Source organism: Oncorhynchus mykiss, chromosome 4 (assembly GCF_013265735.2).
Source record: "Oncorhynchus mykiss isolate Arlee chromosome 4, USDA_OmykA_1.1, whole genome shotgun sequence".
Classification (NCBI taxonomy): Eukaryota; Metazoa; Chordata; class Actinopteri; order Salmoniformes; family Salmonidae; genus Oncorhynchus; species Oncorhynchus mykiss.
The window spans coordinates 43,941,365-44,003,054 of record NC_048568.1 but is presented as its reverse complement, the minus strand read 5'-3'; the positions used below and the strand labels follow the sequence as shown (position 1 = coordinate 44,003,054).

At 48.2% G+C, this 61,690-nt stretch overlaps 1 protein-coding gene across 1 annotated transcript; it reads left to right on the top strand.

Annotated features, from left to right (window-relative positions):
* Positions 1 to 1,002: 1,002 nt before the first annotated feature.
* Positions 1,003 to 38,364, top strand: aldh8a1 (aldehyde dehydrogenase 8 family, member A1). Its single transcript, XM_036976416.1, has 7 exons — positions 1,003 to 1,405; positions 9,304 to 9,451; positions 12,142 to 12,297; positions 21,162 to 21,311; positions 21,513 to 21,769; positions 22,426 to 22,587; positions 37,785 to 38,364. The coding sequence occupies exons 1-7, from the start codon at positions 1,259 to 1,261 to the stop codon at positions 38,235 to 38,237; spliced, it is 1,473 nt and encodes a 490-aa protein (XP_036832311.1). The 5' UTR covers positions 1,003 to 1,258; the 3' UTR covers positions 38,238 to 38,364.
* The last annotated feature ends 23,326 nt before the right edge of the window (positions 38,365 to 61,690 follow it).

Genomic DNA, 61,690 nt, shown 5'->3' with positions numbered 1-61,690 from the left:
GCTAGGACTGCGCCAAGGGTTAACATCATGTGTGTTGTCTCTTCGTGTGCAGGGCAAATAAAAATAATTAAACGAGCAGACCTCCAGTTGTGGCAGCGTCCTAATTAAAAGTACACGACGCAGAACGAACCACGCTACACAAGCATAGCAGCAGAAGTGGTTTTTCTAATGATCAATTAGCCTTTTAAAATGATAAACTTGTATTAGCTAACACAACGTGCCATTGGAACACAGAAGTGATGGTTGCTGATAATGGGCCTCTCTACTCCTATGTAGATATTCCATAAAAAATCTGCCGTTTCCAGCTACAATAGTCATTTACAACATTAACAATGTCTACACTGTATTTCTGATCAATTTGATGTTATTTTAATGGACAAAAACGGTGCTTTTCTTTAGAAAATAAGGACATGTCTAAGTGACCCCAAACTTTCGAACTGTTGTGTACATGTAGGTAGAGTTAAAGTGAGATTGGGGGGGGGGGGGGGGGGGGGGGGACATGTCTGGGTAGCCAATTCATTAGCTGTTCAGGAGTCTTATGGCTTGGGGGTGGAAGCTGTTAAGAAGCGTTTTGGACCTAAGACTCGGAGCTCTGGTAGCAGAGAGGACAGTCTATGACTGGGGTGGCTGGAGTCTTTGTCAAATTTTAGGGCCCCTATTAGAGAAATGAATGGTGGGAAAATTATTGGAACCATTTCCCTATTTGACTGCTAGGTTTTATGGGTATTATGACACCTCCACTGTGGGGCTGTTTTTTTGGGGATCTAGAAAAGTGGATCTAGTTTATTTTATGTATGCTATGTAAGTTATTGAAAATCGTATACTATCAACGTCCCGCCTCCACTCCACAACGATTGGTGCCTTGTCCCGTCAATAACAATTTTAGAAGTTTCTATTGGTCCATGGCAATAACTACAATACAACACTGACAACAATGCTTCCTAAAGACCTCCCTTTTTCCCTTTATAGTTCCCTGTTTTGGGACCAGAGCCCTATGAGTTCTGTTCTAAAGTAGTGCATCAAGTAGGGAATAGGCTGTCTTTTGGTACGTTGACCCGACACTGGTTGTAAAGTGGGAGGGACTCCAGGGTCCCGTTACTTCACGCGTTTTAATTGAGCCGTGAGAAGTGAGAACATCTGTACCTGCGAGCCGAGTGTCTCCACAGGTGATTTATATTTTCTCATCCTGGTCTCCACCTCAACTCGCCATTATTTTAACAGTACAGTCTTCATAATAACACTATTTGCCAGCCGAGCCATGTCGAAGACCGCTGACCACCGAACACACCTCGTTCTTGAGAACTACATCGGAGGAAAGTTCGTCCCGTGCTCCCGACACATCGACTCCTACGACCCATCCACCGGGGACGTCTACTGCAAAGTGCCCGACAGCGGAACGGATGAGGTGGGGTTAGGAGCGACGCGTGATCCTATGGTCGTCCTCAGATGAATCTGTCTGTCGTTTTGCATGTTGTTGCTGCAGACATTAAATGTTAATTTATCCCTTAGCTGTGCATTGGCCGTGTAGTTAACCCCGATATTCTACCTGTTCAAGTGTCGCTACAATGTAGTGTAGTAGTAATGATATTACGATACAATGTATCTATCATGTACTTACACTAAGTGGGCCAATCTATCACGTTGTGTGATTTGACACACTAAATACTGAAGGCCTATAGGCAAACCCATACATACTGGAGAAAGTAGAAGACAGCATGATATGAGCTGACATAATGCATGGTATGACCTGACATAATGCATGGTATGACCTGACATAATGCATGATATGAGCTGTCGTAATGCATGATATGACCTGACATAATGCATGGTATGAGCTGTCGTAATGCATGGTATGACCTGACATAATGCATGGTATGAGCTGTCGTAATGCATGGTATGACCTGACATAATGCATGGTATGAGCTGTCGTAATTCATGGTATGACCTGACATAATGCATGATATGAACTGACATAATGCATGGTATGAGCTGACATAATGCATGACATGACATAATGTTTGATATGAGCTAACATAATGCATGATATTTGCTGACATAATGCATGCTATTTGCTGACATAATGCATGATATGAGCTGACATAATGCATGGTATGAGTTGACATAATGCATGACATGACATAATGTTTGATATGAGCTAACATAATGCATGCTATTTGCTGACATAATGCATGATATTTGCTGACATAATGCATGATATTTGCTGACATAATGCATGCTATTTGCTGACATAATGCATGATATTTGCTGACATAATGCATGCTATTTGCTGACATAATGCATGATATGAGCTGACATAATGCATGCTATTTGCTGACATAATGCATGATATTTGCTGACATAATGCATGCTATTTGCTGACATAATGCATGCTATTTGCTGACGTAATGCATGATATTCTGATATTCTGACAAGTGTATACCTTAAATGATTCTGCCTATGTCCTCCTGCTGAGTCACAAAGATGTACCTATACCTTAAATGATTCTGCTGAGTCACAGAGATGTACCTTTGCTCTGTGCAAAGTCAACAGACGGACAGCTAATGATTAACCAACTGCTAGATCAATGGACCCGGGTCTAGTCGTTCTATTAAACTCACACAACATGTTCAAGTAAGAAGTTAGGTTGGTTAAAAGCTGGAAAGCCAAGACGTTCTGGCAACTAGAATACCTTTGTTGTTTTTCACTGTCTAATTTGGGTTGGAGTGTCTGGTGTTTCTCACTGTCTAGTTTGGGTTGGAGTGTCTGGTGTTTCTCACTGTCTAGTTTGGGTTGGAGTGTCTGGTGTTTCTCACTGTCTAGTTTGGGTTGTTGGAGTGTCTGGTGTTTCTCACTGTCTAGTTTGGGTTGTTGGAGTGTCTGGTGTTTCTCACTGTCTAGTTTGGGTTGGAGTGTCTGGTGTTTCTCACTGTCTAGTTTGGGTTGGAGTGTCTGGTGTTTCTCACTGTCTAGTTTGGGTTGGAGTGTCTGGTGTTTCTCACTGTCTAGTTTGGGTTGGAGTGTCTGGTGTTTCTCACTGTCTAGTTTGGTTTGGAGTGTCTGGTGTTTCTCACTGTCTAGTTTGGGTTGGAGTGTCTGGTGTTTTTCACTGTCTAGTTTGGGTTGGAGTGTCTGGTGTTTCTCACTGTCTAGTTTGGGTTGGAGTGTCTGGTGTTTCTCACTGTCTAGTTTGGGTTGTTGGAGTGTCTGGTGTTTCTCACTGTCTAGTTTGGGTTGTTGGAGTGTCTGGTGTTTCTCACTGTCTAGTTTGGTTTGGAGTGTCTGGTGTTTCTCACTGTCTAGTTTGGGTTGGAGTGTCTGGTGTTTCTCACTGTCTAGTTTGGGTTGTTGGAGTGTCTGGTGTTTCTCACTGTCTAGTTTGGGTTGTTGGAGTGTCTGGTGTTTCTCACTGTCTAGTTTGGGTTGTTGGAGTGTCTGGTGTTTCTCACTGTCTAGTTTGGGTTGGAGTGTCTGGTGTTTCTCACTGTCTAGTTTGGGTTGGAGTGTCTGGTGTTTCTCACTGTCTAGTTTGGTTTGGAGTGTCTGGTGTTTCTCACTGTCTAGTTTGGGTTGTTGGAGTGTCTGGTGTTTCTCACTGTCTAGTTTGGGTTGTTGGAGTGTCTGGTGTTTCTCACTGTCTAGTTTGGGTTGTTGGAGTGTCTGGTGTTTCTCACTGTCTAGTTTGGGTTGGAGTGTCTGGTGTTTCTCACTGTCTAGTTTGGGTTGGAGTGTCTGGTGTTTCTCACTGTCTAGTTTGGGTTGGAGTGTCTGGTGTTTCTCACTGTCTAGTTTGGGTTGGAGTGTCTGGTGTTTCTCACTGTCTAGTTTGGGTTGTTGGAGTGTCTGGTGTTTCTCACTGTCTAGTTTGGGTTGGAGTGTCTGGTGTTTCTCAACATACTGTGCCTTCAGAAGGTATTCAGACCCCTTGACTTTTCCCCACATTTTGTTACGTTAAAGCCTTATTCTAAATATGATAAAATATATTTGTTTCGTCAGCAATCTACACACAATACCCACTAATGACAAAGTGAAAACAGGTTTTTAGAAATGTTTGCAGTTGTATTAAAACATTAAAAAAATGAAATACCTTATTTACGTAAGTATTCAGACCCTTTGCTAAGAGACTCAAAATGTATTTCAAGTGCATCGTTCTTTCATTGATCATCCTTGAGATGTTTCTACAACTTGATTGGAGTCCACCTGTGGTAAATTCAATTGATTGGACATGATTTGGAAAGGCACACACCTGTCTATATAAGGTCCCACAGTTGACAGTGCATGTCAGAGCAAAAACCAAGCCATGAGGTGGAAGGAATTGTCCGTAGAGCTCAGAGACAGGATTGTGCCGAGGCACAGATCTGGGGAAGGATACCAAAACATTTCTGCAACATTGAAGATCCCCAAGAACACAGTGGCCTCCATCATTCTTAAATGGAATAAGTTTGGAACCACTGAGACTCTTGCTAGAGCTGGCCGCCCTGCCAAACTGAGCAATCGGGGGAGAAGGGCCTTGGTCAGGGAGGTGACCAAGAACCCGATGGTCAATCTGACAGAGCTCCAGAGTTCCTCTGTGGAAATGTGAGAACCTTCCAGAAGGACAACCATCTCTGCAGCACTCCACCAATCAGGTCTTTACAGTAGAGTGCTAGACGGAAGACACTCCTCAGTAAAAGGCAAATGACAGCCCGCTTGGAGTTTGCCAAAAGGCACCTAAAGACTCTCAGATCATGAGAAACAAGATTTTCTGGTCTGATGAAACCAAGATTGAATTCTTAGCCTGAATGCCAAGCGTTCCGTCTGGAGGAAACCTGGCACCATCCCTATGGTGAAGCATAGTGGTGGCATCATCATGCTGTGGGGATGTTTTTCTGTGGCAGGGACTGGGAGACTAGTCAGGATCGAGGGAAAGATGAACGTAACAAAGCATCCTTCACTCACGCTGCCAAACATACCCTCGTAAAACTGACCATCCTACCGATCCTCGACTTCGGCAATGTCATTTAAAAAATAGCCTCCAACACTCTACTCAACAAATTGGATGTAGTCTATCACAGTGCCACCCGTTTTGTCACCAAAGCCCCATATACTACCCACCACTGCGACCTGTACGCTCTCGTTGGCTGGCCCTCGCTTCATACTCATCGCCAAACCCACTAGCTCCAGGTCATCTACAAGTTTTTGCTAGGTAAAGCCCCGCCGTATCTCAGCTCACTGGTCACCATAGCAGCACCCAACCGCAGCACGCGCTCCAGCAGGTATATTTCACTGGTAACCCCCAAAGCCAATTCCTCCTTTGGCCACCTTTCCTTCCAGTTCTCTGCTGCCAATGACTGGAACGAACTGCAAAAATCTCTGAAGCTGGAGACTCATATCTCCCTCACTAGCATTAAGCCCCAGCTGTCAAAGCAGCTCAAAGATCACTGCACCTGTACATAGCCCATCTGTAAACAGCCCATCTGTTACTACCTACCTCATCCCCATACTGGTATTTATTTATTTATTTTGCTCCTTTGCACTCCAGTATCTCTACTTGCACATCCATCTTCTGCACATCTATCACTCCAGTTGATTGGTATATTGTAGTTACTTCGCCACCATTGCCTATTTATTGCCTTACCTCCCTTATCTCATTTGCACACATTGTATATATAATTTTTCCTACTGTACTATTGACTGTATGTTTGTTTTACTCCATGTGTAACTCTGTGTCGTTGTATGTGTCGAACTGCTATGCTTTATCTTGGCCAGGCCACAGTTGTAAATGAGAACTTGTTCTCAACTAGCCTACCTGGTTAAATAAAGGTGTTCTCAACTAGCCTACCTGGTTAAATAAAGGTGTTCTCAACTTGCCTACCTGGTTAAATAAAGGTGTTCTCAACTGGCCTACCTGGATAAATAAAGGTGTTCTCAACTTGCCTACCTGGTTAAATAAAGGTGTTCTCAACTGGCCTACCTGGTTAAAAAAGGTGTTCTCAACTAGCCTACCTGGTTAAATAAAGGTGAAACCTGGTTAAATTAAATAAATGAATGAATGCAGTAAAGTACAGAGAGATCCTTGATCTGCTCAGGACCTGAAACTGGGCCCAAGGTTCACCTTCCAACAGGGCAACAACCCTAAGCACACAACCAAGACAACGCAGGAATGGCTTCGGGACAAGTCTCTGAATGTCCTTGAGTGGCCCAGCCAGAGCCTAGACTTGAACCCATACGAACATCTCTGGAGAGACCTGAATGTTGCTGTGCAGCGACGCTCCCCATCCAACCTGACAGAGCTTGAGAGGATCTGCAGAGAAGAATGGGAGAAACTCCCCAAATACAGGTGTGCCAAGCTTGTAGCGTCAATACCCAAGAAGACTTGAGGCTGTAATCGCTGCCAAAGGTGCTTCAACAAAGTACTGAGTAAAGGATCTTACTTCTAGCGCCAGGGGAAGGGAAGAGCGGGATCAGATGTGACGTCTTTATCACGCTCTTCCCTTCCCCTGGCGCTAGAGGGCGCCAGATTACCCTGCATCACACACTCCTGCCCTCCATCACTCACACCTGCCCTCCATCACTCACACCTGCCCTCCATCACTCACACCTGCCCTCCATCACTCACCCCTGCCATCCATCATTCACACCTGCGCTCCCTCGTCACTCGCATCAGCGTTATTGGACTCACCTGGACTCACTCATCACCTGTTCATTTCCTCCACTATATGTGTCAGTTCCCCTGCTCTGTTCACCTGGACTCACTCATCACCTGTTCATTTCCTCCATTATATGTGTCAGTTCCCCTGCTCTGTTCACCTGGACTCACTCATCACCTGTTCATTTCCTCCACTATATGTGTCAGTTCCCTGCTCTGATCACCTGGACTCACTCATCACCTGTTCATTTCCTCCACTATATGTGTCAGTTCCCTGCTCTGTTCACCTGGACTCACTCATCACCTGTTCATTTCCTCCACTATATGTGTCAGTTCCCCTGCTCTGATCACCTGGACTCACTCATCACCTGTTCATTTCCTCCACTATATGTGTCAGTTCCCCTGCTCTGATCACCTGGACTCACTCATCACCTGTTCATTTCCTCCACTATATGTGTCAGTTCCCTGCTCTGTTCACCTGGACTCACTCATCACCTGTTCATTTCCTCCACTATATGTGTCAGTTCCCTGCTCTGATCACCTGGACTCACTCATCACCTGTTCATTTCCTCCACTATATGTGTCAGTTCCCCTGCTCTGTTCACCTGGACTCACTCATCACCTGTTCATTTCCTCCACTATATGTGTCAGTTCCCCTGCTCTGATCACCTGGACTCACTCATCACCTGTTCATTTCCTCCACTATATGTGTCAGTTCCCTGCTCTGTTCACCTGGACTCACTCATCACCTGTTCATTTCCTCCACTATATGTGTCAGTTCCCTGCTCTGTTCCCAGCTGCTGCATTGATTGTTTTTGTCTTTTGAATGTGTTTCTGGCTCTGTTCCTGTCTCGTCTCTGTCCGTTATAATTCGATGTTTGACTCCCCGTACCTGCTTCCTCTCTCCAGCGTGACATGACATGCTCATGTGACAATGTAATACTTATGTAAATATGATATGACATTTTTTTTGTTCATACACAATTTAATAAAACCTGTTTTTCCTTTGTCGTTATGGGGTATTGTGTGTTGATTGTATAACAATTGTTTGTTTGTCGTTTGGGTTTGGATGTGTCTGGTGTTTCTCAACATAGTCGTTTGGGTTGGATGTGTCTGGTGTTTCTCAACATAGTAGTTGGAGTGTCTGGTGTTTCTCAACATAGTCGTTTGGGTTGGATGTGTCTGGTGTTTCTCAACATAGTCGTTTGGGTTGGATGTGTCTGGTGTTTCTCAACATAGTAGTTGGAGTGTCTGGTGTTTCTCAACATAGTCGTTTGGGTTGGATGTGTCTGGTGTTTCTCAACATAGTAGTTGGAGTGTCTGGTGTTTCTCAACATAGTCGTTTGGGTTGGATGTGTCTGGTGTTTCTCAACATAGTAGTTGGAGTGTCTGGTGTTTCTCAACATAGTAGTTGGAGTGTCTGGTGTTTCTCAACATAGTCGTTTGGGTTGGATGTGTCTGGTGTTTCTCAACATAGTCGTTTGGGTTGGATGTGTCTGGTGTTTCTCAACATAGTAGTTGGAGTGTCTGGTGTTTCTCAACATAGTCGTTTGGGTTGGATGTGTCTGGTGTTTCTCAACATAGTAGTTGGAGTGTCTGGTGTTTCTCAACATAGTAGTTGGAGTGTCTGGTGTTTCTCAACATAGTAGTTGGAGTGTCTGGTGTTTCTCAACATAGTAGTTGGAGTGTCTGGTGCTTCTCAACATAGTCGTTTGGGTTGGATGTGTCTGGTGTTTCTCAACATAGTAGTTGGAGTGTCTGGTGTTTCTCAACATAGTAGTTGGAGTGTCTGGTGTTTCTCAACATAGTAGTTGGAGTGTCTGGTGTTTCTCAACATAGTAGTTGGAGTGTCTGGTGCTTCTCAACATAGTAGTTGGAGTGTCTGGTGTTTCTCAACATAGTAGTTGGAGTGTCTGGTGTTTCTCAACATAGTAGTTGGAGTGTCTGGTGTTTCTCAACATAGTAGTTGGAGTGTCTGGTGTTTCTCAACATAGTAGTTGGAGTGTCTGGTGTTTCTCAACATAGTAGTTGGAGTGTCTGGTGTTTCTCAACATAGTAGTTGGAGTGTCTGGTGCTTCTCAACATAGTCGTTTGGGATGGGTGTGTTCTATAGTATACTATGTTGTGGTTAAATATTTTTATGCTAGGCTACTTTATGGACAGTGGTGTAAAGTACTTAAATAATGTATTTTTTACTCCATACATTTTCCCTGAAACCCAAAAGTACTTGTTCCATTTTTGAATGGCTAGCAGGACAGGAAAATGGTCCAATTCACACACTTATCAAGAGAACATCCCTGGTCATCCCTACTGCCTCTGATCTGGCAGACTCACTAAACACACACACACACGAGTGTTGAACTGTGCCCATGGCTATCTGTAAATGTAAAAAACAAGAAAATTGTGTTGTCTGCTTTGCTTAATATAAGACATTTTAAATTATTTCTACTTTTGATACTCAAGTACATTTAAAACCAAATACTTTTAGACTTTTACTCGAGTAGTATTTTACTGGGTGACCTTCACTTTTATTTGAGTAACTTTCTATTAAGGTATCATTACTTTTACTCAGGTATGACACTTGGGTACTTTTTCCACCTCTGTTTATGGACTGCAGTTACATGACGTTTGGCTTGACAGACACACACACACGCCAACCCTGTCCTGATTGGTTGCAGGTGGAGGCTGCGGTGCAGGCCGCTAGAGAGGCATTCCCTGATTGGTCAGCCCGTAGCCCAGCTGAGAGAGGTCAGGTGATGAAAAAACTGGCTGACCTGATGGAAGCTCAGCTGGAAGAGTTGGCCCAGGCAGAGTCACGAGACCAAGGTGCTGACCCCTAACCCCTGATCTGATGGAAATTTGGCTGGGAAGTCTGGACCACAACAAGACCATTTGACTATACATTGAGACGTTCTGACTCTTAAAGACACCATAACTTTTGATTGTGCTTGACATTACAACATAGTTACCTTGCTGAAATTAAACAGTTTCCTCCTGCGACTGTATTACTGTGTTCCAGGTAAAACAGTGTCCTCCTGCGACTGTATTACTGTGTTCTAGGTAAAACCATTTCCTCCTGCGACTGTATTACTGTGTTCCAGGTAAAACAGTGTCCTCCTGCGACTGTATTACTGTGTTCCAGGTAAAACAGTGTCCTCCTGCGACTGTATTATTGTGTTCCAGGTAAAACCATTTCCTCCTGCGACTGTATTACTGTGTTCCAGGTAAAACAGTGTCCTCCTGCGACTGTATTACTGTGTTCCAGGTAAAACAGTTTCCTCCTGCGACTGTATTACTGTGTTCCAGGTAAAACAGTTTCCTCCTGCGACTGTATTACTGTGTTCCAGGTAAAACAGTGTCCTCCTGTGACTGTATTACTGTGTTCCAGGTAAAACAGTGTCCTCCTGCGACTGTATTACTGTGTTCCAGGTAAAACAGTTTCCTCCTGCGACTGTATTACTGTGTTCCAGGTAAAACAGTTTCCTCCTGCGACTGTATTACTGTGTTCCAGGTTAAGCAGTGTCCTCCTGCGACTGTATTACTGTGTTCCAGGTAAAACAGTTTCCTCCTGTGACTGTATTACTGTGTTCCAGGTTAAACCATTTCCTCCTGTGTATCTGTCTGTGCTCCAGGTAAAACAGTTTCCTCCTGTGTATCTGTCTGTGTTCCAGGTAAAACAGTTTCCTCCTGTGTATCTGTCTGTGTTCCAGGTAAAACAGTTTCCTCCTGCAACTGTATTACTGTGTTCCAGGTTAAACAATTTCCTCCTGTGTATCTGTCTGTGTTCCAGGTTAAACAGTTTCCTCCTGTGTATCTGTCTGTGTTCCAGGTTAAACAGTTTCCTCCTGTGTATCTGTCTGTGTTCCAGGTAAAACAGTTTCCTCCTGCGACTGTATTACTGTGTTCCAGGTAAAACCATTTCCTCCTGCGACTGTATTACTGTGTTCCAGGTAAAACCATTTCCTCCTGCGACTGTATTACTGTGTTCCAGGTAAAACCATTTTTCTCCTGCGACTGTATTACTGTGTTCCAGGTAAAACAGTTTCCTCCTGCGACTGTATTACTGTGTTCCAGGTAAAACAGTTTCCTCCTGCGACTGTATTACTGTGTTCCAGGTAAAACAGTTTCCTCCTGCGACTGTATTACTGTGTTCCAGGTAAAACAGTGTCCTCCTGCGACTGTATTACTGTGTTCCAGGTAAAACAGTGTCCTCCTGCGACTGTATTAGTGTGTTCCAGGTAAAACAGTTTCCTCCTGCGACTGTATTACTGTGTTCCAGGTAAAACAGTTTCCTCCTGCGACTGTATTACTGTGTTCCAGGTAAAACAGTTTCCTCCTGCGACTGTATTACTGTGTTCCAGGTAAAACAGTTTCCTCCTGCGACTGTATTACTGTGTTCCAGGTAAAACAGTTTCCTCCTGTGACTGTATTACTGTGTTCCAGGTAAAACAGTTTCCTCCTGCAACTGTATTACTGTGTTCCAGGTAAAACAGTGTCCTCCTGCGACTGTATTACTGTGTTCCAGGTAAAACAGTTTCCTCCTGTGACTGTATTACTGTGTTCCAGGTAAAACAGTTTCCTCCTGCGACTGTATTACTGTGTTCCAGGTAAAACAGTTTCCTCCTGTGACTGTATTACTGTGTTCCAGGTAAAACAGTTTCCTCCTGCGACTGTATTACTGTGTTCCAGGTAAAACAGTGTCCTCCTGCGACTGTATTACTGTGTTCCAGGTAAAACAGTTTCCTCCTGTGACTGTATTACTGTGTTCCAGGTTAAACAATTTCCTCCTGTGTATCTGTCTGTGTTCCAGGTAAAACAGTTTCCTCCTGTGTATCTGTCTGTGTTCCAGGTAAAACAGTTTCCTCCTGTGTATCTGTCTGTGTTCCAGTTAAAACAGTTTCCTCCTGCAACTGTATTACTGTGTTCCAGGTTAAACGATTTCCTCCTGTGTATCTGTGTGTTCCAGGTTAAACAGTTTCCTCCTGTGTATCTGTCTGTGTTCCAGGTTAAACAGTTTCCTCCTGTGTATCTGTCTGTGTTCCAGGTAAAACAGTTTCCTCCTGCGACTGTATTACTGTGTTCCATGTAAAACAGCTTCCTCCTGCGACTGTATTACTGTGTTCCAGGTAAAACTGTTTCCTCCTGTGTATCTGTCTGTGTTCCTGGTAAAACCGTTACCTCCTGTGTATCTGTCTGTGTTCCAGGTAAAACTATTACCTCCTGTGTATCTGTCTGTGTTCCAGGTAAAACCATTACCTCCTGTGTATCTGTCTGTGTTCCTGGTAAAACAGTTTCCTCCTGTGTATCTGTCTGTGTTCCAGGTAAAACCGTAACCTCCTGTGTATCTGTCTGTGTTCCTGGTAAAACCGTTACCTCTTGTGTGTCTGTCTGTGTTCCAGGTAAAACTATTACCTCCTGTGTATCTGTCTGTGTTCCAGGTAAAAGCATTACCTCCTGTGTATCTGTCTGTGTTCCTGGTAAAACAGTTTCCTCCTGTGTATCTGTCTGTGTTCCAGGTAAAACCGTAATGTTCGCCCGTACGGTGGATGTCCCGCGGGCGGTCGATAACTTCCGGTTCTTTGCCTCTTCTGTTCTCCACCACACCACCGACTGTACTACCATGGACCATCTGGGCTGTGTCAACTACACTGTCCGTAGTCCTGTGGGAGTGGGTGAGTTCTAGCTGTCTGTGGGGGGGTATGTGTGTGTGTGTGGGGGGGATCTGTGTGTGTGTGGGGGGGAGGTCTGTGTGTGTGTGTGTGTGTGGGGGGAGGGGGGTCTGTGTGTGTGTGTGTGTGTGTGTGTGGGGGGGGGACCCACCAATAGTGATTGACTCAGACACACCAATAGTGTTTGACTCAGACACACCAATAGTGTTTGACTCAGACACACCAATAGTGATTGACTCAGACACACCGATAGTGATTGACTCAGACCCACCAATAGTGTTTGACTCAGACACACCAATAGTGATTGTCCCAGACCCACCAATAGTGATTGACTCAGACACACCAATAGTATTTGACTCAGACCCACCAATAGTGATTGACTCAGACACACCAATAGTGATTGACTCAGACACACCAATAGTGATTGACTCAGACACACCAATAGTGATTGACTCAGACACACCAATAGTGATTGTCTCAGACCCACCAATAGTGATTGACTCAGACACACCAATAGTGATTGACTCAGTATTTGACTCAGAGATCCACATTCGCTGAAATGTGTGCAAACCCTTTACAGTCCTGTTTAAAGCCTGGGAAATGTTTATAGGTTAGAGGAGCCTTGTTTGTTATGGGTATTGCAGTCAGGGAATATCTCAAATGGCACCCTATTCCCTATATAGGTGCACTACTTTAGACCAGAACCCTATGAGCCCTGGTCAACAGTATCAAATCAAATGTATTTATATAGCCCTTCGTACATCAGCTGATATCTCAAAGTGCTGTACAGAAACACAGCCTAAAACCCCAAACAGCAAGCAATGCAGGTGTAGAAGCACGGTGGCTAGGAAAAACTCCCTAGAAAGGCCAAAAACCTATGTGGGGTGGCCAGTCCTCTTCTGGCTGTGCCGGGTGGAGATTATAACAGAACATGGCCAAGATGTTCAAATGTTCATAAATGACCAGCATGGTCGAATAATAATAAGGCTGAACAGTTGAAACTGGAGCAGCAGCACGGCCAGGTGGACTGGGGACAGCAAGGAGTCATCATGTCAGGTAGTCCTGAGGCATGGTCCTAGGGCTCAGGTCCTCCGAGAGAGAGAAAGAGAGAATTAGAGAGAGCACACTTAAATTCACACAGGACACCGAATAGGACAGGAGAAGTACTCCAGATATAACAAACTGACCCTAGCCCCAGACACATAAACTACTGCAGCATAAATACTGGAGGCTGAGACAGGAGGGGTCAGGAGACACTGTGGCCCCATCCGAGGACACCCCCGGACAGGGCCAAACAGGAAGGATATAACCCCACCCACTTTGCCAAAGCACAGCGCCCACACCACTAGAGGGATATCTTCAACCACCAACTTACCATCCTGAGACAAGGCTGAGTATAGCCCACAAAGATCTCCGCCACGGCACAACCCAAGGGGAGGGCGCCAACCCAGACAGGATGACCACATCAGTGAATCAACCCACTCAGGTGACGCACCCCCTCCAGGGACGGTATGAGAGAGCCCCAGTAAGCCAGTGACTCAGCCCCTGTAATAGGGTTAGAGGCAGAGAATCCCAGTGGAAAGAGGGGAACCGGCCAGGCAGAGACATCAAGGGCGGTTCGTTGCTCCAGAGCCTTTCCGTTCACCTTCCCACTCCTGGGCCAGACTACACTCAATCATATGACCCACTGAAGAGATGAGTCTTCAGTAAGGACTTAAAGGTTGAGACCGAGTTTGCGTCTCTGACATGGGTAGGCAGACCGTTCCATAATAATGGAGCTCTATAGAAGAAAGCCCTGACTCCAGCTGTTTGCTTAGAAATTCTAGGGACAATTAGGACTGCATCTTGTGACCGTAGCGTACGTGTAGGTATGTACTGCAGGACCAAATCAGAGAGATAGGTAGGAGCAAGCCCATGTAATGCTTTGTAGGTTAGCAGTAAAACCTTGAAATCAGCCCTTGCTTTGACAGGAAGCCAGTGTAGCGAGGCTAGCACTGGAGTAATATGATCAAATTTTTTGGTTCTAGTCAGGATTCTAGCAGCCGTATTTAGCACTAACTGAAGTTTATTTAGTGCTTTATCCGGGTAGCCGGAAAGTAGAGCATTACGGTAGTCTAACCTAGATGTGACAAAAGCATGGATTAATTTTTCTGCATCATTTTTGGACAGAAAGTTTCTGATTTTTGCAATGTTACGTAGATGGAAAAAAGCTGTCCTTGAAATGGTCTTGATATGTTCTTCAAAAGAGAGATCAGGGTCCAGAGTAACGCCGAGGTCCTTCACAGATTTATTTGAGACGACTGTACAACCATTAAGATTAATTGTCAGATTCAACAGAAGATCTCTTTGTTTCTTGGGACCTAGAACAAGCATCTCTGTTTTGTCCGAGTTTAAAAGTAGAAAGTTTGCAGCCATCCACTTCCTTATGTCTGAAACACAGGCTTCTAGCGAGGGCAATTTTGGGGCTTCACCATGTTTCATTGAAATGTACAGCTGTGTGTCATCCGCATAGCAGTGAAAGTTAACATTATGTTTTCGAATGACATCCCCAAGAGGTAAAATATATAGTGAAAATAATAGTGGTCCTAAAACGGAACCTTGAGGAACACCGAAATTTACAGTTGATTTGTCAGAGGACAAATAATCCACAGAGACAAACTGATATCTTTCCGACAGAAAATAACTAAACTAGGCCAGAACTTGTCCGTGTAGACCAATTTGAGTTTCCAATCTCTCCAAAAGAATGTGGTGATCGATGGTATCAAAAGCAGCACTAAGGTCTAGGAGCACGAGGACAGATGCAGAGCCTCTGTTACGGTGAGTGAATGAGGACCCAAAAGCGAACTAACTTAAACAGAGCTTCTTTAATAACCAAACATAGGTAGGCTCAGATAGACCGGCAGATTCCGACAGGACAGGACAAGGTTACAGCAAACATGACGATAGTCTGGCTCAGGCATGAAACACAACAAACAAGAATCCGACAAGGACAGGAGCAGAAACAGAGAGAGATATAGGGACCTAATCAGAGGGAAAAAGGGAACAGGTGGGAAAAGGGGTAACGAGGTGGTTAGGAGGAGATAAGGCACAGCTGGGGGAAAGATGGGGAGAAAAGGTAACCTAACAACGACCAGCAGAGGGAGACAGGGTGAAGGGAAAGGACAGAGACAAGACACAACATGACAGTACATGACAGTACCCCCCCACTCACCGAGCGCCTCCTGGCGCACTCGAGGAGGAAACCTGGCGGCAACGGAGGAAATCCTCGATCAGCGCACGGTCCAGCACGTCCCGAGAGGGAACCCAACTCCTCTCCTCAGGACCGTACCCCTCCCAATTTACGAGGTACTGGTGACCACGGCCCCGAGGACGCATGTCCAAAATTCTACGGACCCTGTAGATGGGTGCGCCCTCGACAAGGATGGGGGGGGGGGGGGGGAAGACGAGCGGGGGCGCGAAGGACGGGCTTGATGCAGGAGACATGGAAGACCGGGTGGACGCGACGAAGGTATCGCGGAAGAAGAAGTCGAACTGCGACAGGATTAATGACCCGAGAAATACGGAACGGACCAATGAACCGCGGGGTCAACTTGCGAGAAGCCGTCTTAAGGGGAAGGTTCTGAGTGGAGAGCCAAACTCTCTGACCGCGACAATATCTAGGACTCTTAGTTCTACGCTTATTAGCAGCCCTCACAGTCTGCGTCCTATAACGGCAAAGTGCAGACCTGACCCTCTTCCAGGTGCGCTCGCAACGTTGGACAAAAGCCTGAGCGGAGGGGACGCTGGACTCGGCGAACTGAGATGAGAACAGCGGAGGCTGGTACCCGAGGCTACTCTGAAAAGGAGATAGCCCGGTCGCAGACGAAGGAAGCGAGTTGTGGGCGTACTCTGCCCAGGGGAGCTGTTCTGACCAAGACGCAGGGTTGCGAAAAGAAAGACTGCGTAAGATGCGACCAATAGTCTGATTGGCCCGTTCTGCTTGACCGTTAGACTGGGGGTGAAAGCCGGAAGAGAGACTGACGGAAGACCCAATCAAACGGCAAAACTCCCTCCAAAATTGAGACGTGAATTGCGGACCTCTGTCCGAAACGACGTCTGACGGAAGGCCATGAATTCTGAAAACATTCTCGATGATGATTTGTGCCGTCTCTTTAGCAGAAGGAAGCTTAGCAAGGGGAATGAAATGAGCCGCCTTAGAGAACCTATCGACAACCGTAAGAATAACAGTCTTCCCCGCTGACGAAGGCAGTCCGGTGACAAAATCTAAGGCGATGTGAGACCACGGTCGAGAGGGAATGGGAAGCGGCCTGAGACGGCCGGCAGGAGGGGAGTTACCGGACTTAGTCTGCGCGCAGACCGAACAAGCAGCCACGAAACGACGCGTGTCATGCTCCCGGGTGGGCCACCAAAAACGCTGGCGAATGGAAGCAAGCGTACCCCGAACGCCAGGGTGGCCGGCTAACTTGGCAGAGTGAGCCCACTGAAGAACGGCCAGACGAGTAGGAACGGGAACGAAAAGAAGGTTCCTAGGACAAGCGCGCGGCGACGGAGTGTGAGTGAGCGCTTGCTTTACCTGCCTCTCAATTCCCCAGACAGTCAACCCGACAACACGCCCCTCAGGGAGAATCCCCTCGGGGTCAGTGGAGGCTACTGAAGAACTGAAGAGACGAGATAAAGCATCAGGCTTGGTGTTCTTAGAGCCCGGACGATAAGAAATCACGAACTCGAAACGAGCGAAAAACAGCGCCCAACGCGCCTGACGCGCATTAAGTCGTTTGGCAGAACGGATGTACTCAAGGTTCCTATGGTCAGTCCAAACGACAAAAGGAACGGTCGCCCCCTCCAACCACTGTCGCCATTCGCCTAGGGCTAACCGGATGGCGAGCAGTTCGCGGTTTCCCACATCATAGTTACGTTCCGACGGTGACAGGCGATGAGAAAAATACGCGCATGGGTGGACCTTGTCGTCAGAGAGGGAGCGCTGAGAAAGAATGGCTCCCACGCCCACCTCTGACGCGTCAACCTCGACAACGAACTGTCTAGAGGCGTCAGGTGTAACAAGGATAGGAGCGGATGTAAAACGATTCTTGAGGAGATCAAAAGCTCCCTGGGCGGAAACGGACCACTTAAAGCACGTCTTGACAGAAGTAAGGGCTGTGAGAGGAGCTGCCACCTGACCGAAATTACGGATGAAACGACGATAGAAGTTCGCGAAGCCGAGAAAGCGCTGCAGCTCGACGCGTGACTTAGGGGCGGGCCAATCAATGACAGCTTGGACCTTAGCGGGATCCATCTTAATGCCTTCAGCGGAAATAACAGAACCGAGAAATGTGACGGAGGAGGCATGAAAAGAGCACTTCTCAGCCTTCACAAAAAGACAATTCTCTAAAAGGCGCTGGAGGACACGTCGAACGTGCTGAACATGAATCTGGAGTGACGGTGAAAAAATCAGGATGTCGTCAAGGTAAACGAAAACAAAGATGTTCAGCATGTCTCTCAGGACATCATTGACTAATGCCTGAAAGACAGCTGGAGCGTTAGCGAGGCCGAAAGGAAGAACCCGGTATTCAAAGTGCCCTAACGGAGTGTTAAACGCCGTCTTCCACTCGTCCCCCTCCCTGATGCGCACGAGATGGTAAGCGTTACGAAGGTCCAACTTAGTGAAAAACCTGGCTCCCTGCAGGATCTCGAAGGCTGAAGACATAAGAGGAAGCGGATAACGATTCTTCACTGTTATGTCATTCAGCCCTCGATAATCTATGCAGGGGCGCAGAGACCCGTCCTTCTTCTTGACAAAAAAAAACCCCGCTCCGGCGGGAGAGGAGGAGGGGACTATGGTACCGGCGTCAAGAGCTACAGACAAATAATCTTCGAGAGCCTTACGTTCGGGAGCCGACAGAGAGTATAGTCTACCCCGGGGGGGGGGTGGTTCCCGGAAGGAGATCAATACTACAATCATACGACCGGTGTGGAGGAAGAGAGGTGGCCCTGGACCGACTGAACACCGTGCGCAGATCGTGATATTCCTCCGGCACCCCTGTCAAATCACCAGGCTCCTCCTGTGAAGAAGAGACAGAGGAAACAGGAGGGATAGCAGACATTAAACATTTCACATGACAAGAGACGTTCCAGGAGAGGATAGAATTACTAGACCAATTAATGGAAGGATTATGACAAACTAGCCAGGGATGACCCAAAACAACAGGTGTAAAAGGTGAACGAAAAATCAAAAAAGAAATGGTTTCACTATGATTACCAGAGACAGTGAGGGTTAAAGGTAGCGTCTCACGCTGAATCCTGGGGAGAGGACTACCATCCAGGGCGAACAAGGCCGTGGGCTCCTTTAACTGTCTGAGAGGAATGTCATGTTCCCGAGCCCAGGTCTCGTCCATAAAACAGCCCTCCGCCCCAGAGTCTATTAAGGCACTGCAGGAAGCTGACGAACCGGTCCAGCGTAGATGGACCGACAAGGTAGTGCAGGATCTTGAAGGAGAGACAGGAGTAGTAGCGCTCACCAGTAGCCCTCCGCTTACTGATGAGCTCTGGCCTTTTACTGGACATGAAGTGACAAAATGACCAGCGGAACCGCAATAGAGACAGAGGCGGTTGGTGATTCTCCGTTCCCTCTCCTTAGTCGAGATGCGGATACCTCCCAGCTGCATGGGCTCAGCACCCGAGCCGGCAGAGGAAGATGGTAGTGATGCGGAGAGGGGGGCAACGGAGAACGCGAGCTCCTTTCCACGAGCTCGGTGACGAAGATCAACCCGTCGCTCAATGCGAATAGCGAGTTCAATCAAGGAATCCACGCTGGAAGGAACCTCCCGGGAGAGAATCTCATCCTTTACCTCTGCGCGGAGACCCTCCAGAAAACGAGCGAGCAAAGCCGGCTCGTTCCAGCCACTGGAGGCAGCAAGAGTGCGAAACTCAATAGAGTAGTCTGTTATGGATCGATTGCCTTGACATAGGGAAGACAGGGCCCTGGAAGCCTCCTCCCCAAAAACAGATCGATCAAAAACCCGTATCATCTCCTCCTTAAAGTCCTGATACTGGTTAGTACACTCAGCCCTTGCCTCCCAGATTGCCGTGCCCCACTCACGAGCCCGTCCAGTAAGGAGAGATATGACGTAGGCGACACGAGCAGTGCTCCTGGAGAAAGTGTAGGGCTGGAGAGAAAACACAATATCACACTGGGTGAGGAACGAGCGGCATTCAGTGGGCTCCCCAGAGTAACACGGCGGGTTATTGATTCTGGGCTCCGGAGATTCGAAAGCCCTGGAAGTGGCCGGTGGATCGAGGCGGAGATGGTGAACCTGTTCTGTGAGGTTGGAGACTTGGGTGGCCAGGGTCTCAACGGCATGTCGAGCAGCAGACAATTCCTGCTCGTGTCTGCCTAGCATCGCTCCCTGGATCCCGACGGCTGAGTGGAGAGGATCCGAAGTCGCTGGGTCCATTCTTGGTCGGATTCTTCTGTTACGGTGAGTGAATGAGGACCCAAAAGCGAACTAACTTAAACAGAGCTTCTTTAATAACCAAACATAGGTAGGCTCAGATAGACCGGCAGATTCCGACAGGACAGGACAAGGTTACAGCAAACATGACGATAGTCTGGCTCAGGCATGAAACACAACAAACAAAAATCCGACAAGGACAGGAGCAGAAACAGAGAGAGATATAGGGACCTAATCAGAGGGAAAAAGGGAACAGGTGGGAAAAGGGGTAACGAGGTGGTTAGGAGGAGATAAGGCACAGCTGGGGGAAAGATGGGGAGAAAAGGTAACCTAACAACGACCAGCAGAGGGAGACAGGGTGAAGGGAAAGGACAGAGACAAGACACAACATGACAGTACATGACAGCCTCGGTCTGATGCCATTAAAAGGTCATTTACCACCTTCACAAGTACAGTCTCAGTGCTATGATGGGGTCTAAAACCAGACTGAAGCATTTCGTATACATTGTTTGTCTTCAGGAAGGCAGTAGTGCACTATGAAGGGAATAGGGTACCATAGAGCCCTGGTCAACAGTAGTGCACTATGAAGGGAATAGGGTACCATAGAGCCCTGGTCAACAGTAGTGCACTATGAAGGGAATAGGGTACCATAGAGCCCTGGTCAACAGTAGTGCAATATGAAGGGAATAGGGTGCCATAGAGCTCTGGTCAACAGTAGTGCACTATATAGGGAATAGGGTACCATAGAGCCCTGGTCAACAGTAGTGCACTATGAAGGGAATAGGGTACCATAGAGCCCTGGTCAACAGTAGTGCACTATGAAGGGAATAGGGTACCATAGAGCCCTGGTCAACAGTAGTGCACTATGAAGGGAATAGGGTACCATAGACCCTGGTCAACAGTAGTGCACTATGAAGGGAATAGGGTACCATAGAGCCCTGGTCAACAGTAGTGCACTATGAAGGGAATAGGGTACCATAGAGCCCTGGTCAACAGTAGTGCACTATGAAGGGAATAGGGTGCCATAGAGCCCTGGTCAACAGTAGTGCACTATGAAGGGAATAGGGTACCATAGAGCCCTGGTCAACAGTAGTGCACTATGAAGGGAATAGGGTACCATAGAGCCCTGGTCAACAGTAGTGCACTATGAAGGGAATAGGGTACCATAGAGCCCTGGTCAACAGTAGTGCACTATGAAGGGAATAGGGTACCATAGAGCCCTGGTCAACAGTAGTGCACTATGAAGGGAATAGGGTGCCATAGAGCCCTGGTCAACAGTAGTGCACTATGAAGGGAATAGGGTGCCATTTGAGACACAGATAGAGAGTGAAGGTCTCTACTACTAGGTTTATATAGGGGTGGTTTTATTAACTGACCAATTCTTTCTGATTCTCTCTGTGTGTGTGTGTGTGTGTGTAGCTGGTCTGATCAGTCCCTGGAACCTGCCTCTATACCTGCTCACCTGGAAGATCGCTCCGGCTGTTGCTACGGGCAACACGGTGGTTGCTAAGCCCAGCGAGATGACCTCGGTAACCGCCTGGATGATGTGCAAACTACTGGAGGAGGCCGGTAGGACTACGCTACCCACAATGCAACACACCTCACTTCATTTCAACTAATCAGCAATGACACTGGTGAAAAACTAGACTGGTGAAAGCAAACTCCTCTTTCTCTCCCCATTTCTCTCTCTCTTTTCCATCCCTTCTCCTCTCCTATTCTCCTCCTCTCCTCTTCTCCTCTTCTCCTCTTCTCCCCTCCCTCTCCCCCCAGGGTTTCCTCCGGGTGTGGTCAACATGGTGTTCGGCACCGGCCCGCGGGCAGGCGATGCTCTCGTGGGCCACCCTGACGTCCCATTGGTCAGTTTCACGGGCTCCACGGCGACGGCCCAGCGGATCACAGAGCGCTCGGCTCCGTTCTGTAAGAAGCTGAGCCTGGAGCTGGGCGGGAAGAATCCCGCCATCGTCTTCTCAGACGCTGACCTAGACCAAGCTGTCACCACCACCGTACGATCCTCCTTCTCCAATCAGGTGAGAGTAAGACTCAGGATAGGTCAATAGAGTGAGAGAGGGACTCAGGATGAGCCAATAGGGTAAGAGGGGTACTCAGGATGGGCCAATAGGGTAAGAGGGGTACTCAGGATGGGCCAATAGGGTAAGAGGGGGACTCAGGGTGAGCCAATAGGGTAAGTGGGGGACTCAGGGTGAGCCAATAGGGTAAAAGGGGGACTCAGGATGGATGGGCCAATAGTACGAGAGCATCATCAGAATTTGTTCTTAACTGACTTGCCTAGTTAAATAAAGGTAAAAAATAAAAGTCTGGCCAATCGTGGAATATTGAGTTTGCAGTTGAGTGAGATGATGAAACATTATAGAATGCTTAGATAAAATAAATGCATTGGTAGAAGTGTCATGTTCTCTATCATGTAGAATGAGGAATCATATCGGCTGTGTTCATGACCGTTTTATACATGAAACCCTTCTGAATGACCCTCTATAACAGATGTTGCAAGTTCATGTGTTGGCCACATGGTGGTGACATTTCTCACATTTTTGCTAGCTGACAGTAAGGTGACCCTCCTCCTCCTCTTCCTCCTCCTCCTCCTCCTCTTCCTCATCCTCCTCATCCTCCTCCTCTTCCTCTTCCTCTTCCTCTTCCTCCTCCTCTTCCTCCTCCTCCTCCCCAGGGTGAGATCTGTCTGTGCACCAGTAGGATCTACGTAGAGAGGAGTATTTACCCAGAGTTCCTGAAGAGGTTTGTGGCGGCCGCGCGGAAATGGAAAACTGGTGCTCCCTCCGACCCCGACAACAATAACGGAGCTCTTGTCAGCAGGGAACACCTGGAGAAGGTATGACGTCACATAATATACAGGGTATTAACAGTGTTTCCCCTAGGATTTCGTTTCTGGTGGGATGGAGTTTTGGCCTGCCTTGTGACATCACCAATAAGATGGAGGACCAAACCTGTCTGCCAGTAGCAGCTAGTTTTCAGTTTTCCTCTCCCCACTAAGTTACAGTCCTGGCAGAAGCCTTGTTCTTTGCTAAGAAACATTTCTGTTTCTTTTTGACCATTTTAATTGAAAACAATCACAGTAAGGTAGTTAATTATTACCCAGAAATGTTTTGACATTGAGAAGGGAAAAAAATGGCTGATTTGGACCTTAAAACTAATTTAAAACTAATTTCCTGCAATTCCACACATTTTCCCCTTGGGCAGAGAGAAAATGTGTGGTTTTAAAGTAACTTTTAAAAGTGAATATTCTGTTAACTCTGTTACCCAAATAATGTTGTTGACTCATCCTATACTCGTATTTGTGGCCAAAGCATAAATTAAAGAACAAAATACTTCAACAATCCCACCTCAATCTTGTATCTCAAACAGACCGTTTTGAAAAAATGCTGTCTATTTCCTAGAGTACGATGTCATACTTCTGAGGAGGACGAGCTGGCCAATCAGCGGTCTATATGAGGATGAGCTGGCCAATCAGTGGTCTAGACAGGGATGAGCTGGCCAATCAGTGGTCTAGAGGGGGATGAGCTGGCCAATCAGTGGTCTAGACAGGGACGAGCTGGCCAATCAGCGGTCTATATGAGGATGAGCTGGCCAATCAGTGGTCTAGACAGGGATGAGCTGGCCAATCAGTGGTCTAGAGGGGGATGAGCTGGCCAATCAGTGGTCTAGAGGGGGATGAGCTGGCCAATCAGCGGTCTACTAGAGGAGGACGAGCTGGCCAATCAGCGGTCTATATGAGGATGAGCTGGCCAATCAGTGGTCTAGACAGGGATGAGCTGGCCAATCAGTGGTCTAGAGGGGGATGAGCTGGCCAATCAGTGGTCTAGACAGGGACGAGCTGGCCAATCAGCGGTCTATATGAGGATGAGCTGGCCAATCAGTGGTCTAGAGGGGGATGAGCTGGCCAATCAGTGGTCTAGAGGAGGATGAGCTGGCCAATCAGCGGTCTAGAGAAGGATGAGCTGGCCAATCAGTGGTCTAGAGGGGGATGAGCTGGCCAATCAGCGGTCTAGAAGGGGATGAGCTAGCCAATCAATGGTCTAGAGGGGGATGAGCTGGCCAATCAGTGGTCTAGAGGGGGATGAGCTGGCCAATCAGCGGTCTAGAGGGGGATGAGCTGGCCAATCAGCGGTCTACTAGAGGAGGATGAGCTGGCCAATCAGTGGTCTAGAGGAGGATGAGCTGGCCAATCAGCGGTCTACTTGTATTCATATTTTTAATGACCGGTATATACGCCCACACCATTCTGTTGTTATTTGACTAATATTGTAAGTGATTATAAGGTATGCATTTAATATGAATCTGGAAACACTGAACAGTTACTTTAAAGCTCCTTCTGCCATGGCTATTGCTGTGTTCTTATGCTATCTGAGTGACTCAAACATTATAACCAAAATCAATGGCCCAATGCCATGACGTTACTTCTCCCTGACTGTCTGGATTTTATTCTAGTGGTTGTTAGTTCTCCAAGATCATGTTATTAAAAAATCATTATCTACATACTTCACGGAAGGAAATCAGTCAATTGGGAAAAAATGTATTAGGCCCTAATCTATTGATTTCACATGACTGGGAATACAGATCATAATTTGCCTCATGCAGCACGACACATCTCCTTCACACAGAGGTGATCAGGCTGTTGATTGTGGCCTGTGTAATGTTGTACCACTCCTCTTCAATGGATGTGTGAAGTTGCTGGATATTGGCGGGAACTGGAACGCACTGTTGTACACATCAATCCAGAGCATCCCAAACATGCTCAATGGGTGACATGTCTGGTGAGAATGCAGGCCATGGAAGAACTGGGACATTTTCAGATTCTAGGAATTGTGTACAGATCCTTGTGACATGGGGCTGTGCATTATCATGCTGAAACATGAGTTGATGGTGGTGGATGAATGGCACGAGAAAGGGCCTCGCCTCAGGATCTTGTCACGCTATCTCTGTGTATTTAAATTTGTTCCCGAAATTGAGAGAAATAAGCTGGCCAATCAGTGGTCTATAGGAGGATGAGCTAGCCAATCAATGGTCTAGAGGGGGATGAGCTGGCCAATCAGTGGTCATATATATATATATATATATATATACAGTACCAGTCAAAAGTTTGGACACACCTACTCATTCCAGTGTTTTTCTTGAAATTTTCCGGATTGACTGACCTTCATGTCTTAAAGTAATGATGGACTGTCGTTTCTCTTTGCTTATTTGAGCTGTTCTTGCCATAATATGGACTTGGTCTTTTACCAAATAGGACTATCTCCTGTATACCACCCCTACCTTGTCACAACACAACTGATTGGCTCAAACGCATTAAGAAGGAAAGAAATTACACAAATGAACTTTTAATTTAACTTCCGGTGAAATAGCAGAGCGCCAAATTCAAATTAAATTATTATAAATATTTAACTTTCATGAAATCACAAGTGCAATACATCAAAATAAAGCTTAACTTCTTGTTAATCCAGCCGCTGTGTCAGATTTCAAAAAGGCTTTACGGCGAAAGCAAACCATGTGATTATCTTAGAACAGCGCTCAGCACACAAAACATTACAAACAGTTAGCAGCCAAGTAGATTAGTCACAAAAGTCAGAAATAGAAATAAAATTAATCACTTACCTTTGATGATATTTGTATGGTTGCACTCACAAGACTCCCAGTTACACAATAAATGTTTGTTTTGTTCCATAAAGTCCCTCTTTATATCCAAAAACCTCAATTTTGTTGGCTTGTTTTGTTCAGTAATCCAATGGCTCAAATGCGGTCACACGAGGCAGACGAAAATTCCAAATACTATCCGTAAAGTTCGTAGAAACATGTCAAACGATGTTTAGAATGTTTTTAGCCTAAATAATCTATAATATCTCAACCGAACGTCATCAATATAAAAGAAAAATAAGAAAGGCTCGGTCGCGTGCAGAAAACAGCTCTGGGGACATCCCAGGGTCCACTCAGTGTGGTCATTCTCCCTCATTTTTCATAATAAAATGCCTGAAACAATGTCTAAAGACTGTTCACAACTGGTGGAAGCCATAGGGAACGGAATCTGGGTCCTATCCCATTAAATGGTGAATAGGCTTTCATTGGAAAAACAGCCATTTCAAAATAATGGCACTTCCTGGATGGGATTTTCCTCAGATTTTCGCCTGCCATATCAGTTCTGTTATACTCACAGACATGATTTTAACAGTTTTGGAAACTTTGGAGTTTGCATATCCTAGCTTCTGGGCCTGAGTAGCAGGCAGTTTACTTTGGGCACGCCTTTTATCCAAAATTCTGAATGCTGCCCCCTATCCTAAAAAAGTTAACAAGGCACATTTGTTAATTGAAATGCATTCCAGGTGACTACCTCATGAAACTGGTTGAGATAATGCCTAGACTGTGCAAAGCTGTCATCAAGGCACAGGGTGGCTACTTTGAAGAATCTCAAATATGAAATATATTTTGATTTGTTTAACACTTTGTTGGTTACTACATGATTCCATATGTGTAATTTCATAGTTTTGATGTTTTCAATATTATTCTACAATGTTATATTAACATATACACCTGTCTAACCTGTCCCTCCCCCATCCAGGTACGTAGCTTCCTGACCCTGGTCTGTGTTATGGTTATATTAACATATACACCTGTCTAACCTGTCCCTCCCCCATCCAGGTACGTAGCTTCGTGACCCTGGTCTGTGTTATGGTTGTATTAACATATACACCTGTCTAACCTGTCCCTCCCCCATCCAGGTACGTAGCTTCCTGACCCTGGTCTGTGTTATGGTCATATTAACATATACACCTGTCTAACCTGTCCCTCCCCCATCCAGGTACGTAGCTTCCGGACCCTGGTCTGTGTTATGGTTATATTAACATATACACCTGTCTAACCTGTCCCTCCAGGTACGTAGCTTCCTGACCCTGGTCTGTGTTATGGTTGTATTAACATATACACCTGTCTAACCTGTCCCTCCAGGTACGTAGCTTCCTGACCCTGGTCTGTGTTATGGTTATATTAACATATACACCTGTCTAACCTGTCCCTCCCCCATCCAGGTACGTAGCTTCCTGACCCTGGTCTGTGTTATGGTTATATTAACATATACACCTGTCTAACCTGTCCCTCCCCCATCCAGGTACGTAGCTTCGTGACCCTGGTCTGTGTTATGGTTGTATTAACATATACACCTGTCTAACCTGTCCCTCCCCCATCCAGGTACGTAGCTTCCGGACCCTGGTCTGTGTTATGGTTATATTAACATATACACCTGTCTAACCTGTCCCTCCAGGTACGTAGCTTCCTGACCCTGGTCTGTGTTATGGTTATATTAACATATACACCTGTCTAACCTGTCCCTCCCCCATCCAGGTACGTAGCTTCCTGACCCTGGTCTGTGTTATGGTTATATTAACATATACACCTGTCTAACCTGTCCCTCCCCCATCCAGGTACGTAGCTTCCTGACCCTGGTCTGTGTTATGGTTATATTAACAGATACACCTGTCTAACCTGTCCCTCCCCCATCCAGGTACGTAGCTTCCTGACCCTGGTCTGTGTTATGGTTATATTAACATATACACCTGTCTAACCTGTCCCTCCAGGTACGTAGCTTCCTGACCCTGGTCTGTGTTATGGTTATATTAACATATACACCTGTCTAACCTGTCCCTCCAGGTACGTAGCTTCCTGACCCTGGTCTGTGTTATGGTTATATTAACATATACACCTGTCTAACCTGTCCCTCCCCCATCCAGGTACGTAGCTTCCTGACCCTGGTCTGTGTTATGGTTATATTAACATATACACCTGTCTAACCTGTCCCTCCCCCATCCAGGTACGTAGCTTCCGGACCCTGGTCTGTGTTATGGTTATATTAACATATACACCTGTCTAACCTGTCCCTCCCCCATCCAGGTACGTAGCTTCCTGACCCTGGTCTGTGTTATGGTTATATTAACATATACACCTGTCTAACCTGTCCCTCCCCCATCCAGGTACGTAGCTTCCTGACCCTGGTCTGTGTTATGGTTATATTAACATATACACTTGTCTAACCTGTCCCTCCAGGTACGTAGCTTCCGGACCCTGGTCTGTGTTATGGTTATATTAACATATACACCTGTCTAACCTGTCCCTCCAGGTACGTAGCTTCCGGACCCTGGTCTGTGTTATGGTTATATTAACATATACACCTGTCTAACCTGTCCCTCCCCCATCCAGGTACGTAGCTTCCTGACCCTGGTCTGTGTTATGGTTATATTAACAGATACACCTGTCTAACCTGTCCCTCCCCCATCCAGGTACGTAGCTTCCTGACCCTGGTCTGTGTTATGGTTATATTAACATATACACCTGTCTAACCTGTCCCCTTCCCCCATCCAGGTACGTAGCTTCCTGACCCTGGTCTGTGTTATGGTTATATTAACATATACACCTGTCTAACCTGTCCCTCCCCCATCCAGGTACGTAGCTTCCTGACCCTGGTCTGTGTTATGGTTATATTAACATATACACCTGTCTAACCTGTCCCTCCAGGTACGTAGCTTCGTGACCCTGGTCTGTGTTATGGTTATATTAACATATACACCTGTCTAACCTGTCCCTCCCCCATCCAGGTACGTAGCTTCCTGACCCTGGTCTGTGTTATGGTTATATTAACATATACACCTGTCTAACCTGTCCCTCCCCCATCCAGGTACGTAGCTTCCTGACCCTGGTCTGTGCTATGGTTGTATTAACATATACACCTGTCTAACCTGTCCCTCCCCCATCCAGGTACGTAGCTTCCTGACCCTGGTCTGTGTTATGGTTATATTAACATATACACCTGTCTAACCTGTCCCTCCCCCATCCAGGTACGTAGCTTCCTGACCCTGGTCTGTGTTATGGTTATATTAACATATACACCTGTCTAACCTGTCCCTCCAGGTGCGTAGCTTCCTGACCCTGGTCTGTGTGTAATGGTTATATTAACATATACACCTGTCTAACCTGTCCCTCCCCCATCCAGGTACGTAGCTTCCTGACCCTGGTCTGTGTTATGGTTATATTAACATATACACCTGTCTAACCTGTCCCTCCCCCATCCAGGTACGTAGCTTCCTGACCGTGGTCTGTGTTATGGTTATATTAACATATACACCTGTCTAACCTGTCCCTCCCCCATCCAGGTACGTAGCTTCCTGACCCTGGTCTGTGTTATGGTTGTATTAACATATACACCTGTCTAACCTGTCCCTCCAGGTACGTACCTTCCTGACCCTGGTCTGTGTTATGGTTGTATTAACATATACACCTGTCTAACCTGTCCCTCCAGGTACGTACCTTCCTGACCATGGTCTGTGTTATGGTTGTATTAACATATACACCTGTCTAACCTGTCCCTCCAGGTGCGTAGCTTCCTGACCCTGGTCTGTGTTATGGTTATATTAACATATACACCTGTCTAACCTGTCCCTCCCCCATCCAGGTACGTAGCTTCCTGACCCTGGTCTGTGTTATGGTTATATTAACATATACACCTGTCTAACCTGTCCCTCCCCCATCCAGGTACGTAGCTTCCTGACCCTGGTCTGTGTTATGGTTATATTAACATATACACCTGTCTAACCTGTCCCTCCAGGTACGTACCTTCCTGACCCTGGTCTGTGTTATGGTTGTATTAACATATACACCTGTCTAACCTGTCCCTACAGGTACGTAGCTTCGTGACCCTGGTCTGTGTTATGGTTATATTAACATATACACCTGTCTAACCTGTCCCTCCCCCATCCAGGTACGTAGCTTCCTGACCCTGGTCTGTGTTATGGTTATATTAACATATACACCTGTCTAACCTGTCCCTCCCCCATCCAGGTACGTAGCTTCCTGACCCTGGTCTGTGTTATGGTTATATTAACATATACACCTGTCTAACCTGTCCCTCCCCCATCCAGGTACGTAGCTTCCTGACCCTGGTCTGTGTTATGGTTATATTAACATATACACCTGTCTAACCTGTCCCTCCCCCATCCAGGTACGTAGCTTCGTGACCCTGGTCTGTGTTATGGTTGTATTAACATATACACCTGTCTAACCTGTCCCTCCCCCATCCAGGTACGTAGCTTCGTGACCCTGGTCTGTGTTATGGTTATATTAACATATACACCTGTCTAACCTGTCCCTCCCCCATCCAGGTACGTAGCTTCCTGACCCTGGTCTGTGTTATGGTTATATTAACATATACACCTGTCTAACCTGTCCCTCCCCCATCCAGGTACGTAGCTTCCTGACCCTGGTCTGTGTTATGGTTATATTAACATATACACCTGTCTAACCTGTCCCTCCCCCATCCAGGTACGTAGCTTCCTGACCCTGGTCTGTGTTATGGTTATATTAACATATACACCTGTCTAACCTGTCCCTCCCCCATCCAGGTACGTAGCTTCCTGACCCTGGTCTGTGTTATGGTTATATTAACATATACACCTGTCTAACCTGTCCCTCCAGGTACGTACCTTCCTGACCCTGGTCTGTGTTATGGTTGTATTAACATATACACCTGTCTAACCTGTCCCTCCAGGTACGTAGCTTCCTGACCCTGGTCTGTGTTATGGTTATATTAACATATACACCTGTCTAACCTGTCCCTCCCCCATCCAGGTACGTAGCTTCCTGACCCTGGTCTGTGTTATGGTCATATTAACATATACACCTGTCTAACCTGTCCCTCCCCCATCCAGGTACGTAGCTTCCTGACCCTGGTCTGTTTTATGGTTATATTAACATATACACCTGTCTAACCTGTCCCTCCAGGTACGTAGCTTCCTGACCCTGGTCTGTGTTATGGTTATATTAACATATACACCTGTCTAACCTGTCCCTCCAGGTGCGTAGCTTCGTGACCCTGGTCTGTGTTATGGTTATATTAACATATACACCTGTCTAACCTGTCCCTCCCCCATCCAGGTACGTAGCTTCCTGACCCTGGTCTGTGTTATGGTTATATTAACATATACACCTGTCTAACCTGTCCCTCCAGGTACGTAGCTTCGTGACCCTGGTCTGTGTTATGGTTATATTAACATATACACCTGTCTAACCTGTCCCTCCAGGTACGTAGCTTCCTGACCCTGGTCTGTGTTATGGTTATATTAACATATACACCTGTCTAACCTGTCCCTCCAGGTGCGTAGCTTCCTGACCCTGGTCTGTGTTATGGTTATATTAACATATACACCTGTCTAACCTGTCCCTCCAGGTACGTACCTTCCTGACCCTGGTCTGTGTTATGGTTGTATTAACATATACACCTGTCTAACCTGTCCCTCCAGGTACGTAGCTTCCTGACCCTGGTCTGTGTTATGGTTGTATTAACATATACACCTGTCTAACCTGTCCCTCCCCCATCCAGGTACGTAGCTTCCTGACCCTGGTCTGTGTTATGGTTATATTAACATATACACCTGTCTAACCTGTCCCTCCAGGTACGTACCTTCCTGACCCTGGTCTGTGTTATGGTTATATTAACATATACACCTGTCTAACCTGTCCCTCCCCCATCCAGGTACGTAGCTTCCTGACCCTGGTCTGTGTTATGGTTATATTAACATATACACCTGTCTAACCTGTCCCTCCAGGTGCGTAGCTTCCTGACCCTGGTCTGTGTTATGGTTATATTAACATATACACCTGTCTAACCTGTCCCTCCCCCATCCAGGTACGTAGCTTCCTGACCCTAGTCTGTGTTATGGTTATATTAACATATACACCTGTCTAACCTGTCCCTCCAGGTACGTAGCTTCCTGACCCTGGTCTGTGTTATGGTTGTATTAACATATACACCTGTCTAACCTGTCCCTCCAGGTGCGTAGCTTCCTGACCCTGGTCTGTGTTATGGTTATATTAACATATACACCTGTCTAACCTGTCCCTCCAGGTACGTAGCTTCCTGACCCTGGTCTGTGTTATGGTTATATTAACATATACACCTGTCTAACCTGTCCCTCCCCCATCCAGGTACGTAGCTTCCTGACCCTGGTCTGTGTTATGGTTATATTAACATATACACCTGTCTAACCTGTCCCTCCAGGTACGTAGCTTCGTGACCCTGGTCTGTGTTATGGTTATATTAACATATACACCTGTCTAACCTGTCCCTCCAGGTACGTAGCTTCCTGACCCTGGTCTGTGTTATGGTTATATTAACATATACACCTGTCTAACCTGTCCCTCCAGGTGCGTAGCTTCCTGACCCTGGTCTGTGTTATGGTTATATTAACATATACACCTGTCTAACCTGTCCCTCCAGGTACGTACCTTCCTGACCCTGGTCTGTGTTATGGTTGTATTAACATATACACCTGTCTAACCTGTCCCTCCAGGTACGTAGCTTCCTGACCCTGGTCTGTGTTATGGTTGTATTAACATATACACCTGTCTAACCTGTCCCTCCCCCATCCAGGTACGTAGCTTCCTGACCCTGGTCTGTGTTATGGTTATATTAACATATACACCTGTCTAACCTGTCCCTCCAGGTACGTACCTCCCTGACCCTGGTCTGTGTTATGGTTATATTAACATATACACCTGTCTAACCTGTCCCTCCCCCATCCAGGTACGTAGCTTCCTGACCCTGGTCTGTGTTATGGTTATATTAACATATACACCTGTCTAACCTGTCCCTCCAGGTGCGTAGCTTCCTGACCCTGGTCTGTGTTATGGTTATATTAACATATACACCTGTCTAACCTGTCCCTCCCCCATCCAGGTACGTAGCTTCCTGACCCTAGTCTGTGTTATGGTTATATTAACATATACACCTGTCTAACCTGTCCCTCCAGGTACGTACCTTCCTGACCCTGGTCTGTGTTATGGTTGTATTAACATATACACCTGTCTAACCTGTCCCTCCCCCATCCAGGTACGTAGCTTCCTGACCCTGGTCTGTGTTATGGTTATATTAACATATACACCTGTCTAACCTGTCCCTCCCCCATCCAGGTACGTAGCTTCCTGACCCTGGTCTGTGTTATGGTTATATTAACATATACACCTGTCTAACCTGTCCCTCCCCCATCCAGGTACGTAGCTTCCTGACCCTGGTCTGTGTTATGGTTATATTAACATATACACCTGTCTAACCTGTCCCTCCAGGTACGTACCTTCCTGACCCTGGTCTGTGTTATGGTTATATTAACATATACACCTGTCTAACCTGTCCCTCCAGGTACGTAGCTTCGTGACCCTGGTCTGTGTTATGGTTATATTAACAGATACACCTGTCTAACCTGTCCCTCCCCCATCCAGGTACGTAGCTTCCTGACCCTGGTCTGTGTTATGGTTGTATTAACATATACACCTGTCTAACCTGTCCCTCCCCCATCCAGGTACGTAGCTTCCTGACCCTGGTCTGTGTTATGGTTATATTAACATATACACCTGTCTAACCTGTCCCTCCCCCATCCAGGTACGTAGCTTCCTGACCCTGGTCTGTGTTATGGTTATATTAACATATACACCTGTCTAACCTGTCCCTCCCCCATCCAGGTACGTAGCTTCCTGACCCTGGTCTGTGTTATGGTTGTATTAACATATACACCTGTCTAACCTGTCCCTCCAGGTACGTAGCTTCCTGACCCTGGTCTGTGTTATGGTTATATTAACATATACACCTGTCTAACCTGTCCCCTTCCCCCATCCAGGTACGTAGCTTCCTGACCCTGGTCTGTGTTATGGTTATATTAACATATACACCTGTCTAACCTGTCCCTCCCCCATCCAGGTACGTAGCTTCCTGACCCTGGTCTGTGTTATGGTTATATTAACATATACACCTGTCTAACCTGTCCCTCCAGGTACGTACCTTCCTGACCCTGGTCTGTGTTATGGTTGTATTAACATATACACCTGTCTAACCTGTCCCTCCAGGTACGTAGCTTCGTGACCCTGGTCTGTGTTATGGTTATATTAACATATACACCTGTCTAACCTGTCCCTCCCCCATCCAGGTACGTAGCTTCCTGACCCTGGTCTGTGTTATGGTTGTATTAACATATACACCTGTCTAACCTGTCCCTCCCCCATCCAGGTACGTAGCTTCCTGACCCTGGTCTGTGTTATGGTTATATTAACATATACACCTGTCTAACCTGTCCCTCCCCCATCCAGGTACGTAGCTTCCTGACCCTGGTCTGTGTTATGGTTGTATTAACATATACACCTGTCTAACCTGTCCCTCCCCCATCCAGGTACGTAGCTTCCTGACCCTGGTCTGTGTTATGGTTATATTAACATATACACCTGTCTAACCTGTCCCTCCAGGTACGTACCTTCCTGACCCTGGTCTGTGTTATGGTTGTATTAACATATACACCTGTCTAACCTGTCCCTCCAGGTACGTACCTTCCTGACCCTGGTCTGTGTTATGGTTATATTAACATATACACCTGTCTAACCTGTCCCTCCCCCATCCAGGTACGTAGCTTCCTGACCCTGGTCTGTGTTATGGTTATATTAACATATACACCTGTCTAACCTGTCCCTCCAGGTACGTAGCTTCCTGACCCTGGTCTGTGTTATGGTTATATTAACATATACACCTGTCTAACCTGTCCCTCCCCCATCCAGGTACGTAGCTTCCTGACCCTGGTCTGTGTTATGGTTATATTAACATATACACCTGTCTAACCTGTCCCTCCCCCATCCAGGTACGTAGCTTCCTGACCCTGGTCTGTGTTATGGTTATATTAACATATACACCTGTCTAACCTGTCCCTCCCCCATCCAGGTACGTAGCTTCGTGACCCTGGTCTGTGTTATGGTTGTATTAACATATACACCTGTCTAACCTGTCCCTCCCCCATCCAGGTACGTAGCTTCCTGACCCTGGTCTGTGTTATGGTTGTATTAACATATACACCTGTCTAACCTGTCCCTCCCCCATCCAGGTACGTAGCTTCCTGACCCTGGTCTGTGTTATGGTTATATTAACATATACACCTGTCTAACCTGTCCCTCCCCCATCCAGGTACGTAGCTTCCTGACCCTGGTCTGTGTTATGGTTATATTAACATATACACCTGTCCCTCCAGGTACGTAGCTTCGTGACCCTGGTCTGTGTTATGGTTATATTAACATATACACCTGTCTAACCTGTCCCTCCCCCATCCAGGTACGTAGCTTCCTGACCCTGGTCTGTGTTATGGTTATATTAACATATACACCTGTCTAACCTGTCCCTCCCCCATCCAGGTACGTAGCTTCCTGACCCTGGTCTGTGTTATGGTTATATTAACATATACACCTGTCTAACCTGTCCCTCCCCCATCCAGGTACGTAGCTTCCTGACCCTGGTCTGTGTTATGGTTATATTAACATATACACCTGTCTAACCTGTCCCTCCCCCATCCAGGTACGTAGCTTCCTGACCCTTGTCTGTGTTATGGTTATATTAACATATACACCTGTCTAACCTGTCCCTCCAGGTACGTAGCTTCGTGACCCTGGTCTGTGTTATGGTTATATTAACATATACACCTGTCTAACCTGTCCCTCCCCCCTCCAGGTACGTAGCTTCGTGACCCTGGTCTGTGTTATGGTTATATTAACATATACACCTGTCTAACCTGTCCCTCCCCCATCTAGGTACGTAGCTTCCTGACCCTGGTCTGTGTTATGGTTATATTAACATATACACCTGTCTAACCTGTCCCTCCCCCATCCAGGTACGTAGCTTCGTGACCCTGGTCTGTGTTATGGTTATATTAACATATACACCTGTCTAACCTGTCCCTCCCCCATCCAGGTACGTAGCTTCCTGACCCTGGTCTGTGTTATGGTTATATTAACATATACACCTGTCTAACCTGTCCCTCCCCCATCCAGGTACGTAGCTTCCTGACCCTGGTCTGTGTTATGGTTATATTAACATATACACCTGTCTAACCTGTCCCTCCCCCATCCAGGTACGTAGCTTCCTGACCCTGGTCTGTGTTATGGTTATATTAACATATACACCTGTCTAACCTGTCCCTCCCCCATCCAGGTACGTAGCTTCCTGACCCTGGTCTGTGTTATGGTTATATTAACATATACACCTGTCTAACCTGTCCCTCCCCCATCCAGGTACGTAGCTTCGTGACCCTGGTCTGTGTTATGGTTATATTAACATATACACCTGTCTAACCTGTCCCTCCCCCATCCAGGTACGTAGCTTCGTGACCCTGGTCTGTGTTATGGTTATATTAACATATACACCTGTCTAACCTGTCCCTCCAGGTACGTAGCTTCGTGACCCTGGTCTGTGTTATGGTTATATTAACATATACACCTGTCTAACCTGTCCCTCCAGGTACGTAGCTTCCTGACCCTGGTCTGTGTTATGGTTATATTAACATATACACCTGTCTAACCTGTCCCTCCCCCATCCAGGTACGTAGCTTCGTGACCCTGGTCTGTGTTATGGTTATATTAACATATACACCTGTCTAACCTGTCCCTCCAGGTACGTAGCTTCGTGACCCTGGTCTGTGTTATGGTTATATTAACATATACACCTGTCTAACCTGTCCCTCCCCCCTCCAGGTACGTAGCTTCGTGACCCTGGTCTGTGTTATGGTTATATTAACATATACACCTGTCTAACCTGTCCCTCCCCCATCTAGGTACGTAGCTTCTTGACCCTGGTCTGTGTTATGGTTATATTAACATATACACCTGTCTAACCTGTCCCTCCCCCCTCCAGGTACGTAGCTTCCTGACCCTGGTCTGTGTTATGGTTATATTAACATATACACCTGTCTAACCTGTCCATCCAGGTACGTACCTTCCTGACCCTGGTCTGTGTTATGGTTGTATTAACATATACACCTGTCTAACCTGTCCCTCCCCCATCCAGGTACGTAGCTTCCTGACCCTGGTCTGTGTTATGGTTATATTAACATATACACCTGTCTAACCTGTCCCTCCCCCATCCAGGTACGTAGCTTCCTGACCCTGGTCTGTGTTATGGTTATATTAACATATACACCTGTCTAACCTGTCCCTCCCCCATCCAGGTACGTAGCTTCCTGACCCTGGTCTGTGTTATGGTTATATTAACATATACACCTGTCTAACCTGTCCCTCCCCCATCCAGGTACGTAGCTTCCTGACCCTGGTCTGTGTTATGGTTATATTAACATATACACCTGTCTAACCTGTCCCTCCAGGTACGTAGCTTCCTGACCCTGGTCTGTGTTATGGTTATATTAACATATACACCTGTCTAACCTGTCCCTCCCCCATCCAGGTACGTAGCTTCGTGACCCTGGTCTGTGTTATGGTTATATTAACAGATACACCTGTCTAACCTGTCCCTCCCCCATCCAGGTACGTAGCTTCCTGACCCTGGTCTGTGTTATGGTTATATTAACATATACACCTGTCTAACCTGTCCCTCCCCCATCCAGGTACGTAGCTTCGTGACCCTGGTCTGTGTTATGGTTATATTAACATATACACCTGTCTAACCTGTCCCTCCAGGTACGTAGCTTCCTGACCCTGGTCTGTGTTATGGTTATATTAACATATACACCTGTCTAACCTGTCCATCCAGGTACGTAGCTTCCTGACCCTGGTCTGTGTTATGGTTATATTAACATATACACCTGTCTAACCTGTCCCTCCAGGTACGTAGCTTCCTGACCCTGGTCTGTGTTATGGTTATATTAACATATACACCTGTCTAACCTGTCCCTCCCCCATCCAGGTACGTAGCTTCGTGACCCTGGTCTGTGTTATGGTTATATTAACATATACACCTGTCTAACCTGTCCCTCCCCCATCTAGGTACGTAGCTTCCTGACCCTGGTCTGTGTTATGGTTATATTAACATATACACCTGTCTAACCTGTCCCTCCCCCATCCAGGTACGTAGCTTCGTGACCCTGGTCTGTGTTATGGTTATATTAACATATACACCTGTCTAACCTGTCCCTCCCCCATCCAGGTACGTAGCTTCCTGACCCTGGTCTGTGTTATGGTTATATTAACATATACACCTGTCTAACCTGTCCCTCCCCCATCCAGGTACGTAGCTTCGTGACCCTGGCTCGGTCGGAGGGTGCCACGGTGCTGTGTGGGGAGGGCGAGGACCCGCTGGTGCTCCCGCAATGTAACACCAGCGGCTACTTCATGCGTCCCACCGTCATCGCCGGCGTAGCTGAGTCGTCCCGTGTGATGCAGGACGAGATCTTCGGCCCCGTCGTCTGCGTCAACCCCTTCGACGGTGAAGACGATGCTGTCGCTAAGGGCAACGGGGTACGCTATGGCCTGGCGGCGACTGTGTGGACGCGTGATGTCGGGCGAGTGCACCGGGTGGCGAGGAGGTTAGAGGCAGGGCTTGTCTGGACCAACTGTTGGCTGGTCAGAGACCTGAACCTACCGTTCGGAGGCATGAAGAACTCAGGGGTGGGGAGGGAAGGAGGGAGGGATAGCTATCACTTCTTTACGGAGGTGAAGACCATCACTGTTAAACACTGAGAGGATGGAGGGGAAAATGTTTCTGTTGGTGTGTGTGTGTGGTCTTGTTGTTCTTTCCTCATGATCCCCAAATTAACATTTGCCACGTCCCCACGAGGACAATGGCTATTTTACACTTAGGGGTTAGGTTTAGGCTTAGAGTTACAATTAGGGTTAGGCATTAGAGTTAGGGGCTAGGAGTTAGGGGCTAGGAGTTAGGGGCTAGGAGTTAGGGTTAGGCATTAGAGTTACAATTAGGGTTAGAAGTTAGGTTTAGGCTTAGAGTTACAATTAGGGTTAGGCATTAGAGTTAGGAGTTAGGGGCTAGGAGTTAGGGGCTAGGAGTTAGGGTTAGGAGTTAGGGTTAGGCATTAGGGTTAGAAGTTAGGATTAGGGGTTAGGTGTTAGGGTTAGGAGTTAGGTTTAGGAGTTAGGGTTAGGCATTAGGGTTAGGAGTTAGGGGCTAGGGGTTAGGTGCTAGGAGTTAGGCATTAGGGCTAGGAGTTAGGGGCTAGGAGTTAGGGGCTAGAAGTTAGGAGTTAGGGTTAGGCATTAGGGTTAGAAGTTAGGATTAGGGGTTAGGATTAGGGGTTAGGAGTTAGGTTTAGGAGTTAGGGTTAGGCATTAGGGTTAGGAGTTAGGTGCTAGGGGTTAGGTGCTAGGAGTTAGGCATTAGGGTTAGGGGTTAGGATTAGGGTTTAGGAGTAAGGGTTAGGGGTTAGGAGTTAGGATTAAGGGATAGTAGTTAGGGGTTAGGAGTTAGAGGTTAGGGGTTAGAGGTTAGGGTTAGAGGTTAGAGGTTAGGGGTTAGGGTTAGAGGTTAGAGATTAGGGGTTAGGAGTTAGAGGTTAGGGTTAGAGGTTAAGTTTAGAGGTTAGGGTTAGAGGTTAAGGTTAGGTGTCTCGCTCAAATGACTGTTTTGTTTTATGACATGAGTTGTTTTATGATTATTTTCCTCACACATCCCCTTCGAGGCAATAAAGCTTTCTGTCTGGATGACTTTCATCTTACAATCACACCTACACTTGTATTTTCTTTCTGGTTCTGTGGGAGACAGGTAGGTAGAGGGAGACAGGTAGGTAGAGGGAGACAGGTAGGTAGAGGGAGACAGGTAGGTAGAGGGAGACAGGTAGGTAGAGGGAGACAGGTATGTAGAGGGAGACAGGTATGTAGAGGGAGACAGGTATGTAGAGGGAGACAGGTATGTAGAGGGAGACAGGTATGTAGAGGGAGACAGGTAGGAAGAAGGAGACAGGTAGGTAGAGGGAGACAGGTAGGTAGAGGGAGACAGGTAGGTAGAGGGAGACAGGTATGTAGAAGGAGACAGGTATGTAGAGGGAGACAGGTAGGTAGTGGGAGACAGGTAGGTAGAAGGAGACAGGTATGTAGAAGGAGACAGGTATGTAGAAGGAGACAGGTAGGTAGAGGGAGACAGGTAGGTAGAGGGAGACAGGTATGTAGAAGGAGACAGGTATGTAGAGGGAGACAGGTAGGTAGTGGGAGACAGGTAGGTAGAGTGAGACAGGTATGTAGAAGGAGACGGGTAGGTAGAGGGAGACAGGTAGGTAGAGGGAGACAGGTATGTAGAAGGAGACAGGTATGTAGAGGGAGACAGGTAGGTAGTGGGAGACAGGTAGGTAGAGGGAGACAGGTAGGTAGAGGGAGACAGGTAGGTAGAGGGGGACAGGTAGGTAGAGGGAGACAGGTAGGTAGCGGGAGACAGGTATGTAGAAGGGGACAGGTAGGTAGAGGGAGACAGGTAGGTAGAGGGAGACAGAGAGGAAGGGAGACAGGTAGGTAGAGTGAGACAGGTAGGTAGAGGGAGACAGGTAGGTAGAGTGAGACAGGTAGGTAGAGGGAGACAGGTAGGTAGAGGGAGACAGGTATTGAGAGAGAGACAGGTAGGTAGAGGGAGACAGGTAGGTAGAGGGAGACAGGTATGTAGAAGGAGACAGGTAGGTAGAGGGAGACAGGTATGTAGAAGGAGACGGGTAGGTAGAGGGAGAGAGGTAGGTAGAGGGAGACAGGTAGGTAGAAGGAGACAGGTAGGTAGAAGGAGACAGGTAGGTAGAAGGAGACAGGTAGGTAGAGGGAGACAGAGAGGAAGGGAGACAGAGAGGAAAGGAGACAGGTAGGCAGAGGGAGACATAGAGGAAGGGAGACAGGTCGGTAGAGGGAGACAGAGAGGAAGGGAGACAGGTAGGTAGAGTGAGACAGGTAGGTAGAGGGAGACAGAGAGGAAGGGAGTCAGGTAGGTAGAGTGAGACAGGTAGGTAGAGGGAGACAGAGAGGAAGGGAGACAGAGAGGAAGGGAGACGGGTAGGTAGAGGGAGACGGGTAGGTAGAGGGAGACAGGTATGTAGAAGGAGACAGGTATGTAGAAGGAGACAGGTAGGTAGAGGGAGACAGGTAGGTAGAGGGAGACAGGTATGTAGAAGGAGACAGGTATGTAGAGGGAGACAGGTAGGTAGTGGGAGACAGGTAGGTAGAGTGAGACAGGTATGTAGAAGGAGACGGGTAGGTAGAGGGAGACAGGTAGGTAGAGGGAGACAGGTATGTAGAGGGAGACAGGTATGTAGAGGGAGACAGGTAGGTAGTGGGAGACAGGTAGGTAGAGGGAGACAGGTAGGTAGAGGGGGACAGGTAGGTAGAGGGGGACAGGTAGGTAGAGGGAGACAGGTAGGTAGCGGGAGACAGGTATGTAGAAGGGGACAGGTAGGTAGAGGGAGACAGGTAGGTAGAGGGAGACAGGTAGGTAGTGGGAGACAGGTAGGTAGAGGGAGACAGGTAGGTAGAGGGAGACAGGTAGGTAGAGGGAGACAGGTAGGTAGCGGGAGACAGGTATGTAGAAGGAGACAGGTAGGTAGAGGGAGACAGGTAGGTAGAGGGAGACAGAGAGGAAGGGAGACAGGTAGGTAGAGTGAGACAGGTAGGTAGAGGGAGACAGAGAGGAAGGGAGACAGGTAGGTAGAGGGAGACAGGTAGGTAGAGTGAGACAGGTAGGTAGAGTGAGACAGGTAGGTAGAGTGAGACAGGTAGGTAGAGTGAGACAGGTAGGTAGAGGGAGACAGGTAGGTAGAGGGAGACAGGTAGGTAGAGGGAGACAGGTATTGAGAGAGAGACAGGTAGGTAGAGGGAGACAAGTAGGTAGAGGGAGACAGGTATGTAGAAGGAGACAGGTAGGTAGAGGGAGACAGGTAGGTAGAAGGAGACGGGTAGGTAGATGGAGAGAGGTAGGTAGAGGGAGACAGGTAGGTAGAAGGAGACAGGTAGGTAGAAGGAGACAGGTAGGTAGAAGGAGACAGGTAGGTAGAGGGAGACAGAGAGGAAGGGAGACAGAGAGGAAAGGAGACAGGTAGGCAGAGGGAGACATAGAGGAAGGGAGACAGGTCGGTAGAGGGAGACAGGTCGGTAGAGGGAGACAGGTCGGTAGAGGGAGACAGAGAGGAAGGGAGACAGGTAGGTAGAGTGAGACAGGTAGGTAGAGGGAGACAGGTAGGTAGAGTGAGACAGGTAGGTAGAGGGAGACAGAGAGGAAGGGAGACAGAGAGGAAGGGAGACGGGTAGGTAGAGGGAGACGGGTAGGTAGAGGGAGACAGGTATGTAGAAGGAGACAGGTATGTAGAGGGAGACAGGTAGGTAGTGGGAGACAGGTAGGTAGAAGGAGACAGGTAGGTAGAGGGAGACAGGTAGGTAGAGGGAGACAGGTATGTAGAAGGAGACAGGTATGTAGAGGGAGACAGGTAGGTAGTGGGAGACAGGTAGGTAGAAGGAGACAGGTAGGTAGAGGGAGACAGAGAGGAAGGGAGACAGGTAGGTAGAGTGAGACAGGTAGGTAGAGGGAGACAGAGAGGAAGGGAGACAGAGAGGAAGGGAGACGGGTAGGTAGAGGGAGACGGGTAGGTAGAGGGAGACGGGTATGTAGAAGGAGACAGGTATGTAGAGGGAGACAGGTAGGTAGTGGGAGACAGGTAGGTAGAAGGAGACAGGTAGGTAGAGGGAGACAGGTAGGTAGAGGGAGACAGGTATGTAGAAGGAGACAGGTATGTAGAGGGAGACAGGTAGGTAGTGGGAGACAGGTAGGTAGAAGGAGACAGGTAGGTAGAGGGAGACAGGTAGGTAGAGGGAGACAGGTAGGTAGAGGGAGACAGGTAGGTAGAGGGAGACAGGTAGGTAGAGGGAGACAGGTAGGTAGAGGGAGACAAGTAGGTAGAGGGAGACAGGTAGGTAGAGGGAGACAGGTATGTAGAAGGAGGAGGGTAGGTAGAGGGAGACAGGTAGGTAGAGGGAGACAGAGAGGAAGGGAGACAGGTAGGTAGAGTGAGACAGGTAGGTAGAGGGAGACAGAGAGGAAGGGAGACAGGTAGGTAGAGTGAGACAGGTAGGTAGAGGGAGACAGGTCGGTAGTGGGAGACAGGTATTGAGAGAGAGAGAGAGAGAGACAGGTAGGTAGAGGGAGACAGGTATTGAGAGAGAGACAGGTAGGTAGAGGTAGACAGGTATTGAGAGAGAGACAGGTATGTAGAGGGAGACAGGTATGTAGAGGGAGACAGGTCGGTAGTGGGAGACAGGTAGGTAGAGGGAGACAGGTAGGTAGAGGGAGACAGGTAGGTAGTGGGAGACAGGTAGGTAGAGGGAGACAGGTAGGTAGAGGGAGACAGGTAGGTAGAGGGAGACAGGTAGGTAGCGGGAGACAGGTATGTAGAAGGAGACAGGTAGGTAGAGGGAGACAGGTAGGTAGAGGGAGACAGAGAGGAAGGGAGACAGGTAGGTAGAGTGAGACAGGTAGGTAGAGGGAGACAGAGAGGAAGGGAGACAGGTAGGTAGAGTGAGACAGGTAGGTAGAGTGAGACAGGTAGGTAGAGGGAGACAGGTAGGTAGTGGGAGACAGGTATGTAGAAGGAGACAGGTATGTAGAAGGAGACAGGTAGGTAGAGGGAGACAGGTAGGTAGAGGGAGACAGGTATGTAGAAGGAGACAGGTATGTAGAGGGAGACAGGTAGGTAGTGGGAGACAGGTAGGTAGAGTGAGACAGGTATGTAGAAGGAGACGGGTAGGTAGAGGGAGACAGGTAGGTAGAGGGAGACAGGTATGTAGAAGGAGACAGGTATGTAGAGGGAGACAGGTAGGTAGTGGGAGACAGGTAGGTAGAGGGAGACAGGTAGGTAGAGGGAGACAGGTAGGTAGAGGGAGACAGGTAGGTAGAGGGAGACAGGTAGGTAGCGGGAGACAGGTATGTAGAAGGGGACAGGTAGGTAGAGGGAGACAGGTAGGTAGAGGGAGACAGGTAGGTAGTGGGAGACAGGTAGGTAGTGGGAGACAGGTAGGTAGAGGGAGACAGGTAGGTAGAGGGAGACAGGTAGGTAGAGGGAGACAGGTAGGTAGCGGGAGACAGGTATGTAGAAGGAGACAGGTAGGTAGAGGGAGACAGGTAGGTAGAGGGAGACAGAGAGGAAGGGAGACAGGTAGGTAGAGTGAGACAGGTAGGTAGAGGGAGACAGAGAGGAAGGGAGACAGGTAGGTAGAGTGAGACAGGTAGGTAGAGTGAGACAGGTAGGTAGAGTGAGACAGGTAGGTAGAGGGAGACAGGTAGGTAGAGGGAGACAGGTATTGAGAGAGAGACAGGTAGGTAGAGGGAGACAGGTAGGTAGAGGGAGACAGGTATGTAGAAGGAGACAGGTAGGTAGAGGGAGACAGGTATGTAGAAGGAGACGGGTAGGTAGAGGGAGAGAGGTAGGTAGAGGGAGACAGGTAGGTAGTGGGAGACAGGTAGGTAGAGGGAGACAGGTAGGTAGAGGGAGACAGGTAGGTAGAGGGAGACAGGTAGGTAGAGTGAGACAGGTAGGTAGAGGGAGACAGAGAGGAAGGGAGTCAGGTAGGTAGAGTGAGACAGGTAGGTAGAGGGAGACAGAGAGGAAGGGAGACAGAGAGGAAGGGAGACGGGTAGGTAGAGGGAGACGGGTAGGTAGAGGGAGACAGGTATGTAGAAGGAGACAGGTAGGTAGAGGGAGACAGGTAGGTAGAGGGAGACAGGTATGTAGAAGGAGACAGGTATGTAGAGGGAGACAGGTAGGTAGTGGGAGACAGGTAGGTAGAGTGAGACAGGTATGTAGAAGGAGACGGGTAGGTAGAGGGAGACAGGTAGGTAGAGGGAGACAGGTATGTAGAGGGAGACAGGTATGTAGAGGGAGACAGGTAGGTAGTGGGAGACAGGTAGGTAGAGGGAGACAGGTAGGTAGAGGGGGACAGGTAGGTAGAGGGGGACAGGTAGGTAGAGGGAGACAGGTAGGTAGCGGGAGACAGGTATGTAGAGGGAGACAGGTAGGTAGTGGGAGACAGGTAGGTAGAGTGAGACAGGTATGTAGAAGGAGACGGGTAGGTAGAGGGAGACAGGTAGGTAGAGGGAGACAGGTATGTAGAGGGAGACAGGTATGTAGAGGGAGACAGGTAGGTAGTGGGAGACAGGTAGGTAGAGGGAGACAGGTAGGTAGAGGGGGACAGGTAGGTAGAGGGGGACAGGTAGGTAGAGGGAGACAGGTAGGTAGCGGGAGACAGGTATGTAGAAGGGGACAGGTAGGTAGAGGGAGACAGGTAGGTAGAGGGAGACAGGTAGGTAGTGGGAGACAGGTAGGTAGAGGGAGACAGGTAGGTAGAGGGAGACAGGTAGGTAGAGGGAGACAGGTAGGTAGCGGGAGACAGGTATGTAGAGGGAGACAGGTAGGTAGAGGGAGACAGGTAGGTAGAGGGAGACAGAGAGGAAGGGAGACAGGTAGGTAGAGTGAGACAGGTAGGTAGAGGGAGACAGAGAGGAAGGGAGACAGGTAGGTAGAGGGAGACAGGTAGGTAGAGTGAGACAGGTAGGTAGAGTGAGACAGGTAGGTAGAGTGAGACAGGTAGGTAGAGTGAGACAGGTAGGTAGAGGGAGACAGGTAGGTAGAGGGAGACAGGTAGGTAGAGGGAGACAGGTATTGAGAGAGAGACAGGTAGGTAGAGGGAGACAAGTAGGTAGAGGGAGACAGGTATGTAGAAGGAGACAGGTAGGTAGAGGGAGACAGGTAGGTAGAAGGAGACGGGTAGGTAGATGGAGAGAGGTAGGTAGAGGGAGACAGGTAGGTAGAAGGAGACAGGTAGGTAGAAGGAGACAGGTAGGTAGAAGGAGACAGGTAGGTAGAGGGAGACAGAGAGGAAGGGAGACAGAGAGGAAAGGAGACAGGTAGGCAGAGGGAGACATAGAGGAAGGGAGACAGGTCGGTAGAGGGAGACAGGTCGGTAGAGGGAGACAGGTCGGTAGAGGGAGACAGAGAGGAAGGGAGACAGGTAGGTAGAGTGAGACAGGTAGGTAGAGGGAGACAGGTAGGTAGAGGGAGACAGGTAGGTAGAGTGAGACAGGTAGGTAGAGGGAGACAGAGAGGAAGGGAGACAGAGAGGAAGGGAGACGGGTAGGTAGAGGGAGACGGGTAGGTAGAGGGAGACAGGTATGTAGAAGGAGACAGGTATGTAGAGGGAGACAGGTAGGTAGTGGGAGACAGGTAGGTAGAAGGAGACAGGTAGGTAGAGGGAGACAGGTAGGTAGAGGGAGACAGGTATGTAGAAGGAGACAGGTATGTAGAGGGAGACAGGTAGGTAGTGGGAGACAGGTAGGTAGAAGGAGACAGGTAGGTAGAGGGAGACAGAGAGGAAGGGAGACAGGTAGGTAGAGTGAGACAGGTAGGTAGAGGGAGACAGAGAGGAAGGGAGACAGAGAGGAAGGGAGACGGGTAGGTAGAGGGAGACGGGTAGGTAGAGGGAGACGGGTATGTAGAAGGAGACAGGTATGTAGAGGGAGACAGGTAGGTAGTGGGAGACAGGTAGGTAGAAGGAGACAGGTAGGTAGAGGGAGACAGGTAGGTAGAGGGAGACAGGTATGTAGAAGGAGACAGGTATGTAGAGGGAGACAGGTAGGTAGTGGGAGACAGGTAGGTAGAAGGAGACAGGTAGGTAGAGGGAGACAGGTAGGTAGAGGGAGACAGGTAGGTAGAGGGAGACAGGTAGGTAGAGGGAGACAGGTAGGTAGAAGGAGACAGGTAGGTAGAGGGAGACAGGTAGGTAGAGGGAGACAGGTATGTAGAAGGAGGAGGGTAGGTAGAGGGAGACAGGTAGGTAGAGGGAGACAGAGAGGAAGGGAGACAGGTAGGTAGAGTGAGACAGGTAGGTAGAGGGAGACAGAGAGGAAGGGAGACAGGTAGGTAGAGTGAGACAGGTAGGTAGAGGGAGACAGGTCGGTAGTGGGAGACAGGTATTGAGAGAGAGAGAGAGAGAGACAGGTAGGTAGAGGGAGACAGGTATTGAGAGAGAGACAGGTAGGTAGAGGTAGACAGGTATTGAGAGAGAGACAGGTATGTAGAGGGAGACAGGTATGTAGAGGGAGACAGGTCGGTAGTGGGAGACAGGTAGGTAGAGGGAGACAGGTAGGTAGAGGGAGACAGGTAGGTAGTGGGAGACAGGTAGGTAGAGGGAGACAGGTAGGTAGAGGGAGACAGGTAGGTAGAGGGAGACAGGTAGGTAGAGGGAGACAGGTAGGTAGCGGGAGACAGGTATGTAGAAGGAGACAGGTAGGTAGAGGGAGACAGGTAGGTAGAGGGAGACAGAGAGGAAGGGAGACAGGTAGGTAGAGTGAGACAGGTAGGTAGAGGGAGACAGAGAGGAAGGGAGACAGGTAGGTAGAGTGAGACAGGTAGGTAGAGTGAGACAGGTAGGTAGAGGGAGACAGGTAGGTAGTGGGAGACAGGTATGTAGAAGGAGACAGGTATGTAGAAGGAGACAGGTAGGTAGAGGGAGACAGGTAGGTAGAGGGAGACAGGTATGTAGAAGGAGACAGGTATGTAGAGGGAGACAGGTAGGTAGTGGGAGACAGGTAGGTAGAGTGAGACAGGTATGTAGAAGGAGACGGGTAGGTAGAGGGAGACAGGTAGGTAGAGGGAGACAGGTATGTAGAAGGAGACAGGTATGTAGAGGGAGACAGGTAGGTAGTGGGAGACAGGTAGGTAGAGGGAGACAGGTAGGTAGAGGGAGACAGGTAGGTAGAGGGAGACAGGTAGGTAGAGGGAGACAGGTAGGTAGCGGGAGACAGGTATGTAGAAGGGGACAGGTAGGTAGAGGGAGACAGGTAGGTAGAGGGAGACAGGTAGGTAGTGGGAGACAGGTAGGTAGTGGGAGACAGGTAGGTAGAGGGAGACAGGTAGGTAGAGGGAGACAGGTAGGTAGAGGGAGACAGGTAGGTAGCGGGAGACAGGTATGTAGAAGGAGACAGGTAGGTAGAGGGAGACAGGTAGGTAGAGGGAGACAGAGAGGAAGGGAGACAGGTAGGTAGAGTGAGACAGGTAGGTAGAGGGAGACAGAGAGGAAGGGAGACAGGTAGGTAGAGTGAGACAGGTAGGTAGAGTGAGACAGGTAGGTAGAGTGAGACAGGTAGGTAGAGGGAGACAGGTAGGTAGAGGGAGACAGGTATTGAGAGAGAGACAGGTAGGTAGAGGGAGACAGGTAGGTAGAGGGAGACAGGTATGTAGAAGGAGACAGGTAGGTAGAGGGAGACAGGTATGTAGAAGGAGACGGGTAGGTAGAGGGAGAGAGGTAGGTAGAGGGAGACAGGTAGGTAGAAGGAGACAGGTAGGTAGAAGGAGACAGGTAGGTAGAAGGAGACAGGTAGGTAGAGGGAGACAGAGAGGAAGGGAGACAGAGAGGAAAGGAGACAGGTAGGCAGAGGGAGACATAGAGGAAGGGAGACAGGTCGGTAGAGGGAGACAGGTCGGTAGAGGGAGACAGGTCGGTAGAGGGAGACAGAGAGGAAGGGAGACAGGTAGGTAGAGACAGGTAGGTAGAGGGAGACAGAGAGGAAGGGAGACAGGTAGGTAGAGTGAGACAGGTAGGTAGAGGGAGACAGAGAGGAAGGGAGACAGAGAGGAAGGGAGACGGGTAGGTAGAGGGAGACGGGTAGGTAGAGGGAGACAGGTATGTAGAAGGAGACAGGTATGTAGAGGGAGACAGGTAGGTAGTGGGAGACAGGTAGGTAGAAGGAGACAGGTAGGTAGAGGGAGACAGGTAGGTAGAGGGAGACAGGTATGTAGAAGGAGACAGGTATGTAGAGGGAGACAGGTAGGTAGTGGGAGACAGGTAGGTAGAAGGAGACAGGTAGGTAGAGGGAGACAGGTAGGTAGAGGGAGACAGGTAGGTAGAGGGAGACAGGTAGGTAGAGGGAGACAGGTAGGTAGAAGGAGACAGGTAGGTAGAGGGAGACAGGTAGGTAGAGGGAGACAGGTAGGTAGAGGGAGACAGGTAGGTAGAGGGAGACAGGTAGGTAGAGGGAGACAGGTAGGTAGAGGGAGACAGGTAGGTAGAGGGAGACAGGTATGTAGAAGGAGAAAGGTATGTAGAGGGAGACAGGTAGGTAGTGGGAGACAGGTAGGTAGAGGGAGACAGAGAGGAAGGGAGACAGGTAGGTAGAGTGAGACAGGTAGGTAGAGGGAGACAGAGAGGAAGGGAGACAGGTAGGTAGAGTGAGACAGGTAGGTAGAGGGAGACAGGTCGGTAGTGGGAGACAGGTATTGAGAGAGAGAGAGAGAGAGACAGGTAGGTAGAGGGAGACAGGTATTGAGAGAGAGACAGGTAGGTAGAGGTAGACAGGTATTGAGAGAGAGACAGGTATGTAGAGGGAGACAGGTATGTAGAGGGAGACAGGTCGGTAGTGGGAGACAGGTAGGTAGAGGGAGACAGGTAGGTAGAGGGAGACAGGTAGGTAGTGGGAGACAGGTAGGTAGAGGGAGACAGGTAGGTAGAGGGAGACAGGTAGGTAGAGGGAGACAGGTAGGTAGCGGGAGACAGGTAGGTAGCGGGAGACAGGTATGTAGAAGGAGACAGGTAGGTAGAGGGAGACAGGTAGGTAGAGGGAGACAGAGAGGAAGGGAGACAGGTAGGTAGAGTGAGACAGGTAGGTAGAGGGAGACAGAGAGGAAGGGAGACAGGTAGGTAGAGTGAGACAGGTAGGTAGAGTGAGACAGGTAGGTAGAGGGAGACAGGTAGGTAGAGGGAGACAGGTATGTAGAGGGAGACAGGTAGGTAGAGGGAGACAGGTAGGTAGAGGGAGACAGGTCGGTAGAGGGAGACAGGTATTGAGAGAGAGACAGGTAGGTAGAGGGAGACAGGTAGGTAGAGGGAGACAGGTATGTAGAAGGAGACAGGTAGGTAGAGGGAGACAGGTATGTAGAAGGAGACAGGTAGGTAGAGGGAGAGAGGTAGGTAGAGGGAGACAGGTAGGTAGAAGGAGACAGGTAGGTAGAAGGAGACAGGTAGGTAGAAGGAGACAGGTAGGAAGAGGGAGACAGAGAGGAAGGGAGACAGAGAGGAAAGGAGACAGGTAGGTAGAGTGAGACAGGTAGGTAGAGGGAGACAGAGAGGAAGGGAGACAGGTAGGTAGAGTGAGACAGGTAGGTAGAGGGAGACAGAGAGGAAGGGAGACAGAGAGGAAGGGAGACGGGTAGGTAGAGGGAGACGGGTAGGTAGAGGGAGACAGGTATGTAGAGGGAGACAGGTAGGTAGTGGGAGACAGGTAGGTAGAGTGAGACAGGTATGTAGAAGGAGACGGGTAGGTAGAGGGAGACAGGTAGGTAGAGGGAGACAGGTATGTAGAGGGAGACAGGTAGGTAGTGGGAGACAGGTAGGTAGAGGGAGACAGGTAGGTAGAGGGAGACAGGTAGGTAGAGGGAGACAGGTAGGTAGCGGGAGACAGGTAGGTAGCGGGAGACAGGTATGTAGAAGGAGACAGGTAGGTAGAGGGAGACAGGTAGGTAGAGGGAGACAGAGAGGAAGGGAGACAGGTAGGTAGAGTGAGACAGGTAGGTAGAGGGAGACAGAGAGGAAGGGAGACAGGTAGGTAGAGTGAGACAGGTAGGTAGAGTGAGACAGGTAGGTAGAGGGAGACAGGTAGGTAGAGGGAGACAGGTAGGTAGAGGGAGACAGGTAGGTAGAGGGAGACAGGTAGGTAGAGGGAGACAGGTCGGTAGAGGGAGACAGGTATTGAGAGAGAGACAGGTAGGTAGAGGGAGACAGGTAGGTAGAAGGAGACAGGTATGTAGAAGGAGACAGGTAGGTAGAGGGAGACAGGTATGTAGAAGGAGACAGGTAGGTAGAGGGAGAGAGGTAGGTAGAGGGAGACAGGTAGGTAGAAGGAGACAGGTAGGTAGAAGGAGACAGGTAGGTAGAAGGAGACAGGTAGGAAGAGGGAGACAGAGAGGAAGGGAGACAGAGAGGAAAGGAGACAGGTAGGTAGAGTGAGACAGGTAGGTAGAGGGAGACAGAGAGGAAGGGAGACAGGTAGGTAGAGTGAGACAGGTAGGTAGAGGGAGACAGAGAGGAAGGGAGACAGAGAGGAAGGGAGACGGGTAGGTAGAGGGAGACGGGTAGGTAGAGGGAGACAGGTATGTAGAGGGAGACAGGTAGGTAGTGGGAGACAGGTAGGTAGAGTGAGACAGGTATGTAGAAGGAGACGGGTAGGTAGAGGGAGACAGGTAGGTAGAGGGAGACAGGTATGTAGAGGGAGACAGGTAGGTAGTGGGAGACAGGTAGGTAGAGGGAGACAGGTAGGTAGAGGGAGACAGGTAGGTAGAGGGAGACAGGTAGGTAGAGGGAGACAGGTAGGTAGAGGGAGACAGGTAGGTAGAGGGAGACAGGTAGGTAGAGGGAGACAGGTAGGTAGAGGGAGACAGGTAGGTAGAGGGAGACAGGTATGTAGAAGGAGGAGGGTAGGTAGAGGGAGACAGGTAGGTAGAGGGAGACAGAGAGGAAGGGAGACAGGTAGGTAGAGTGAGACAGGTAGGTAGAGGGAGACAGAGAGGAAGGGAGACAGGTAGGTAGAGTGAGACAGGTAGGTAGAGGGAGACAGGTAGGTAGCGGGAGACAGGTATGTAGAAGGAGACAGGTAGGTAGAGGGAGACAGGTAGGTAGAGGGAGACAGAGAGGAAGGGAGACAGGTAGGTAGAGTGAGACAGGTAGGTAGAGGGAGACATAGAGGAAGGGAGACAGGTAGGTAGAGGGAGACAGATATTGAGAGAGAGACAGGTAGGTAGAGGTAGACAGGTATTGAGAGAGAGACAGGTAGGTAGAGGTAGACAGGTATTGAGAGAGAGACAGTTATGTAGAGGGAGACAGGTATGTAGAGAGAGAGAGAGAGACAGGTAGGTAGAGGGAGACAGGTATTGAGAGAGAGACAGGTAGGTAGAGGTAGACAGGTATTGAGAGAGAGACAGTTATGTAGAGGGAGACAGGTATGTAGAGAGAGAGAGAGAGACAGGTAGGTAGAGGGAGACAGGTATTGAGAGAGAGACAGGTAGGTAGAGGTAGACAGGTATTGAGAGAGAGACAGTTATGTAGAGGGAGACAGGTATGTAGAGGGAGACAGGTCGGTAGTGGGAGACAGGTCGGTAGAGGGAGACAGGTATTGAGAGAGAGACAGGTAGGTAGAGGTAGACAGGTATTGAGAGAGAGAGAGAGAGAGACAGGTAGGTAGAGGGAGACAGGTATTGAGAGAGAGACAGGTAGGTAGAGGTAGACAGGTATTGAGAGAGAGACAGTTATGTAGAGGGAGACAGGTATGTAGAGGGAGACAGGTCGGTAGTGGGAGACAGGTCGGTAGTGGGAGACAGGTCGGTAGAGGGAGACAGGTATTGAGAGAGAGACAGGTAGGTAGAGGGAGACAGGTAGGTAGAGGGAGACAGGTATGTAGAAGGAGACAGGTAGGTAGAGGGAGACAGGTATGTAGAAGGAGACAGGTAGGTAGAGGGAGACAGGTAGGTAGAGGGAGACAGGTAGGTAGAAGGAGACAGGTAGGTAGAAGGAGACAGGTAGGTAGAGGGAGACAGAGAGGAAGGGAGACAGGTAGGTAGAGGGAGACAGAGAGGAAAGGAGACAGGTAGGCAGAGGGAGACATAGAGGAAGGGAGACAGGTAGGTAGAGGGAGACAGGTCGGTAGAGGGAGACAGGTCGGTAGATGGAGACAGGTCGGTAGAGGGAGACAGAGAGGAAGGGAGACAGGTAGGTAGAGTGAGACAGGTAGGTAGAGTGAGACAGGTAGGTAGAGGGAGACGGAGATGAAGGGAGACAGAGAGGAAGGGAGACGGGTAGGTAGAGGGAGACGGGTAGGTAGAGGGAGAAAGGTCGGTATTGGGAGACAGGTATTGAGAGAGAGACAGGTAGGTAGAGGGAGACGGGTAGGTAGAGGGAGACAGGCATTGAGAGAGAGACAGGTATGTAGAGGGAGACAAGTATGTAGAGGGAGACAGGTCGTTAGTGGGAGACAGGTAGGTAGAGGGAGACAGGTAGGTAGAGGGAGACAGGTAGGTAGAGGGAGACAGGTATGTAGAGGGAGACAGGTAGGTAGAGGGATACAGGTATGTAGAGGGAGACAGGTATGTAGAGGGAGACAGGTAGGTAGAGGGAGACCGGTAGGTAGAGGGAGACAGGTATGTAGAGGGAGACAGGTAGGTAGAGGGAGACCGGTAGGTAGAGTGAGACAGGTAGGAAGAAGGAGACAGGTAGGTAGAGGGAGACAGGTAGGTAGTGGGCGACAGGTAGGTAGAGGGAGACAGGTAGGTAGAGGGAGACAGGTAGGTAGAGGGAGACAGGTATGTAGAAGGAGACAGGTAGGTAGAGGGAGACAGAGAGGAAGGGAGACAGGTAGGTAGTGGGAGACAGGTAGGTAGAGGGAGACAGGTAGGTAGAGGGAGACAGGTAGGTAGAGGGAGACAGGTAGGTAGAGGGAGACAGGTAGGTCGAGGGAGACAGGTAGGTAGAAGGAGACAGGTAGGTAGAGGGAGACACGTATGTAGAAGGAGACAGGTAGGTAGAGGGAGACAAGTAGGTAGAGGGAGACAGGTAGGTAGAGGGAGACAGGTAGGTAGAGGGAGACAGGTATGTAGAAGGAGACAGGTAGGTAGAGGGAGACAGAGAGGAAGGGAGACAGGTAGGTAGAGTGAGACAGGTAGGTAGAGGGAGACAGAGAGGAAGGGAGACAGGTAGGTAGAGTGAGACAGGTAGGTAGAGGGAGACAGGTCGGTAGTGGGAGACAGGTATTGAGAGAGAGAGAGAGAGAGAGAGACAGGTAGGTAGAGGGAGACAGGTATTGAGAGAGAGACAGGTAGGTAGAGGGAGACGGGTAGGTAGAGGTAGACAGGTATTGAGAGAGAGACAGGTATGTAGAGGGAGACAGGCCGGTAGTGGGAGACAGGTAGGTAGAGGGAGACAGGTCGGTAGAGGGAGACAGGTATTGAGAGAGAGACAGGTAGGTAGAGGGAGACAGGTAGGTAGAGGGAGACAGGTATGTAGAAGGAGACAGGTAGGTAGAGGGAGACAGGTATGTAGAAGGACACAGGTAGGTAGAGGGAGACAGGTAGGTAGAGGGAGACAGGTAGGTAGAAGGAGACAGGTAGGTAGAAGGAGACAGGTAGGTAGAGGGAGACAGAGAGGAAGGGAGACAGGTAGGTAGAGGGAGACAGGTCGGTAGAGGGAGACAGGTCGGTAGAGGGAGACAGAGAGGAAGGGAGACAGGTAGGTAGAGGGAGACAGAGAGGAAAGGAGACAGGTAGGCAGAGGGAGACATAGAGGAAGGGAGACAGGTAGGTAGAGGGAGACAGGTCGGTAGAGGGAGACAGGTCGGTAGAGGGAGACAGAGAGGAAGGGAGACAGGTAGGTAGAGTGAGACAGGTAGGTAGAGGGAGACAGAGAGGAAGGGAGACAGGTAGGTAGAGTGAGACAGGTAGGTAGAGGGAGACGGAGAGGAAGGGAGACGGGTAGGTAGAGGGAGACGGGTGGGTAGAGGGAGACAGGTCGGTATTGGGAGACAGGTATTGAGAGAGAGAGAGAGAGACAGGTAGGTAGAGGGAGACGGGTAGGTAGAGGGAGACAGGTATTGAGAGAGAGACAGGTATGTAGAGGGAGACAAGTATGTAGAGGGAGACAGGTCGGTAGTGGGAGACAGGTCGGTAGAGGGAGACAGGTATGTAGAGGGAGACAGGTATGTAGAGGGAGACAGGTAGGTAGAGGGAGAAAGGTAGGTAGAGGGAGAAAGGTAGGTAGAGGGAGACAGGTACGTAGAGGGAGACAGGTAGGTAGATGGAGACAGAGAGGAAGGGAGACAGGTAGGTAGAGGGAGACAGAGAGGAAGGGAGACAGGTAGGTAGAGGGAGACAGAGAGGAAGGGAGACAGGTAGGTAGAGGGAGACAGAGAGGAAGGGAGACAGGTAGGTAGAGGGAGACAGAGAGGAAGGGAGACAGGTAGGCAGAGGGAGACAGAGAGGAAGGGAGACAGGTTGGTTAGAGGGAGACAGGTAGGTAGAGGGAGACGGAGAGGAAGGGAGACAGGTAGGTAGAGGGAGACAGAGAGGAAGGGAGACAGGTAGGTAGAGGGAGACAGAGAGGAAGGGAGACAGGTAGGTAGAGGGAGACAGAGAGGAAGGGAGACAGGTAGGTAGAGGGAGACAGGTATGTAGAAGGAGACAGGTAGGTAGAGGGAGACAGAGAGGAAGGGAGACAGGTAGGTAGAGGGAGACGGGTAGGTAGAGGGAGGCGGGTCGGTAGAGGGAGACAGGTAGGTGGAGGGAGACAGGTAGGTAGAGGGAGACAGGTAGGTAGGGGGAGACAGGTAGGTAGCGGGAGACAGGTCGGTAGAGGGAGACAGGTCGGTAGAGGGAGACAGGTACAGTATGTAGAGGGAGACAGGTAGGTAGGGGGAGACAGGTATGTAGAGGGAGACAGGTAGGTAGAAGGAGACAGGTAGGTAGAAGGAGACAGGTAGGTAGGGGGATACAGGTAGGTAGAGGGAGACAGGTCGGTAGAGGGAGACAGGTATGTAGAGTGAGACAGGTAGGTAGAGGGAGACAGGTATGTAGAGGGAAACAGGTAGGTAGAGGGAGACAGGTACAGTATGTAGAGGGAGACAGGTAGGTAGGGGGAGACAGGTATGTAGAGGGAGACAGGTAGGTAGAAGGAGACAGGTATGTAGAGGGAGACAGGTAGGTAGGGGAGAAAGGTAGGTAGCGGGAGACAGGTCGGTAGAGGGAGACAGGTCGGTAGAGGGAGACAGGTAGGTAGGCGGAGACAGGTAGGTAGGGGGAGACAGGTAGGTAGAAGGAGACAGGTAGGTAGAGGGAGACAGGTAGGTAGGGGAGACAGGTAGGTAGCGGGAGACAGGTCGGTAGAGGGAGACAGGTCGGTAGAGGGAGACAGGTAGGTAGGGGAGACAGGTCGGTAGAGGGAGACAGGTCGGTAGGCGGAGACAGGTAGGTAGAGGGAGACAGGTAGGTAGGCGGAGACAGGTAGGTAGGGGGAGACAGGTAGATAGATGGAGACAGGTAGGTAGGGGGAGACAGGTAGGTAGATTGAGACAAGTAGATAGAGGGAGACAGGTATGTAGAGGGAAACAGGTAGGTAGAAGGAGACAGGTAGGTAGAGGGAGACAGGTAGGTAGAGGGAGACGGGTATGTAGAGGGAGACAGGTAGGTAGACAATGCCCCATGCACAAAGCGGGGTCCATACAGAAATGGTTTGTGTGGAAGAACTTGATTGGAATTCACAGAGACCTGACCTTAACCCCATCGAACACCTTTGGGATGAATTGGAACGCCGACTGAGAGCCTGAAGGCCTAATCGCCCAACATCAGTGTCTGACTTCACTTCAGTCAGGTAATCTGTTAGTTCTCACCTGTTATTCCACTTCATTCAGGTAATCTGTTAGTTCTCACCTGTTATTCCACTTCATTCAGGTAATCTGTTGGTTCTCACCTGTTATTCCACTTCAATCAGGTAATCTGTTGGTTCTCACCTGTTCTTCACTTCAGTCAGGTAATCTATTGGTTCTCACCTGTTATTCCACTTCAGTCAGGTAATCTGTTGGTTCTCACCTGTTATTCCACTTCAATCAGGTAATCTGTTGGTTCTCACCTGTTATTCCACTTCAATCAGGTAATCTGTTGGTTCTCACCTGTTCTTCACTTCAGTCAGGTAATCTGTTGGTTCTCACCTGTTATTCCACTTCAATCAGGTAATCTGTTGGTTCTCACCTGTTATTCCACTTCAATCAGGTAATCTGTTGGTTCTCACCTGTTATTCCACTTCATTCAGGTAATCTGTTGGTTCTCACCTGTTCTTCACTTCAGTCAGGTAATCTGTTGGTTCTCACCTGTTATTCCACTTCAATCAGGTAATCTGTTGGTTCTCACCTGTTATTCCACTTCATTCAGGTAATCTGTTGGTTCTCACCTGTTCTTCACTTCAGTCAGGTAATCTGTTAGTTCTCACCTGTTATTCCACTTCAATCAGGTAATCTGTTGGTTCTCACCTGTTATTCCACTTCATTCAGGTAATCTGTTGGTTCTCACCTGTTCTTCACTTCAGTCAGGTAATCTGTTGGTTCTCACCTGTTATTCCACTTCAGTCAGGTAATCTGTTTCCATCACCTCCTGACAGGGCCTGTGTCCTCCTGGCAGGGCCTGTTTCCTCCTGACAGGGCCTGTTTCCTCCTAGCAGGGCCTGTATCCTCCTGGCAGGGCCTGTTTCCTCCTGGCAGGGCCCGTTTCCTCCTGGCAGGGCCTGTTTCCTCCTGGCAGGACCTGTTTCCTCCTGACAGGGCCTGTTTCATCCTGGCAGGGCCTGTTTCCTCCTGGCAGGGCCTGTATCCTCCTGGCAGGGCCTGTATCCTCCTGGCAGGGCCTGTATCCTCCTGGCAGGGCCTGTATCCTCCTGGCAGGGCCTTTATCCTCCTGGCAGGGCCTGTATCCTCCTGGCAGGGCCTTTATCCTCCTGGCAGGGCCTGTTTCCTCCTGGCAGGGCCTTTATCCTCCTGGCAGGGCCTGTATCCTCCTGGCAGGGCCTGTATCCTCCTGGCAGGGCCTGTGAGGACTGAGCTAGGAGATCTCTGAAGTGAACCCACAAGCACCTTATCCTCTAATAGAACGTTCTGCTGTCATTTCCTCTGATGTGATTGGTCTCCCTGGAGGAGATCGGCATGTCCTCAAAGCCCGCTGTCCGTGTGGAGCTTCCTACGTTTGGTGAAACCAAGGGATGTGACAGAAGTTTTGAATTTCATTGAACAGAAGGAAAACCTCCTGACACTGAGATCTGCTTCTGATCCAAGCTGATTGTTATGTGTGTGTGTGTATGTGTGTGTGTATGTGTGTGTGTGTGTGTGTGCGTGCGTGTGCGTGTGCGTGCGCGTGCGTGTGTGCGTGTTTTTGCGTGTCCGTGCGCATCTGCATTTGGAGTTTTTGGAGTAGGAGGAAGTTTCCCCTGATTGGTGTTAGAATCCCCCACCGAAGAAGCTGCCTGCGTTAGAGAGGATGAAGAACAGAGAGGATGAAGAACAGAGAGGAAGAAGAACAGAGAGGAAGAAGAACAGAGAGGATGAAGAACAGAGAGGAAGAAGAACAGAGAGGATGAAGAACAGAAAGGATGAAGAACAGAGAGGATGAAGAACAGAGAGGAAGAAGAACAGAGAGGATGAAGAACAGAAAGGATGAAGAACAGAGAGGATGAAGAACAGAGAGGATGAAGAACAGAGAGGATGAAGAACAGAGAGGAAGAAGAACAGAGAGGATGAAGAACAGAGATTAAACAGAATGATTTAGTGAGGCAGGGAATACACTGAGGAGCCACAGAACTTCTCTGTCTCACTGTTTTACAATCTGTTTCTTTGTCTTAGTCTCGCAGTCTCTCTGTCTCTCTCTCTATCGCAGTCTCTCTGTCTCTCTCTCTATCGCAGTCTCTCTCTCTCTCTATCGCAGTCTCTCTCTCTCTCTATCGCAGTCTCTCTCTCTCTCTATCGCAGTCTCTCTCTCTCTCTATCGCAGTCTCTCTCTCTCTCTCTCTCTCTCTATCGCAGTCTCTCTCTCTCTCTCTCTCTATCGCAGTCTCTCTCTCTCTCTATCGCAGTCTCTCTCTCTCTCTATCGCAGTCTCTCTCTCTCTCTATCGCAGTCTCTCTCTCTCTCTCTCTCTCTCTCTCTCTCTCTCTCTCTCTCTCTCTCTCTCTCTCTCTCTCTCTCTCTCTCTCTCTCTCTCTCTCTCTCTCTCTCTCTCTCTCTCTCTCTCTCTCTCTCTCTCTCTGTGTCTCTCTGTCTCTCTGTCTTTCTCTCTCTCTCTGTGTCTCTCTGTCTCTCTGTCTTTCTCTCTCTCTCTGTCTCTCTCTCTCTCTCTCTCTCTCTCTCCCTCTTTCTGTCTCTCAGTCAATTCAGTTTCAATTTAAGGGCTTTATTAGCTTGGGAAACATATATTACCAATATTGACAAAGCAGAAAGAGAAATAGATCACAAATAGACTCACATAATAAAATAGTGAAATAAACAATAAAATTAACAGTAAACATTACACATACAGAAGTTTCAAAACAATAAATACATTTCAAATGTCATATTATATATATATACGGTGTTGTAACGATGTGCAAATAGTTAAAGTACAAATGGGAAAATAAATAAACAGAAATATGGGTTGAATTTACAATGGTGTGTGTTCTTCACTGGTTGCCCTTTTCTTGAGGCAACAGGTCACAAATCTTGCTGCTGTGATGGCACACTGTGGAATTTCACCCAGTAGATATGGGAGTTTATCAAAATTGGGTTTGTTTCAGAATTCTTTGTGGATCTGTGTAATCTGAGGGAAATATGTCTCTCTAATATGGTCATACATTGGGCAGGAGGTTAGGAAGTGCAGCTCAGTTTCCACCTCATTTTGTGGGCAGTGTGCACATAGCCTGTCTTCTCTTGAGAGCCATGTCTGTCTACGGCGGCCTTTCTCAATAGCAAGGCTATGCTCACTGAGTCTGTACATAGTCAAATCTAGTCAAAGTTTGGGTCAGTCACAGTGGTCAGGTATTCTGCCGCTGTGTACTCCCTGTTTAGGGCCAAATAGCATTCTAGTTTGCTCTGTTTTTTAGTTTATTTTTCCCAAGGTGTCAAGTAATTATCTTTTTGTTTTCTCATGATTTGGTTGGGTCTAATTGTGCTGCTGTCCTGGGGCTCTGTAGGGTGTGTTTGTGTTTGTGAACAGAGCCCCAGGACCAGTTTGCTTAGGGGACTCTTCTCCAGGTTCATCTCTCTGTAGGTGATGGCTTTGTTATGGAAGGTTTGGGAATCGCTTCCTTTCAGGTGGTTGTAGAATTGAGCGGCTCTTTTCTGGATTTTGATCATTAGCGGTTATCGGCCTAATTCTGCTCTGCATGCATTATTTGGTGTTCTGCGTTGTACACGGGGGATATTTTTGCAGAATTCTGCATGCAGAGTCTCAATTTGGTGTTTGTCCCATTTTGTGAATTCTTGGTTGTTGAGCGGACCCCAGACCTCACAACCATAAAGGGCAATGGGTTCTATAATAGATTTTTAGCCAAATCCTAATTGGCATGTCGAATTGTATGTTTCTTTTGATGGCACAGAAGGCCCTTCTTGCCTTGTCACTCAGCTCATTCACAACTTTGTGGAAGTTACCTGTGGTGCTGATGTTTAGGCAGAGGTATGTATAGTTTTTTTGTGCTCTAAGACAATTGGTGTCTAGATGGAATTTGTATTTGTTGTCCTGGTGACTGGACCATTTTTGTCTAAGTGAGATTTACTGTCAGGGCCCAGGTCTGTCAGGGCCCAGGTCTGACAGAATCTGTGCAGTAGATCTAGGTGCTGCTGTAGGCCATTTTGGATAGATAATTCTTCTTGTTGTTGTTTGTTCAGTGTGTTCCAATTTTCCCAGAAGTGGTTAGAGTCTATGGATTCTTCAATTACATTGAGCTGATTTCTGACGAGCTGTTCCTTCTTTTTCCGTAGTGTATTTCTGTATTGTTTTAGTGATTCACCATAGTGAAGGAATAGACTCTGGTTTTCTGGGTCTCTGTGTTTTTGCTTGGACAGGTTTCTCAGTTTCTTTCTTATGTGTTTGCATTCTTCATCAAACCATTTGTCTTGTTGTTCATTTTCTTCAGGTTTTCTGTTTGAAATGTTTAGATTTGATTGGGAAGCTGAGGTCAAATATACTGTTAAGATTTTCTACTGCCAAGTTTACACCTTCACTGTTACAGTGGAACGTTTTACCCAGGAAATTGTCTAAAAGGGATTGAATTTGTTGTTGCCTAATTGTTTTTTGGTAGGTTTCCAAACTTTATTCCTTCCAACTATAGCATTTCTTAACCTTTCTGATCTCCCCATCCCGGATCCGGGTTCGTGAATACAGACTCAAGCTCATTACCATAACGCAACGTTAACTATTCATGAAAATCGCAAATGAAATGAAATAAATATGCTAGCTCTCAAGCTTAGCCTTTTGTTAACAACACTGTCATCTCAGATTTTCAAAATATGATTCTCAACCATTGCAAAACAAGCATTTGTGTAACAGTATTGATGGCTAACGTAGCATTTAGCATTAGCATTCAGCTGGCAACATTTACACAAAAAAACAGAAAAGCATTCAAAAAAATCATTTACCTTTGAAGAACTTCAGATGTTTTCAATGAGGAGACTCTCAGATAGCAAATGTTCAGTTTTTCCTGAAAGATTATTTGTTTAGGACAAATCGCTCCGTTTTCTGCGTCACGTTTAGCTATGAAAAAACCCCTGTATCCAGGATTGTGTAAATCTATCAGCAAGCTCATTAGCATAACACAACGTTAACTATTTATGAAAATCGCAAATGAAATGAAATAAATATGCCATCTCTCAAGCTTAGCCTTTTGTAAACAACAATGTCATCTCAGATTTTCAAAATATGCTTCTCAACCATAGGAAAACAATAATTTGTGTAAAAGTAGCTAGCTAGAGTTAGCATTTCGCGTTAGCATTTAGCGTTAGCATTAGCGTTAGCATCCAGCACGCAACATTAACAAAAACATAAAAGCCTTCAAATAAAATCATTTACCTTTGAAGAACTTCTGATGTTTTCAATGAGGATACTCTCAGTTAGATAGCAGATGCTCAGTTTTTCCAAAAAGATTCCTTGTGTATTAGAAATAGCTCCGTTTTATACATCACATTTGGCTACCAAAAAAAATCCATAAATTCAGTCCTCAAAACGCAAACTTTTTTCCAAATTAACTCCATAATATCGACAGAAAACATGGCAAACGTTGTTTAGAATCAATCATCAAGGTGTTTTTCACATATCTCTTCATTGATACATCGTTCTTGGACACATGCTTTCTCCCCTGAATCAAATGGTAAAGTGGAAGCAGCTGGCAATTGCGCACCGAATTCGACGCAGGACACCAGGCGGACACTTGGAAAATGTAGTCTCTTATGGTCAATCTTCCAATGATATGCCTACAAATACGTCACAATGCTGCTAAGACCTTGGGCGAACGACAGAAAGTGTAGGCTCATTCGTTGCGCAATCACAGCCATATAAGGAGAGAATGGAAAACAGAGCTTCAGAAATTCTGCTAATTCCTGGGTGATGCATCATCTTGGTTTCGCCTGT

Bases quoted from the DNA above. Each gene is read 5' to 3' on its own strand.
- aldh8a1 (XM_036976416.1), top strand. From the start codon at position 1,259: ATGTCGAAGACCGCTGACCACCGAACACACCTCGTTCTTGAGAACTAC. The intron at 1,406-9,303 runs GTGGGGTTAGGA...GATTGGTTGCAG, and splicing joins CCGACAGCGGAACGGATGAG to GTGGAGGCTGCGGTGCAGGC. The intron at 21,312-21,512 runs GTAGGACTACGC...CTCTCCCCCCAG, and splicing joins CAAACTACTGGAGGAGGCCG to GGTTTCCTCCGGGTGTGGTC.